The sequence below is a fragment of the Lactuca serriola genome, chromosome 5 (genome assembly GCF_051521515.1).
Source record: "Lactuca serriola cultivar US96UC23 chromosome 5, Lser_US96UC23_V15, whole genome shotgun sequence".
Taxonomy (NCBI): Eukaryota; Viridiplantae; Streptophyta; class Magnoliopsida; order Asterales; family Asteraceae; genus Lactuca; species Lactuca serriola.
The window spans coordinates 49,245,981-49,318,069 of NC_136412.1; the positions used below are offsets into that span (position 1 = coordinate 49,245,981).

Below are 72,089 nucleotides of genomic sequence, written 5' to 3' on the forward strand. Positions count from 1 at the left end.
AAAGGGATTTCCAGGTAGCACCTAACAGGCTTATGACTAACAATGCTTATCTGGCTTTATTGAGCAGCTGCAGATGAGGTTTGAGCTTTTATTCTTGTAAATTTGTGGCAACTTCAATCCAGAGGGCATGTTCTTTATCTTTTATCTGTTTCATGTTACTATTTTTGAATTTGTATTATTTAAGAGACATGAAAGATGATATGTAGACAACACCCAGTGGCATGTTGGTAAAATTCATGAACTTTTTGTTCTTAATGTTGACATCATAAATGAAGGCTAAAATAGAACATTATGCAATTCAATTTGTGTACCAAGTAACACCAAAACTTTAGGTGAAGGAATGAAAGAAACATATGCTTTGATTTTATAAGTTTCTAATTTGGTGTGTTTTAAAAAAAACAGATCAAGTGCATATCTTCTTAGTACAACCGACTGTGCATCCACCAAACACAGAAGCTGGCCAGAAGATGTAGCATGGCATCCACATGGCGGCAGCCTATTTGTTGTTTACACTACTGATGGTGGCGCCCCTCAAATATCAGTCCTCAACCTGAATAAACCAAAAGAGAAAAACTGTGTAACTTTCCTTGAAGATAAACCACATGCGAAGGGCATCATCAACACCATATCATTCATGCCATGGGAAGAGAGATGGTATGATGATACCAAATGTACTTCATTTCTAATTTCTCAACTCTTTTCAAATATCCCCAAAAAAGACCCTTTTGCCCTTGTTAAATTTATATATTTTATAGGCGAAAAAGACATGGAAAGATTCAATGCTGAACAAGATAATGCAACTGACAGAAGAAGCTCAATCAAGAAAACCAAAACTTGAAAGATGGTTGGATGAATTTGGTGAAAGTTATAGCAAGGCAGTTATTGTTTTATCAATTTCAATTGCCCTTATTGGTCCCATTCTTTTTAAATGGCCTATTTTTAGTACTCCAGGTAATCTGATTTTCTTGTTTTGTATTTTTTTTGACAAATGTTAAAAAATGGTCCCTGTAGTTTCCAAAAAGACATAAAAAGATCCCTGTGGTTTCAGTTTCTGTTGTTTTTGGTCCCTCACCCACGTAAAAAGACATTTATACCCTTCTCATTTCAGTTTCTGCACAACACCGATGTAGATACTCGATTCAATTATCTTCCATAAGAAAGGATTTGCATTTGAAATTGACAGATTTGAAGACAAAAAGAGGCTGCTGATTCCTTGTCTGGCTGAGGCTACGGGTCGTCGTGGCCAGAAATCAACTGTCTCTTCGAACAAAGCTTATCAGTTTCATATGGTTATTATCCCAATCCTTGCTTGCTTCTTTTCTTTTAACTTGTATTCTCCCTATTAATCGTCGTAGCCGAGAGTTTAAGGGGTCTATTTCTTCGTGTTTTTTTTTTAAATGTTCATGTAGGTTTTAATCTATTATGAGAACCTTGCTGATAACAATTGGAAATGGAATACGGTGGAAAAGGCAAAAGAAAACATGGGATGGAAATGGAATACCAAGTAGCAGAGTCGGCATTAGGGGCAGTCAATGACTGCTATTTAAGATTGTTAACTAATTTGTTTCCTTTCAATTCATGTACTTCAAAATAATCAGCTGACATAACAACTACTTAGTTCCCTATATGGACTATGGAATCCTTAAACAGAGTGTGGAGTGTTTTACTGGATCTCAAATTTCAGCTGACATAACAACTACTTAATTCCAAAGCATGTATGTTATCATATGCATTAACAAGTTGTTTAATTGAGTTGAGTAAACTATTATTAAAAAAAGTGTTTGTTAGGTGATAAGAGAGGATGGTGCTTCACATGTGAGGTTGAAGGCCTTGTTATGAGGGAAAAAGATGGGAACTCTCCTTCTCCGTTGTTTCCTCTTTGCATACTTACCCATATCGAAAACATTGGAAGCAATCTTGGGCATGGGAAAGAAGAAGATGCACATGAATTTCTAAGGTCAACTTCTACTGTTACTATTTGATACAGAACAAGAACAACTTATCTATTTATTTATTTATCTATGTTTGTGTGGTGTGATTAAACTAGTAGTAAATTTATAATTACAGGTATGTTATTGATGCTCTGCAAGTAGTTTGCATCAAGGAAGTTGCAGGACCGAATGCTTTGCAAGCAGTTTTCATCAAGGAAGCTACGGTCGAAGGTGATTTTTGACTTTGAGATATAAATTTAAATAATTACTAGACTCTTTGTATTTATTTTAGTTTTGGATTATATATATATATATATATATATATATATATATATATATATCATTTGCATCAAGTGTGGCGGCAAATCGGAGATGCATGAAAGGATGATGGATCTGACAGTTGAAATAGAAGGCAATGTCGGAAATTTAGAAGAGGCTTTGGATAAGTTTAGATGTACTGAGATTCTGGATGATAATGCCAAAAAAGAGTGGAGTCATGAAGAACTGAATAAGCTATATGAGACACATGAAAGGCTTCTAGATCTTGTTTCATTATTCTGTTATGTTCCAAGAACAAAGTATCGATACATTGTATCTACATTAACTAAAATACTTTTTAATTTTTTTTAATAGGGACAATTCCATGGAAGAACTGAAATAGCACCGGATCAAAGAGAGAAATTTCTGCAGAGATTCCAACAAGTACAACAAGGAAGCAGCACCCTTCTTGGTATGCCTCCTATATCTGGAGGAACAAGTCAATGATGTTAAGGACTTCATTGATGACTATGTGGAACCAAATCAGGTCATCATATACTTTTTTCCCTTTCACATTTTCTCAATAGTTTCTTTGAGGTTCTCTCCTCTATGCCACCTTGTCAAATTCATGATAAAAGATTCTTGTTGTTTTCACTTTTCACAAAGCATCTAAAACCACCACAAACCATTTCATCTACAGGAGGATTTTGATGAGTTTAAGGATGTTGATATATACAACACCTTATCACTAGACAAAGTAGAAGCACTTGAAGATCTTGTTATCATTGGTCCACCTGGCCTCGTTAAGGTAACAACATATCTGTTGTTCAAACTTCAAAACCCTACTTGAATTTATATTCCATTCATCATCTTGAAACTAGTTTCAATTAGAAACCATGTCAACTTAGTCAAGTTAGTTGGCTTAATTTCCCTATGTAGAAGGAATTCATATGAACAAAAAATTTCTTGAAAATGCTTTGTCTTCACCTCCAGTTCAGTCACCGGTATGTCAAATGACAAATCTACCCCCATAGGACACCTCCCCATGTTCCCATATGCATAGAAAAACATAATATATTCAACAGGGAGCTTCAGTACATGAACAAGGTGAGGAGACATTATCCCTATCAACCCTACAAATAGTAACATTATTTCTACCAATAATGCTCTTGGTGTTGGTCAAGCTCATAGATAATAGCCTTATGGACGTGTATGTCATCATATTACATCCTCTAAATACTACCTTAACATATATTAGTTTTTTTTGCAGCTCTCAATCTGATCTGGAAGCTAATTTGTTTAAGGTATATATATCTATCCCTGTTATCTCCATTATAGCCATGTCTGAGTTTTTATAGTATACCCTCCACATCCTTATCATTATAAATACTATGTTTTGTTTGAAAATGAACTTGCCTCTACAATGGATGTTGCTCTTGGGATTTTGATTATTGAGTAAAGACTTGGAGTTGAATTTGATTTAAATCTTGCAGCATTATCAGCAAGATGCAGTAAAGACTTGGAGTTGAATTTGGCTAAGTCATTATTGAGTGAGATGGGCCAATGTACAACTGCTTATCCATATAATTAGCTTTTTGGAGCATTAGTCTTAAATAATTATGAAAGGCAAGATGCAACTTTAGTTAGTTGGAATTTGATGTACATAATAGATTAGATGCAAATTTATATATTATAAGAAATAGAATTGTATGACATTAAATTTATGCAATGGATTCTATTTTTTGTATATGATATTTTATTTTCAATTATGAAACATTAAATACAAATTTAATTTGAAAATAAATAAATCTATAAATAATATTTTTTTTAAACATTTAAAATTATGATACGCAAAAATGCGCGTCATCTTCATTTATGACATGGCCTTTCTTGACAGGGGCTTTCTTGATACGCATTGCGTGTCATTAACACGCGCGTCGTAAGGTTACGACACGTGAATGCGTGTCGTCTTCCTTTATGACAGGGCCTTCCTTGATACGCATTGCGTGTCGTAAACGCGCGTCGTAATTGAACGTCGTAAATGCGCGTCGTCTATAGACGACGCGCAATGAGCGTCGTAAAAGGTTGTTTTTCTAGTAGTGAATTCATGTAAATCAAAGTATGTTCACACTTAAATTAACACAGAATCAAATATTTTATGTATTGGAGCTATGTAAGATTGATTAACATAACACAATTACAGTCATAATATGAGTTCTCTAGCACAATCTAATTCAATAATTAATTGCTTGACTAAGATTGGTTTAATCCTAACTCTAATAATTTAATATTCACTAAATTACCATGTATTCTAATTCATGCAATTTAATGGTCATCAACTACACAGAATAAGACATCAAAGCAATCAACTAGTAAATCAAACATGCTAGGTTCAATTAATCCAACACAAGTCTTAACCCACTAATAATTCAAAGCTAAAATATTACACCATGAGTTCCAGCTTCATCTAGCTAATAGAAGCAGCTAGATTTAGCTGGACATACTAGCTAACAAACATGAATAACTCATATTCAAAGACATAATTAAAGTGTACCAAATTCTTAAACCAAATATAAACTTCTTCTCTCCTTGGATGCTAATAGCCAATTCCAGAACTTTTCTCCTTCTGAAAAACGTCTCCAGGAACCCTCAAAGCAGCCAAAAAAGTCTCCAAAGTCGTAATGAGCAAGGATATATATAGTTTCTCAAATTCGCGCTTCATGTCGTGAATCATTCATTCACGTTGTGAATTAGGAGAAATCCTTATCGGGCAATGATTATTGCTTCACGCGTACTTATCTTCCAGAATTCTTATGTCACGTCGTGAACTTGTGGTTCACATCGTGAATATAGCTGATTTCGTGGGTTTCTTCTTTTTTTATTCTCCAAGCTCCGAAGTTCCATGTTTTGTCGTTTTCAATCCCTATCCTTCAAAAATGCTTCTACTTGGCAGCAAAGAACAATTTATCCTCATAAGTACCATTATTCAATGCAAATAACCAAAATATTAATAAAAATGTAAATAAATATTGCCTAAAAACATGTATAAATATGACAATATCAGTAACACGGAAACATACATACACTGGTACTCAGTCTTAGGGTGTTAAGACCACAACATTTTATAAACAGACAATATTGGATTGTCTGGGAAAAACATACCACTATATAACGCCTTTTACTTATAACAGAATATATCAGATTTTCTGGGATCATTCACGTTACACATTTTCAAACATTAACACAGATGCATTAATACAAGATCGGACACAAACATTTCAAACCGTTTTTCAAAAAATATCAGATTTTCTGGTGTTTACAAAGTAATACAAAACATTTTACTCAAACATGCTTATGAACTCACCAACATTATATGTGTTGACGTTTTCAAATTAACTTGTATTCTTAGGGAATCGTTAACCAGAAAGTTCAACAGAAACATGTGGAAATTGTCATATTTTGTATCATCATACATTAACTATTTGGGCATGTCATATTTAATACAATACTTGATGTAAGCAATGATGATCATATTTGGTATGTATGATGATGATGTTTGTCATGTTTCATTTATATTCACTGTGATGATATTTCAAGACGAAGTCACCCAAATCCCCGGACGTTTCTGCCAATTTCTTTCGGTTCAGGGGTGTGACAAGTAATACCTTCTTCATCCCTTAGAACCTTTGTTTAGCTTGATTTGGGCCATTATCACCTTGCATGTACATAAAGTTTGCAACTTTACATAAGAAGTATGCCTTAGGAGCTTAGATCTGCATTATGGAGCTTTAAAGTGGCTTAAAAATCGTATGGATGGAGAAAGAACTGAAGGGACTCGACGAGTTGCATGGCCATCTCAGCAAGTCCGATGAAGATTGTCGTGCAAGGATTTTTGCATGGACTCGACGAGTCAGTAGGGTGACTCTGCGAGTCAGCTAGGGTTTTCCCGACATTTGGACATGTGTGGACCTCGGCGAGTTTCAGGGAAACTCGACGAGTCAACTGGGGGTTTCACGACTTCTCGAGTTCAGGAAGGACTCGACGAGTCGGTGAACTGCACTCGATTGACCATTAAATTGGACTTTGACCAAGGGTTTACTAGTTGACTTCTGGGGTATTTTGGTAAATTGGAAATTTATGGAAATGATCTTATGGTAACTATAGGTGGTGAAGTTCGTGGCCGGGGTTTGAGAGTTTGAGTTATCACTTCGATTCGACAGTTGAGAGGTGAGTTATTCTCACTATACTAAGGGGTCGAAGGCACCAATGCTAGCCCATTGGATATGTGATCCTAGCAGTTGGTAGTATGTTTAGTATGAGTTAGTGTTGCATGCTAGTTGCTATGCCAGTTTGGTTGATCTGTAGGACTACCTGTATAATTATGTGATTATCTGTATGCGCATTAGTTATGTTATATGTCAACATTTTATGTGGGTTGGGTTGAGGTTATACCAAGGTTGTAAAAATCGTTCGGCGGTAGCTCGGCGGTCGATTGACGATAAACAATTAATCAGACTCGGCGGTGATTAATTGGGGACCCTAAATTATTAATAAAATAATTTAAAAAATTAATATTTCCTAAAAAATTAAGTATTTGGAAATTTTATATTTTAAAATTTTTGAAATTTTAAAAATTTAGTATAATATTTTAACATTTGAAAGCTTAAAAATTTAAAATTTTAAAATTTTGGTGTACTATTTGAATTTTTTTTTTTTAAATTTTAAATATTTCCCGCCTATGACCGCCGAGGACCGCCAAGCCCGAGTTTGACCGATTTTGACCAATTTTCGCCAAACACCCTAATCATAATCGGTTCGAGACCGCCAAACGATTAATCGTCGATTAATTGGCCAGCAAGGTCGATTTCTGCAACACTAGGTTATACTGCTCCGTACGGTAGCCAACAAACCCTAGAGTATTCCATATATGACCTGAGGGCCTGTCAGGGCATGCCAGACTCATATTGAGGACTCGGGAGCATTCCGGATACGAGTTGAGGGCCGGGCACGGTATGCCAGACTCGTACTGTGGGCTCAGGAGCATTCCAGATACGAGCTGAGGGCCGGGTAGGGCATACCAGACTCGTATTGTGGGCTCGGTGGCAATCCAGATGTGAGTTGTGGGCCCGGAAGGCAATCCAGACTCACATTGTGGGCCCATAGGTAATGCAATATGTATAGTTGTAGACCTAGTACATGTTGTTATTTGTTATGTGTTATGTGCAGTGTATCGGTATTTTGGGGAATTCACTAAGCTTTGGGCTTACATATTCAGTTTTTGTTTCAGGTACATCAGATGATCGTGGTAAGGCAAAGGCGTGATCGTATAACTCCTCATGTTTATGACTTGTTTCTGGGATAGTTTGATATTATACTATTTTGAAAACAAGTTTTGTAATAATTAATGGTTTTGAAATGTTTTGAAAAAATTTAAATTTGGCATGATTTTTATGGATGTTACAAGTTGGTATCAGATCCTTGGTTTATCAAGAGCAGAGCCATTGGTGTCAAGTTTTGGTGCAGTTGCAGGTGTAGGTGTAGGTGTAGGGTTCTCTTTTAGGGTTTCAAAGGGCTTGAAATCAGTATAAGGTTTATCAAGAGTTTCAACAAGTGATGATGGGAAGCTGTTGGCAGCAACTTCTGCATGACTTTTGGCATCTTCTTTTGAAAGTAATTGTTTATATAACTCAGCAGCTCTTGAGGTGTATTTGGCTTCAATTTCCCCTCCATCTGTCCAACCATGTTGCTTGAAGAACACCTGAGCTCGATTGTTGCCCCCAAAACTCATCATCTTTAATTGATCTGGTGTCCATGAATCTAAATTCGTTGACATGTAAAACTTCAAGTTAGAATTCTTTTGATTGTAAGAAGTAGATCTTTCCTAATTTACAATATTGGCATTCCAACTACAATACCCCCTTGCAAGTTTTTAACAAACCAATATTATCATCCAACTTAAAAAAAAGTTGCCTCCTGATGACAGCTAAAAGTCAACCAGGATAGATAGGATGGGGTATTATCTGTTAAGTGTAAAATAGATTCTTGTTGGCCAAAGGAAAAGATCACAACTTTCTTAGTCCCTAGTTCTCAAGAGAGTTTTCCCACTAAAGTAACAATTCCTAAATTACTCATTGGTTATGCAACGTTATACTATTCAATTAAGCTAAAAACCTGCTATAAGAATTATGTAAGATCCTGGATCGATTCATCATTTCTATAGTAGAGCAATCATCGAAGAAACACAATGAACATCATTGAATACAGGGGCCATGTTCACATGATTTTTTTACACCAAAACCTGACACCAATGATTTTTATGGATGTTACAGCAAATGCTCCTCGCTACGATGTCTGAAGATATACGACAGTTTGTGAACACAATGAACATCATCGAAGAAACACGTATGTCAAGTGCAACAATAGAAGGACGAGTGCAAATGACTGATAATGAGTTTAGCCTAATTGAGACCTGTATGAAATTATTTGAAAATCATGTAGACACTGTTAGTTTGTACTAGATGCAAAATCTCTGTTATCATGTAAATATACTCTAATTTTAAATATTTTAATGTCATTTCAAACTTAATTATATAAAAGAAATGGTAGGGTTTTCTAAAATGGCAATGTTTTTCATTAACATTAGTTAAACGACCGTTACAAAACTTTTACATACTTATATTGGTTTCCACGAATTAGGAAATTGTATGAGATACATATTTTGTTTGCGGCCGATAAAATCTTTTCTAATTCTAACATCTTTTAGACTATCCCATTATGCTTGAAGCTTATCAATCTCTGCATTTGCATCTTGAATCCACTTCTCAGCTTCTTTAACTTTTTTCATAGTTTCAACAACCCAATTTTGTTTTCCATTTACTTGTCCACTAAATCTTTTGCACGTTGATTGAGTGTCCGAAATATTTTAGAGCCCCTTCCATTGGCTTCTTTGGCGGTCGTCATAGCTTCGAAAATATCATCTGACGGTTTATCAGGGAGTGGAAAATTTAGGCCTTCCGGAAACGGGTTAATATCCGAACAAACATAACAATCTGCTTCATCATAACGACAAACGTCAAACTCAGATGAACTCATTCTCAAGTTTTTAGTTTGCTAATATACTAGGTTTACGATGTATGGTACCTCCATATTAATAGTGTGAAATTGTAAGAAATTACGGTGTGTCTGAAATGGGATGTGTGTAACGGTTTGTCCGGAATATGTCTCCAAAATTTATGTCCGTGATTGTGTGTCCAGAATATGTGTCATTGAGTCCAAAATGTAAGAAATCTATGACATAAATGATGGATTTGACTTGACATCAATGATTGAATTGACGTCAGATTCCGAAATCAAAACTCCAAAATGAATATTGCTACTCTAGAATGCTCTGTTCCGGAGATTATGGTCATTTAAAAAAAAGTTAGTTGTTGTTGTTGTTGTTGTTGTTGTTGTTGTTATTATTATATGAGTTAGATGACCTAATTTCCTTATTTTTAAAGTCTAAACAATTTTACTTTGGTTTTGGCTGTTAAATTAATAGGATGTTAAATATGTTGTGTATACGTTTAATGTTCATTTGATGTATGCTTTTTCGGTTAAAAAAACCTAATTTTATGATCTATTTTCTCTTTATTTTTAGCTTTTATTTTTCGAGTTTCCACTTTAATTTCTAAGAATACGATGACATTTGGGTTTTAAAGATCTTTTTAGTATGTACATTACTTATTCTTTATGATCCAATAGAGTTGTAACATTGAATTTACATATAACATAAAAACTTCATTTCATTATTTGACTAGGTGTAATACCCATGTATTACATGGGTTAATTAAAAAATTAAATATAAAGGTTTCAATATTTAAGAACTTGGATTTATAAGAAAATAAGAAAATTAATGAATTATTAAAATTGATTTTTTATCTTTTAAATTTAAATAAATAAACAAAATAAATTAATGAGCTTTAATTTTAGAATTTTAAAATAAGAAGGTTAGTCCATTAATAAATTTGATATTCAATTATTATTATATTTAGTGTAATTATTACATTAAAGTGTTATGTGGAATTTATTAAAATAGAAAAACTCATAAAATGACATGTGGAAAAAAAATTAATTCAAAATAACCACAAAATGACATTTGACAAATTGAATGAGAGTGTGACATGTGACAAAAAAAAAACTTTCATTTATTAGAGTAGATTGTGGAATATAATGATTTACTCTATTCATTCGTCGTTTCATTCCATCCGATCCAACCGATTTCCATTTTGGTATGTATTTATTTTACATCTTCCATATGTAGTCACATATAAACCCATTTTTCTTTTAATTTTTTTATTTTTATTTTACATCTACCTCTATAGTGTATACAAATTAATTGTTAGACATCCTTAGTTGTGTGTTGGGCAAAAGAGGGAGCAAGTGGATGCTTTATATTTTGTTGACAAAATTGCAAAAATGGTCCCTGTGGTATGCATTTTTTTGGGGTTTTAGTCCAAACAGTGACTTTTTTGGATTGATGGTCATTTTAAGGTAGTTTGTATGTGAAAATAGTCCCTCCGAAAATTGAAATGACTATAATACCCTTGGGGTATTTATTTTTCATTTTTCTTTCATTTTTTTTAAATTAAATATTTATTTATTTATTTTAACAATTAAAAAATAATGGAGGACCCACCTCTCTCTCTCTCTCTCAAGCAAACACACACTCCAGATCATCGACATTCATCATCTTCCTCTTGCCGGTAGATGGACTCCCACAAACTTGGATAACAGATGAGAGAACTTCTTGCTCTGTTCGATGTGGGTCACAAAGACCTGCATTTGCTGTCGTATTGAACTCAAATCCAAGAGAGAAAAGCTCATCTTCTAGTGCCTTCTGCTCCTATTTTAACCCCACAATCTACAGATCTTCTTCTTCCTCTACATCATCTCTTCGCATATTCCCTAGATATTTCCCCCATACTACTATTCATTTGCCTCATAAACATCGATCACAAACCACTTATTCGCAAACTCCCATCGATCCGGATCCACTTTTCTGAATCCCTACATAAACATCAACCACCGGATTAGATCATCTAAGTAAGAATCGTTGAAGTCGATACCTTTCAGATGAACGAGAGATAGAGAAGATGAAGAATGTGATTTCGTTTTTGGTGGGGATTTGGCGATGGCTGATCGGAAGAAAAAGAGGCACGAAATCGATAGCAGACAAGCAACCCTCTTCAATGATTGATTGGTTTGAGGAAGGAGATGAGAGATGCGGAAAGGCTGCTCGCGCAGTTCCTAATCCATTGCTTCTTCTGCCTCAGAAGTGATATGCGAGGGTGAAGGGTTAGACGGGGGCTACAACCGATCTCGGTGGTGTTTACTCAATCGAAAGAAGAAGAAAATGGGTCTTCGATTCCTTGACTGACCAAAGGGAAGAAGATGAGCAGAAGCAACCATTTCAAAAGATGGATCAATAAGCAGAGGTAGAGAGGTATAGTTGATCTTTGGGGAGTCCTCGTGATTTCCTTTCTCGTCTTCAGCAGTAGAACACAAAGAAAGAGCCGGTGTTCGTCAGGAAGAAAGGGAAAAACGAGAGAGAGAGAGAGAGAGAGAGAGAGAGGTGGGTCCCATTCTTGATTTGATTTAACATTTATAATTAAATAAAAGAAAAAATATTTAAGTAAATGGAAAAAAAAATTAAAAGGGTAATATAGTCTTTTCAAGATTATCAGGGACCAATTCTACAATGAAAATAGTCCAAAAGGACTACGAAACCAAAAAAGTCACTGTTTGGACTAAAACCCTAAAAAATTGCATACCATAGGGACCATTTTTGCAATTTTGTCTATTTTGTTTCAAATGAAAGAAAGAGTTATGATGGTTATTGTTGATATATTTTGATGTTTTGCATTTTGTTTCAAGTGAAAGAGTGAAACAAACACTGGTTTGTGTCTTGTGATTTAATATGTTATTTTGTTATTTTTAGTTCATCGTGAACTTTTTAGCGTGATTACACGTAATGGATTTTAAGTTATAACATTTTACTAAAATATTAAAAAGAAATTGTTTTATTTTAATAAAAAATGAATAGAGTTGGATTACTAAAATAAAATCATTAAAATATATAAATGTCCAATTATTTATTGCAAATATTAAAAAGAAATTGTATTGATTTGAAAGAAAATTAAATTATCGTCTAAAATACATTAATAGATAAAAAATTACTTAAAATATATAAATACCCAACTGTAATAATGCATGATCTAAAAAATTGACAATTAAACGTTATATACTCGAAAAAGTTAGGATGATGCTTTCATTTTTCAAAATTAGATATACAGTAGGAGTACACAGTAAACGATTACTAGAGTTCAAGACTTGCAACTCTTTTGTTCAGATCGGCGATTACTGTGTACTGATCACCTCTTTCGTTCATCTGAGATTGGCGATCCCATCTCTGGACTCAGATTCGTATTTCGCAGTTCCCCCAAAAGCCCTGTCACTCCGTTCATACCTCTCAACCTTCGCCACCGCCGGCCTACGGCTCCGAGTTCCAGCATCCAAACTTCGGGTACGAAAGCACAAAACCCTATCCCGCCATTGAAGCCGATCACAAATGGACATCGAATACCTTTGGACCGGTCCTTAATCTTCTCTTCATTTTGTTTGGTTGTTCGTGAAGGATGCAAGGTTGAGGGAGGGTTTTCTTGCTGTAGATTGGAAAATGGAAGGTTTCAAGTCTAAATTTAGATTAGCAACAATTGTCATTCTTTCCATTGGAATTGGTCTACTTGCCGTATATGATTTATTGAAGCCGATTACAAATGGTTGTAACATGACATACATGTATCCAACTTACATTCCAATATCTGCTACAGAAAGTTCGTCTTCTTCAAAGTATGGACTGTATTTGTATCATGAAGGCTGGAAAAAAATCGATTTTAAAGAGCATCTTAAACAACTTAATGGGGTTCCTGTTCTTTTCATCCCTGGAAATGGAGGTAGCTACAAGCAGGTGAGTTATGTAACTTTAGCTTGTTTTCTTTTTCCTTTTCTCTCCCTGTGTTACCAATATGTCTTTTATTTTAAACTGATTCTCACAGGTCAGGTCCATAGCAGCAGAATCTGATAGGGCTTATCAAGGTGGCCCACCTGATTCTATGTTGTACCAAGAAGCTTCCTTAATGCTTGAGGAGGGAGTAGATATGGATGAAAAAGATATTCCAAAAGTCACCCAGTATACTCGCAGGCTTGACTGGTTTGCAGTTGACCTTGAAGGTGAACATTCTGCAATGGATGGCCAGATACTTGAGGAACATACAGAATATGTTGTATATGCCATTAACAGGGTATATTATCTTTATTATATCTTTATATAAATCGCCTATAAGTATTTATATGTCATATTGGTTGTAGATTCTGGATCAATATAAAGAATCTCGAGATGCTAGAGAAAAAGAAGGTGCTTCTGAATCTGGTAGTTTGCCTAATAATGTCATATTAGTTGGCCACTCTATGGGTGGTTTTGTTGCTAGAGCTGCAGTTGTGCACCCTAATTTGAGAAAGTCATCAGTTGAAACTGTTGTCACGTTATCAACTCCACATCAGTGAGTTTTTCTTGGACTTTCTGATTATAATTGTGTCCATAATTGTGATGTAATTTTCTTTACTCTTGGTTCAGGTCACCCCCCATTGCATTGCAGCCATCATTGGGCCACTATTATGAGTACATAAATCAGGAATGGAAAAAGGGTTATGAGGCTCAAACATTATCTCGAGTGATTGTTGTCTCCATTTCTGGTGGTGCTAATGATTATCAGGTGTGATTATTTGACATCAATCACTTGTACAAACCCTAAAAGAACCCTAACTAAAAGATGTGTTCTTTCTGATTGTAAGTAGGTAAGGTCAAAGCTAGAATCAGTTGATGGTATTGTCCCATCTACTCATGGTTTTATGATCAGTAGCATGGGCATGAAGAATGTATGGCTATCAATGGAGCACCAAGTTATCTTATGGTGTAATCAACTTGTTGTGCAAGTGAGCCTTACTTCCCAACTTTTTTATATTTTATAAAAAGAGAGTCTATGTGTATTGTCTAATTTGTTAACTGGGTTTCAGGTTTCACATACTCTTCTTAGTTTGGTTGACCCTGAAACTGGTCATCCCATTTCTGGGTCAAGGAAAAGACTATCAATTCTTACAAAAATGCTTCATAGTGGAAGTTTTCCAAGGCAAAAATCGGGTTTACTTCAGCAGCATTCATCACATCTTCCTTTACACAAAGAGAGAAAATATGCTGGTACATTTTATATTATAGCATTTCTATTTTAGTAAAAATAGTTAGAATAAGAATAAAGATCTCACTTGTTTGGCTTCCAGGGTGTCCTAGTAAACTACAATGGAGTGATGAGGGACTTGAAAGGGATCTTTACATCAAGACACCAACAGTAACTATTTTAGCAATGGATGGCAGAAGGCGTTGGCTGGACATAAAAGAACTGGTTAGTTAAATATTATAATATTGCTTTAATGACAAGAAAGAAACTATATAATATTTGATGCTAAGGCAAGAACATACATATAATATAAGACTATAAGTTATTTTCTCCTATTGTCAGGGGTCAAATGGAAGAAACAAGTTTGTTCTTGTGACAAACCTTCTTCCTTGTCATGGGGTTAGACTTCATCTTTGGCCTGAGAAAGGAACTTCTGCATCAGATTTGCCTCTCAGCAAAAGGGTTGTTGAAGTGACATCAAAGATTGTGCAGATTCCTTCAGGACCAGCACCAAGGCAGGTATGTTGTTAATATTTCCGCTTTTGCCCTTTTCGTGCTTTAATTCTTATAATAATATGAAGGGTATAACTGTCATGTCATGTCACTTCTATATATAGATTGAACCAGGAAGTCAGACTGAACAACCACCACCATCAGGTGTATTTTGGTTGGAATCAAAGGATATGCATGGCTTCAGATTCCTCACTATCTCAGTTGCACCAAGCCCGGTAATGTCTCCTTACACTATGTCATATGAATTTTGTTGAGATCAAGAAAGGAATGGAATGTAATGATTCATTCCATTACCTGGCTTATTCCATTCCATTCCATCCAACCAAACATACCCTTATCCATAACAATATGAGTACACCAATGATTTACATCAACAAAGATTAAAGTGATGGTATAACTTACAGTGATTTTTATATATATCCAGACTGTTTCAGGGAGACCTCCACCTGCAGCTTCAATGGCAGTTGGGCAGTTTTTCAACCCAGAAGAAGGGCGTAAACAGTTTTCTCCTCACTCATTGCTTCTCTCTATGTATTCTCGGAAGGTTAGTTTACTACTTTCATGAAATGCTCAATTCACTTCTTGATGATCCATTTAAGTTCAAGTGATCCACTTGGATTAAAACATTTTCAGGATATTTTCATTAAGGAGGATCACCCTATTGCAATGAATATTACATTCGGCATCAGTCTTGGGCTTTTTCCTGCTACAGTGTCTCTGGAAACAACAGGCTGTGGGATAAAAAACTCTGGACTTCCTGTTGAAGAGGCTGGAGACATGGATACTGGCAGTAAGCATTATATATATATATATATATATATATATATATATATATATATGTCCTGATGGTTGTTATTTCTTGATCTGAAAGGTCTTTGCAAGCTTCGATGCTTTCCACCTGTAGCCCTTGCGTGGGACCCGACAGCTGGCATTCACGTATTTCCCAATTTATATTCTCGTATAATTGAAGTGGATTCATCACCTGCACTTTGGACCTCAGCTCATGGATCTGAAAAAACCAATGTTCTGTTACTGGTAAATTTACATTTATATGTTATGTTATTAATTAATTTAGTAAGTTCTATAAACTATTTAAAGTTTTTTAACCTAAATGTTATCGATATGCAGGTGGACCCACATTGTTCTTATAAAACTAGTGCTGCTGTTTCTCTAACTGCTGGTGCTCGTAGATTTATGCTTTTATACGCCTCCCAGGTGAGCATTTTATATTGATTTTGGTACAAAGGAATGGAATGAGTCATTACATTCCACTATCATGTTTGGTTGGCTTGAAGGAATGGAATGGGTCATTCAAGCATGTTTGTTATTTACAGGTAGAAAACTAAATGAAAACAATGTAGTAAAATAAAAGTGATTTTTGTGATGCAGATTATTGGATTTGCATTTGCTGTAGTTTTTTTTGGTCTGATGAGGCAAGCAAATGCATGGGAGCTTGATCTACCTGTTCCTTCATTACTATCTGCAGTGGAATTGAACCTTGGAATGCCGATTCCGTTTCTTGTCCTTGCTATTTCACCCATTCTTATTGCTTTGTTTTATTCATGTCTAAGCACATCTCCATTTCCTGCGGTTTCTAGCTTCTTTTTTGTTTCAATCATTTGCTACTTAATAGCAAATGGGATCATAATCGTTTTGATATTAACCACCCAGATACTCTCCCATGTGGTTGCTAGAGTACATGTTTTCTTTAAAACAAGGTCCGTTAATCTCTCTCAACATTTGTGTTTTCATCTCTTCTCTTAAGTTAATATGATTGACTGGATAGGTTGTAGTTGTACATGTTTTGCCCTTAACTATCTTTCATGGATAATTTTGCAGGTGGAAACTATGGATAGGTGATAACTCAAATTCCACCAACTTTTTCCCATTTAAGGTAATTACTATTTAATTTTTAATTAGTTATCCAAATACAGCTTCCAATCTGTATAAATCTCTGAAACCATTTATGTTCATACTATTTATTCGACAGGTGGCGAGGGTTATAAATGTCAATTCATCATTAGCCACGTCACTTGTTGCCATTGCTTTAGTTTGCTTTGTCCATCCAGCTTTAGGTCTCCTTATCTTACTCTTCTCCCATGCCCTATGCTGCCACCACGCCTTATGCAGGTAAAATTCCAATTCTACCCCTACCTTACATATCCATTATCCAGTTTCCATAATAATAAATCGTTTGTTTTTCTGTATGTCACAGTTTTTTTACAGCTTCCAGCAAGGCTCGTAGTGAGGACTTATTTGGATTTGGAAATAACAAAAAGTCATTTAAATTCAAGAATGATGAATTTGAGGAGGGATTGCCTGTGGATGAGAACAGCTCCAGTACCCCGGACTCTACACGAAGCTATGGTGATACACAACTTGAGATATTTCACCATAGACATGGATTGCTAATCTTGCATCTTCTTTCACTCCTCATGTTTCTTCCTTCACTTGTTGCTTGGTTTGAGGTATAATTCAGTATCAACTAAATTACAAATTTGGCCCCAAAAATTACATCTTCAGTCCAAATTTTTATATCGAGTCCCAATGTTGTCCTTAGGTTTTCATTTTGTTGCAATATTTGGACTAAACCTGCAATGTTGAGTAAAACATAGGGACAATATATATTCATTCCATTCCTTCTCCGATTCCCATTAAGTTTAAATGACCATTTTACTCTTACATTAAAAAAGCAAATTTGACAATGAGAAAAAAGAATAAGAAAAAGGGGCAAATAGGTAAACTGTTGGTGTCTCCCTTTTTGTTTTGCAGAGGTTAAGTATGGGGCACAACTTTCCATGGCTGTTGGATTCCATCCTGTGTATGGGTGTAGTCCTCCACGGAATCTGTGATTCCAAACCGGAGTTCAACGTGTTCTTTCAGATTCCGGGAATGAGAGGGTATGAAATCAGACAAGGATTTGTATATCTTGTTGCAGGATTCGGTTGCTATCTTTCAGGTTTGGATTTGGCTCCTTACAAAGCTTTTTATGGGATGGCTGTTATTGGAGTCATCTCATTTGTTTTCAGAATTATAGAGAAAAGAAACCGAAGAGGTGGAGAGCCTTATTATAGTAATAGAAAGCACTCTCATCGACACTGATAAATGGCATTTTTTTCCCATGATTTTGTATTTCATTGTACAATTTAAATGTAATACGTTAATGATAGGAACTTGTACTACTATACTATGGTTTGACTCGACACTCCCAACAATTTTGACTTTTCCCATATTTTTTGAGAGAAATTTGTTTGATTGTTGTGAAATTTTGTGTCGTTTCATTGTGGAACTATAATGCCATGACATAAACAATAAGAGAAGTTTAATATATAAAAATAGACAAAATTAATATGATCATCATAACTATTTTCCTAGTCAAAAAACTATCCAAGATTCATTCATCTCAAATTCAGAATTTATATCTACAAAAATAACTACACATTCAGATTTCATGGGTTTCTGCCTGTTTGACAAGCATTGCATTTGCAGCATGCTTCCTACCAGCAACATGAGAATCATACACAGTAGGGCTGCTACAAACAACATTGCACACCGTACAAATCCTTAAAGCATCCAATGCTCCTCCTCCTTGCAAAATCTTCTGCCTCTTTGCCTCCATATCCTCATCACCTCCCACTCTCTTTGTCTTCCTGTCACTTCCATTTCCATCCACATTTACAACTTTACCCTCTTCATTTTGCAACATCCCTCCTACTGTAGTAGTAGTAGTAGGTCCCACTGGTTTTTCTGATTTTTCCAAATTCTTTTTGTGTTTCTTTCCTGATAGGTGGGTTTTGAAGACATCGTATGTGTCGCAACTGATCCCACAAAGTTGACACCACACGGGTTTACCTTGTTGTGAATTGATAAGGGTCAAGGAAGGATCCGGTATTTGGTCTGATTCTTTAAGTTTCTTGAGGTGTTTCTTCCCTGACATGTGTGTGTTGAGGACTTCAATGCTGGAGCAGTTTATTTTGCAGAGTTGACACCGTATGGGGTTGGGATTATTATTGGTTTGAACCTCAGGCTCGGGAGTAGGATCCTTAGGGTCTGATTCTGATGTGGTGTTAACAACCCCATTCGTAACCACAAGCTGCATCATTACCTATTACAACATTGTACTTTCAAATTTTCTTTTTCTTATTAAAGCCACATTGTACTTTGAAAAATCTACCTACTTGTAGCAGTAAAATTTGCATCACATTTCTATAATTGGGTAAATTTTCAAAGTACTATTAGTATTGTAGAGAGGAATGAAAGTAGGTAGCTATTTCTTGCACTTACCTTTGTAGAATGCTTTTTACCAGCGAGATGAGCCTGGAAGGCATTTTGATTATTGCATACCGCATTGCAAGTTTCACAGTAGAGAAATTTATCAACTGATGCTCCATTTTGCAATAACTTGTGCTTCTTATTCTCCAATTCTTCTACTGAAGTTTCACTTGCAGTGGGTGTGGGTGTGGGTGTTGGTGGTGGCATTTTTGGTGAAATGACAGATGAAATGGCAAGTTTTTGCATATTCTTCAAGTGTTTTTTACCTTGTTTGTGTTTCTCAAGTACATCTTTAGTGTCACAAGTAACATTGCATACCTCACATTGCATAGACTGGATGCTTTTTGGCTGACTTCTTGTTGTTACTATCGCATCATTCACAACATGCTGAGTCACATCAACAAAGTTAAATAAGTTTTAAAACTAACATAACTGATTGATTCAATTATGATGCTAAAAGTGAGCTGTGAGTGATTGATCATTGTAATTATTTATTCAAGACAATATTTTAACCTAGAAAAATCCTCACATAGCAACATAAGAATATAATATATTGATAAGTGGCAGAATACCCCATTTTAATTGAAAATTAAAGTGCATACATCTGAATCTCATTTGATTGTATATACACATTTGAAATAAAATGAAATGCGTACACATTCTATCAGAGGAATCATAAAATTTCTATATGCAATCTTAAACATCAAGATTGTAGATGATAAACCAGATAAATGAAATTACATAGATGGATAGATAAAACTTTACATGTTCGTATGTAGTTGAATCAGTAGTCTGTGGAATCATCCCACTCTGTGGCCCTGCAGCTCTGTCAAGCTCAAATGCGGGTCGGGCTCCCAACCCATCGAATCCATGCGAATCCTCGTACATTGAGATCGAGGCATCAGCGTGAGGAGAGTTAGGGTTAGGGTTAGTTATATCTAATTGTTGCTGTTCTCCGGACATTTGGGGTTCAAATCAATACGTTTGGTTTTACGAAATTAGGGCTTTAGATTGTGGAATCTGCAGAGTCTGCGAACGACAGAATCCGAAAGCAGTTCTTGTTTTAAACTCAAATAAACGAACCGGGTCCAATTTGGCTCGTTTAACTCTTTAGTTTGTTAACTCGATCTGAATTCAAATTAAGGGCAACGAATAAAGAGAAAATTAAATTAAATGACACTATACACTATACAAGTCAAATATGCATAAGAGCTTGAATCGAGAAAAATAATATAAAGTTAGTGAATTATATAGTTTTTTGTTTTGTTTTGTTTTTTTTTGAGATTTTGATTATGTAAAATAATAATAACAAATTCCATAAAAAACATTAAGTTTACATGAAAATTTGATTTTAATATTGTGTTATTTTTTGTCTTATACTCTGTTTTTTATTTTTTTTCCAATGTTTACCGTTTAATTGGTTGTCAACCAATTTTTGATGATGTGATAGCTGACGTGCCAATCTTTGATGATGTGATAACAAACAGAACATGCTGATGTGACACTCTTTGGTAACATCACATTCTTGACGTCACAATTAAGAAAAAAAAAAAACTAAAATATAATGAATTTTAAGATAATTATCCAAAATATAATGTTTTTGTGCAATTTCGTATTACCAGCTTCAAAATTAAACTTATACAATCATATTTCTATGCATGTTATGGGAATGCAATTGGCTTGTGCATTTCACACAAGATCCTTGATGGGACTCTATTGTGCACATTTCGAGTAACATAGCTCCATGCTCATGGAGCTGAAGAAGTTATGTATCCAAAGTTAACGATACTATCTCTCAATCTAGCAATAACATTCGGCCTAAATACAAACCTTGCTCTAACTTAATACTGATAGAGTTAGACCCGATGATGTGTCTCCAAGTTACGAGCTTGTCGTAGGAAGAGAGATGGTACATTTAAGTGTGGATACACGACTTCTTCAGCTCCACGAGCCATGTTACTCCACCCTTTCAGAAATATGCACAATGCAACTCCATCAAGGATCTTGTGTGAAATGCCAAGCCAATGGTAACCCCACTATATTTGAAATTGTTCACTTGAACACTCATTATACGATTACTTATACTAAACTCGTTAAAGCTAGGTTCAAATGACAAAACTTATTGATCAATCGATGATCAAGATGCTCTGGGAACTCATCGATATGATAATGGATCAACGCTTTGACATATTTAGCATCAACATCATTACAACCGATAGAAATATTGTTCTTAATTGGTCATGTAAATGGTGAAACTGAGTCGAGGTTTGAGATAAATTTTTCTTAGAATCAATAACCTTTCTACGACTTGGGGTGTGTTATCTCCATTGTTATTGGGGTAAGTAAAGTACTAGATGATTGGAACATAGGGTCTGATGATGCGTTAATCTAAAACATAAAGATTGAATGTGTTTAAATGAGATAAGGTTGGGGAGTAGGTTAATGTTCTCTTTGGAAATGTTTTCTGCATAGAATTGTAGTAAAAGTCTAGAAGATATATATGAAAGACCTTAGACCATTTTATATTGTTAAAATTACGATGAGATGCATGAATATCAAGGCTAAATATTTTGATCACATGTGAATATAAAAGCCTAACTATTTTTTTACTACATTTGGGATAACTATAAAAGTCATTAAATTTTAGTTCACTCATAAAATATGATTACACCAAAAAATATCACGTCAACATGCCTATGTCAGCTGTCACGTCACAAAAAAAAATGTTACATGAGCTCGCAGCCGAATAAATGATCCAACATTGAAACAAATTGGAAAACGAATTGTCCAGATTAAAAAAGAAAACAACACAATGTTAAAAATCAAATTTTTGTAATAAGTTAAAGACTTTAGTAGAATTTTCCCAAACAATAACAACAAAAGTAAGTACATAAACATGATCCAGTTCCATAGATACAAAATAAGTGGATAAACATGATGAAATAAACATATATTTCTCTTGAATTATGGTTACATGTGTCAATTTCGATTCTAACATATTAATTTTGTAAACCCACTTTTCCATTTCCAAAACACACCACAGCCACTATTATTAAATCATCATAACAACCTTAGTTATCCATTCTAAAACCTTCCAATTTTGTGACGAGATTCTTCTTAAAGTCACAATTTTCATCAAGTTTCTACAATAACACATCCATCCAGATTACTAAATAACAAAAGGGTTCATGTTTCTTGACCAGTCAATCCAGTTTCTGCCTGTTTCACAGCCATTGCAGCATGCTTCTTACCAGCAAGATGAGAGGTATACACAGCCGGACTGCTACAAACAACATTGCACACAGTACAAGTTCTTAAGCCATTGGATGCAGCTCCTCCTTGAAGAATCTTCTGCCTCTTTGCCTCCAATTCCTCATCACTTGCCACTCTCTTTGTCTTCCTGTTACTCCCATCCACCAAATTTACAACTTTACCCTCTTCCTTCCCTTCATCTTGCAGCATCCCTTGCTCAGTGTTAGGTCCAATTCCTTTTTCTGATTTCTCCAAATTCTTCTGGTGTTTCTTTCCTGAGAGGTGAACTCTGAGCATCTCATAAGTGTTGCAACTGATCCCACAAAGTTCACACGACAGCGTGTTACCTTCATGTGAAATGACGGCTTTGCCCTCGGTAGACTCCTGATTTTGCATACGTTGGGTGTCCAGTGAAGTGACAAAGGTCAAGGGCAGATCTGATATTTGCTCTGATTCTCTAAGTTTCTTGAGGTGTTTCTTCCCTGACAGGTGTGTGTTGAGGAGTTCAAAGCTTGTGCAGCTGATTTTGCAAAGTTCACACCTCAAGGGGTCAGGATTCATCCGAGCCTCATGACCCTTGTTTGATGTGGGGTTAAAAACGTCATTTGTACTCACACCCAGCATGATTGCCTGCATACCATTGTACTTTGAAAAATCTACATTTTGCTGTTTCTTGCATTTAATCCTAACAATCATATAGGAGTGTAACTTAATTCAGTTTACCTTTGAAGAATGCTTTCTACCAGCAAGATGAGCATGAAAGGCATCTTGATTATTGCATACCACATTGCAAGTTTGACAGTAGAGTAATTTATCAACTGATGCTCCATTTTGCAATAACAAGTGTTTTTTATTCTCCAACTCTCCTACTGAAGTTGCAGTAGCAGTGGGTGGTGTCACTTTTGGTCCAATGACAGATGAAATGGCAATCTTTTGCATATTCTTCATGTGCTTTTTTCCTTGTGTATGTTTCTCGAATATGTCCCTATTTGTACAAGTAATATTGCATACCTCACATTGAATGGGTTCTATGCTTTCAGGCTGACTTGTTGTTGTGTTCACCACATGCTGTGCCTCATCACCGATGTTGCCAGTTGCCTGAAAACATGTCCAGGTATTACATTCACATTTCACCAAAATCAAATGAATACTGAAAACCAAAAGGCAAAGACTCTAAATGGGAGATTGTTCATGGATTACTTGAATCAAAGTTTGCGGTTAGAAGGGTAGTTTTGCACTTTCACTTCTCAGAACAGTCGAGGATTAATGTGGGACATTACTAAAGTTCGAGAGTAAAGAAATCACACAACTTTGTAACATTATTTCCTAAGAATTTAGAAGAAACGATCATTTCATGATACACTTCTTTTTATCTTGGAAATGAAAGTCCATGCATTACGTTCTTATGTGATTGTATTTACACATTAAAACAAAATTGAAAAGCGTACACATTTCATCTGGTGAATGGAAGAGGAAGCATGAATTTCTATATGCAATCTTACACACCCAGGTTGCACGAAAACCACATATCGGTGATAAACCAAATAAAAAGAATTACATAACTAGATATAACTTTACATGTTCAAATGTAGTTGAATCGGTTATCTGAAAAATCACCTCATTCTGTGATGCTGCAGCTTCTTCAAGCTCAAATGCGGATTGCATTTCCGACCCATCGAATCCATGAGAATACTGGTACAGCGAGGCATCGGCGTTAGGGGGGTTAGGATCAGGGTTAGGGTTATTAGTCGGGTATGAAGTGAAACTGGGCATAGTTGCCTGCTGATCTCCGTACATTTGGGGTTCAAAATCAATAATTTTGGTTTTCCGAATTAGGGTTTTAGTTTCTAGAAATCTACAGGTCCTGTGAACGACAGGATCAGAGACTCGGAGTTTAGATTATTGAAAATCTCGAAAGCAGCTTTTGTTCTCAACAAACGGACCGAGTCGAGTTGGCTCGTCCAACTAACTCATTTAATTTGTAAGAGGGGTGTTTGGGATATCTTTTTGAGAGGGAAAAGAATTTTTGGGAAAAGATAACATACAAAAGATGTTTGGAAAAAGCTTCTTGAAAGCTCCTTTTGGATTTTTTAAAGAGGGAAAGCTGACTTTTTGGAAAAGTCAGGAAAACGTGACTTTTTGGAACTTTTCCCAAAAGTTCTTTTGCCCTTTGAAAAGATACCCCAAACACCCCCTTAATACAGTTTAAACTCTAAACTATCCATGAGGCTTCTCCGACTTTCAGGTATTTCCTTATTATTTATTTATTTTTATTATTGGGACTTCATGAATGACTCGACGGGTTGTGAGCCTAACTCGTTGAGTAGAGTCCGATTTGGTCACGTGAGTTTAATGATCGACTCGACGAGTTAGATAGTTGATTCGTCGAGTTGGCGTTGTGAGGTGAAACACTAAATCTCTGGGGTTGGGGCCTATTTAAGAGAACTTATGTCCTCATTTTCGCCTCACCAGCTGCCCAACTCCCTTGTGTGAAACCCTAAACGTTTGTAGTGAACTAAGAGAGTTATAAAGCAAATCTTTGAGTATTCTAGTGCATCTTTTGAGGAGAAGAGGAGATTATCCATCAAGGAATGAGGAGAAACTGTTGGATCTAGTGCTATATCGACCAGAGCTTCTGTGGAAGGTAAAAAGCCTACACCTTTCTCATCTTATTGATCGGTTAGATCTCATGATTATGGAAGTTAGGGATTTTACCACCTTTTTGTTGGGACATTGAGTGCATTGAGTCTATCAAGAGGTCTAGACTTCAGATCTGGACCTTGTGAGGTCCATAGAGTCCAAAGGTCCCAACTTTATTCAGTCATATAAGAGTTATTGTGCTTAAACACCCTTGTTAGAGTTGTATTGGCATTTTGGAGCAAAATATGCCATGCATGAACGTAAAGATCGAAGCTTTACGTGACATTCGAGCCTTAGGAGCCTAGATCTAGGGTGTGGAGTAGTAGATCTGCCTTAAAACGTATGAATGAGAATTTAGACTGAACGGACTCGTCGAGTCGACGAGTCAGCTAGGGTTTTCCCCAATGAGTCTGGACAAGGGTGACTCGGTGAGTTGATGAGACAACTCGACGAGTTAAGTTGGGTTTCCGCGGCATTCTGAGGAACAACGGGGACTCGACGAGTTGGGTCAACATGGGCAGTTGACTCGAGTGTTGACTTTTGTTGACTTTAAGGTTTGGTCAAGACAGGGTTTATAGGGGCCATGGAGGGGGTAAAATGGTCTTTTACCCATCTCAAGAGTTAGAAAGAGTTTAGCGTAGGTTATATGACATTGTGATCTTTATGAGTTAATTAGAGATGCTTATTACATGTAGGCGGAGATTAGACTGTTCGAGGGGTATCCGGTTTTCTTTGCTTACTTACGAGGTGAGTCTTCTCACTATACTTACCATGAGTGGTATCTATGTGTGACCGGAGGGTCTTTTGTGCTTATATGAGCTACGTCATATTATGCATTTTGTCTGTGTGATATATATGCTATATTTTGTGTTGTACTGAGATAGGACCGGAGGGTCCAAACCGAGTTGTGGGACCGGAGGGTTCCACTGAGACAGGACCGGAGGGTCTAAACCAAGTTGTGAAACCGAATGGTCCTCACTGAGACACACGACCGGAGGATCCACACCGAGACGCATGAGACCGGAGGGTCCATGCCGAGTTATAGCCATGAGAGGCTTATTATTTGTGTATGTGGTATTTTGGAGAACTCACTAAGCTTTGTGCTTACCGTGTTGTGTGATGTGTGTTTCAGGTACTTCTCAGGACCGCGGGAAAATGTCGACATGATTGTGGTTTTATGAAATATAATATATGAGTTTTATGTGTTTTAAAAATGAAAAATTTTAGTTTGAAAATTTACGGTGTTACATGTTGGTATCAGAGCCTTGGTTTGAGGGATTCGGATGCACCTTCGGGTATGTCTGAACTTAAATTGAGGATTTGAGAATTTTTTTTTTCAAAAGAAATGATTTTTCTAAAACCGAGTAAGAGTTTCTAAGAGAAAAACGAGAAGGAGCAGTGTGTACAATCAGCCAGAGCCCGAACGGTGGTTTCCCAAAATACCCTTAGTTGTTTACTTTATGAGATATTTATGAGATATTTATGTGGTATTAGAAATGCATGCTAGAGAATAGGCTAGGTATTTCATATTCTAGGGCTAGAGTTGTCTGATTTGTGATGCCTTAGCCTAGGAGATGCTATTGATCAGTGTTATCTTTTATTTTCCCTGAGTATGTGTTGAGTTCTAAGTTGAGGGGTAATCTAGGAGAGATACCTAGATGAGCATACGCAGCCTACTAAGAGAGTAGTCTGATATTTATGAGAGATAGAGTACTTGTGAATTAGAATCCTGGGAGGAGGACTTGGGATGACTACAAGTTAGGTGTGGAAGGTAGTATTGGGCACATACTACTGAAAGCACCAGATCTGTATGCAATCCAAGATCTGTATGCAATCCAAGTAAGAATCCTTAGGGTGCCGAGGAGCATGTATGGGCGGGAATCGAGTGTCAGAACACTTGATCAAGTCTCTGATAATTTTTTTGTGTTGTGTTTTAGAGACATCATGGTGGGGACGCGCCACAACCCCGAGAGCAGTGGGATCAGTGATGAGGAGATCCGCAGGATCATCCATGAGGAGGTGGTCGCATCCATTCGAGAGGCGATATCGGAGATGTTTGGGTCTATTAAGACCACTCTGATTGAGACATTTGACGAGCGATACGCTGCTGTTACTGAGGTTGCTGTTGTTGTATCCACAACAATTGTTGCTGCTGCCAAGCCACAGGGAGGTGACTCGTTGTTTCGGGAGTTCAGCAATACGAAGCCACCAGAGTTTGATGGGACACGAGATCTGATTTCTGCCATAAGATGGATCGCTGATATTGAGGGATACTTTTATACTTGTTCATGCCCAGAGCATCTGAGAGTCCGGTTCGCCCTGAACTAGCTTCGCTTGGGAGTGAAGGACTTGTGGAAGTTTGTGACGACTGATTTTACCCTGGCAGATCATGCTGCAGTGACTTGGGAGAGGTTCACCGAGTTGTTTCGAGATGAGTATGTTCCCCAGGTGTAGAGGGAGTGTTTGACACAAGAGTTTCTGTCTCTCAAGCAGAAGACAGAGTCGGTGACTGAGATTACGAGGATGTTCCATGAAAGGGCGTTGTTCTGCCTTGAGCACGTGTCCAATGAGCAGGTACGTGTGAGTCGGTAGTTGAGCATCTTGAGGAGAGACATTCGGGAGTTTATGGCGAACTCGTCTTATCGGAAATTGGTTGAGGTGCATACCAATGCCAGGAGGAGGGAGATTGAGTTGGAGATTTAGTCCAGGAAGGAGGCAGAGCAGCAGGGGAGAGATAGGAGACCGACACAGCCGCAACCGGCGGCTAAGCGGGCTAAGCCTGCTGATTCGAGGACTGGAGGCTAGAAGGGCCGCACTTGTAGAAAGTGCGGCAAGGTCCACGAGGGACCTTGCCGGTCAGGGATTTGCTACAAATGCGGTAAGGAGGGGCATATGGTGAGGGACCGCCCTAAGGGATTTTTTGTTTGCTTCCATTGCAACCAGACATGCCATCGGAAGGTCGAGTTCCCTCAGCTCATTCATTGATCAGCCGAGGGTTCTGCTTCTGCTGCTATTCGTGCTACAGATAGTCGACCAATGAAGGTCGAGAAACTGAGGGCTCGTGGGAGAGCTTTTCAGCTGACAGCGAAGGAGGTCCGCACAACACCTGATGTTGTAGCTGGTACGTATTTCCCTCTTTTCCTGATATTTTGAGATTTGTGCATGATTATATATATATATATATATATATATATATATATATATATACTTTTCTTGTGAGTTCTGTGCCTGCTTTGGTGTTATTTGACTCGGGTGCGAGTCGATCCTTCGTGTCCTTAGCTTTTAGTCGTCACATTAGTGTCGAGCGAGAGGCGTTGAGTCAACCTCTGAGAGTTTCTATAACCGACGAGCATGCGGTTTATGCGACCGAGGTTTTCTGGGGATGTGTTTTGGATATTTTTGGTGTGGAGTTCCCGATAGATCTGGTGCCGATAGCGATGGGTGACGTCTGTGTCATTGTGGGCATGGACTGGTTGAGTCGATTTGGGGCTATGATTGACTGTGATCGACAGATGGTGACTATACAAGACCCTAGTGGGGGAGTGCTTACCATGTACGGCAAGGATACCAGGTCTGAATCAGCTTTTTTCTCTGCTACTAGAGTGAGACAGAGTATATAGCAGGGTTGTATGGGATTTTTGGCGTATGTGGTGGATATGCGGGTTGCTACAAAGAGATCGAGTTCTATCTTCGAGGTTCCTATAGTGTGAAAGTTCCCATACGTGTTTACTGAGGAGTTGCCGGGAGTGCCTCCTGAGAGGCAGGTGGAGTTTCGGATTGATTTAGTTCCGGGAGCAGCGCCTATCGCCAAGGCACCTTATCGCCTTGCGCCGCCTGAGATGCAGGAGTTATCCTCTTAGCTTCAGGAGCTGTTGGGGTAGGGTTTTATCAGACCGAGTAGCTCGCCGTGGGGAGCACCGGTCCTTTTTCTCAAGAAGAAGGATGGTTCTCACCGGATATGTATAGATTACCGGGAGTTGAACAAGCTGAAGGTCAAGAACCGTTATCCACTTCCGAGGATCAACAATTTATTCGACCAGTTGCAGGTGGCATCTTGGTTTTCCAAGATTGATTTGAGATCTGGATATCATCAGATGAGAGTATGCGAGGAGGATATTCAGAAGGCGGCCTTTAGAAATCGTTATGGGCATTACGAGTTTGTGGTGATGCCTTTCGGGCTCACCAATGCACCGGCAACGTTCATGGATATCAAGTGTATAGGCCTATGTTGGATCGGTTGGTGATCGTGTTCATCGATGACGTCTTGGTGTATTCGAGGTCCAGAGAGTAGCATGAGGAGCATCTGCGAAAGGTTCTATGGGTTTGAGGTCAGAGAGGCTTTATGCCAAATTCTCCAAGTGTGATTTCTGGTTACGAGAGGTCCAGTTCTTGTTACACCTCGTTAATCAGAATGGGATATTGGTCGAACAGGCCAAGATTGAGGCAATTATGCGATGGGAGGTGCCGAGATCCCCATCTGAGATTAGGAGTTTTCTGGGATTGGTCGGCTACTATCGGAGATTTATCAAGGATTTCTCCAAGATTGCGGTTCCTCTCACCAAATTGAACCGGAAGGGTGTTACTTTTGTTTGGGGGCCTGAGTAGTAGGCATCATTCGAGACTCTTTGCCAGAGGTTGTGCGAAGCTCCGATGTTAGCCCTTCCGGAGGGAATGGAGGACTTCGTAGTCTATTGTGATGCGTCTATTTCAAGGATGGGTACAATGTTGATGCAGAGGGGTCACGTGATAGCATGTGCGTCGAGGCAACTGAAGCATCATGAGACGAGGTATCCCACTAATGATTTGGAATTGGGGGCGGTGGTGTTCGCCCTCAAGATTTGGCACCATTATCTTTATGGTGTTTGGTGTACCATATACACGGAACATAAGAGCCTAAAGTACCTGATGGATCAGCCTAACCTGAATATGAGGCAGAGGAGATGGTTGGATGTAGTGAAGGACTACGACTGCGATATCTTATATCACCCAGGCAAGGCTAATGTGGTAGCCGATGCCTTCAGTCGTAGAGCCGAGAGCGCTTTGATCGGAGATGTGTGTATGAGGATGACAGTGATGACTCCAGTCTTAGATACCATCTGAGAGGCTCAGGTAGAGGCTATGAGACCGGAGAATCGCAAGAGAGAGCATGTGGTCGGTCAGGTTTCCGAGTTTCAGTTAGATAGTCGGGGACTTATGACTTTCCAAGGTCGGATTTGGGTGCCATATACAGGTGGAGATCAGCGTATATTGATGGAGGAGGCACATAGATCGAGATTTTCGATCCATCCTGGGGCCACTAAGATGTATTTGGATCTGAAGAGGGATTATTGGTGGCCTTGTATGAAGAGGGATGTGGCTTGGGTAGTCGAGAGATGCTTGGCCTGTAGTCGGGTCAAGGCAGAGCACCAGTGACCCCATGGTCAGCTGCAGCCTCTAGAAGTTCCCCCGTGGAAGTGGGAACAGATCACCATGGATTTCATCACTAAGCTACCGAGGACCACGCGTGGGGTAGATGCGATATGGATGATTATAGATTGATTGACGAAGAGTGCTCACTTCCTCGCTATCAGTAAGAGCTCTTCTGCAGGGAAATTGGCCGAGATCTACGTTCGAGAGGTGGTGACACGACATAGGGTGCCGACATCGATAGTGTAAGATCGGGATGTGCGTTTTACTTCTAGGTTCTGGAAGAAGTTTCATGATGAGTTGGGTACCCGGCTGCACTTCAGTACAACTTACCACCCACAGACAGACGGGCAGAGTGAGCGGACGATTTAGACGCTCGAGGACATGCTGCATGCATGTGTTATGGACTTCGGTGGAAGTTGGGACACGTATTTGCCCTTGGCTGAGTTTTCATATAACAACCACCACCATTACAACATTGGTATGCCTCCCTTTGAGCTACTGTATGGGACGAGGTTTCAGACTACCATCTATTGGGGAGAGGTAGGGCAGCTTGTGATGGGTGGCACTGAGATAGTGCTAAAGACGACTGAGCAAATTCAGCAGGTCAGACAGAGGTTACTGACAGCCCATAGTCGCTAGAAGAGTTATGTAGATCGACGACGATCCGAGCTAGAGTTCCAGGTAGGAGATTTTGTCCTCCTAAAGGTATCCCCATGGAAAGGGGTGATTCGATTCAGGAAACGGGGAAAGCTGGGGCCCCGATACATTGGTCCTTTCAAAGTGATCGCCGAGGTTGGTAGGGTAACCTACCGGTTAGAGCTACCAGCAGAGTTGAGCCAGATTCATAACACCTTCCACGTGTCTTAGTTGAGGAAGTGTGTAGCCGATGAGACAACAATGGTACCCTTTGAGGACATTCAGGTGGATGCGATCCTGAATTATATCGAGATGCCGATTGCGATTTTGGATCGGAAAGTGAAGGTTTTGAGAAACAAATAGGTGTCCCTGGTTCAGGTCCAATGGCAACATCGGAAGGGGTCCGAGTGTACTTGGGAGTCGGAGTCTGAGATACGCGAGCAACATCCAGAGTTGTTTCTGGAGCCTGACTTCGAGGGCGAAGTTTGATTCTAGTGGGGGAGAACTATATAATCCCGACTCCCAGGTATTTCCTTATTATTTTTTTTTTGGGACTTCATGAGTGACTCGACGAGTTGTGAGCCTAACTCATCAAGTAGAGTCTGATTTTTGTCACGTGGGTTTAATGACCGACTCGACGAGTCAGAGAGCTGACTCGCCGAGTTGGCGTTGTGAGGTGAAACCCTAAATCTCCAGGGTTGGGGCGTATTTAAGAGAACTTATGTCCTTATCTCCGCCTCACCAGCTGCCAACTCCCATGTGTGAAACCCTAAACATTTGTAGTGAGCTAAGAGAGTTATAGAGCTAATCTTTGAGTATTCTAGTGCATCTTTTGAGGAGAAGAGGAGATTATCCATCAAGGAATGAGGAGAAACTGTTGGATCTAGTGCTATATCGACCAGAGCTTCTGTGTAAGGTAAAAGCCTACATTTTTCTCATTTTATTGGTTAGATCTCGTGATTATGGAAGTTAGGGCTTTTACCACCTTTTTGTTGGGACATTGAGTGCATTGAGTCTATCAGGAGGTCTAGACTTCAGATCTGGACCTTGTGAGGTCCATAGAGTCCAAAGGTCCTAGCTTTATTCAGCCATATAAGAGTTATTGTGCTTGCCCGAGCCTCCTCGGTGGTCAACTGAAATGCACGACTCTTCATCGCTGGAACATCTGCCTTGGCAGGGCGAACATCGGTAATCCTCAATGTGGCGGGCACAGGCACCGCCACCGCTCCTCCCCCTCCCCGCAACCTCGGACAGTCGGCCCGCTTGTGGCCGGTGTGGTTGTAGTGAAAGAAAATCAAGCCCTTCTTGGGGCAATCCCTGATCACGTGCCCCGATTGGCCACAAGCATAACATCCCGAGCCTGTCCCCCGACAAACCCCACTGTGCGGTTTACCGCACTTGGCACACCAGCCCCAGCCTTGCTGGCCCCTGCTGGAAGTGTCAGAGGTCTTAGGCTTCTTAGACCCACCGTTGATGTGCCTGCTCCGGTTTCTGCTTGGAGCGGAAGTCTAACTCCATTTCTTGTTCTCGGGCCTTCTCTACCATCTCATTCAGGGTTTTTCATCATGTAAAGCTCACAAACTCCCGAATATCATCCCTCAGCATGGAATGATATCTCTTCCTCCTCAAATCCTCATTTGTAGCGTACTGCGGGATCAGCAAAGCTCGTTCCCAAAACTTAGCGGTGATCTCCGCCACAGTCTCGATGGTCTGTTAAAGATCGTGAAACTCACTCACAAGCCATTGCACCTCAATAGGCGGTGCAAAATCCTCATCGAATCGCCAAAAAAACTCAGCCCACATCATCTCAGCCACACCAGCTGCTCCCACCTGGCTGGTCACCTGTCCCCACCAATCTCGGGCTCTGTCTCTTAGCATACACGAAGCAAAACCCACCTTGGTCGCATCAGGGCAAGAACTCATACGGTGGGCGTTCTCAATATCCGCCACCCAATGTCAGCTAACGATGGTGTCCCTGACCCTGAGAAACTTCGGCGCTCTGCACGCCTTGAACTCTTAGAACGAGGGAGTTCGGGCCCTAACCCGAACCTCAACAATCTCAGTCCTGAATGCCCTGAGTTTCTCCTCCATAATCTCCATCATACCCTTTTTGACCGTCCCAAAAATGACCGGGGTAGCATCAAGGATGCCCCTGGTAACCTCGGTTGCGATAGGCTCGCGTAGCCTCTCATCAATGACATCGGTAGTGTCGCTTGATCCCGCCCCGGATCCATATCCTGATCCTGATCCTCCTGCTCCAAATCGTGTCACCAACATGCTGAACTGTAATGTCATAAATCACAACGATCAGGATTTCCATATAAGGGATCTTCCCATACCGGTCCTCTTTGAAGTCGTCAAATCTAACATTGGTTTGGGTACAGGTCTTGTGCTTTCAGTAGTACGGGCCCAATACTACCTTCCACACCTATCTGTACCTTTCCCCAATGCTCTACCTGATAACTCCAATTCGTTCCAAAACTGAACCATATTCCACAACTACCGCATACATCAATCTCAGGTTGTCCTAAGATTTACTCTACTCTTATCAATCAATCCAATCATGACAGGTTGCCTTTATGCATGCAAATTATACACAGAAAATGATCAAATAGACTTTCGAATAAAAGGTCTACCCTAGGACCACAACCAGACAAGGAACATGAAATAAGGCCAAATCAATCATTCTGAGGCTATAAGCTCCTAACCGTATACAATTTTAAAAGCATACACATAGCAAGTTCCATATCACCAACAAAGCTCAAATATCAGTATAACATGGCTAACATGGCTAACATATAGGGGAACTACTTACTTGGCTCGGCTGATTACGCACATTGCACTCTCATCTTTTTATTTCTTTTAAAACCCTTTTTATGTTATTTTTGAAAACAATTTTACCATTTGCTTAGTTTGAGTCCTGACACACCCGAGGGTGTGTTCGAATCCCTCAAACCAAGGCTCTGATACCAACTTGTAACGACCCAAATAATAAAAGAAAATGAAATGACCCAAAATACGACCCCCAATTTTTTTTTAATATTACTAAAAATCAAATCCTCGGATATCATATATAATAAAATCATGGAATGAGTACCTCAAATGTCATAGTACTGTGTCAAAACAAAGTTATATTAATCATAACAATATCCAAAATGAACTCCCAGGATAAACTGAAGCTGTGGTGTGTGCGATGCCATCAACCCGAGCTCTTCCCTTTGCTAGCGGAAGTACCTAAAACCAAAACTGAAACTGTAAGCACGAAGCTTAGTGAGCTCCCCCAAACTACCACATACCATACAATAACATATAAACATCTATTGGGCCTTGCCCACTGCATCGAACCGAAGTCCGGAAACTGCATCGGACTGAAGTCCGGAACTAACCAGGGCCTTGCTCTCTACATCAGACCGAAGTCCAGAAACTGCATTGGACCGAAGTTTGGAACTAACTGCATCGGATCAAAATTTGGAGCTGACTGAGACCTTGTCCCCTGCATCGGACCGAAGTCCGGAAACTGACTAAGCATGACATAGCCTAGCATAAACATATCAGCTAGCATAAACACATATACTACATACTGCATCGGACCGAAGTCCGGAACACATAACACAAATACATGCTTGAATCACAAAGACATCAAGCACACTGAACTACTGCATCGGACCGAAGTCCGGTACTACTGCTAACTAGACGGGCCGACATTGTGGCGGTAGACCTGTTCCTACTGGAAGGAAAACTCACCTCGTAACACTTGTTGCCGAGATGCTAAATCTGAAACTGCCCGAACGTTGCTCCGGAACTCCCCGACTACAAATCCCATAACACTAAATCAAATACTGATAACTAATCTCAGGGTGAAAGTGACTATCTACCCCTGGGCAAGTCAAAGTCAACTTCTTGGTCAAAGTCTGTTGGGTTTTGAGCAATCTAACACTTCCTAAGTGTGCATGCAACCCTAATAAACCTTGGATCTATGTTTTCTTCTAAAATACTTGCAAATAATAATTTCCAAGGTTTCTTCCTAACTAACATAGCATAAGGATTATGAATCATAAAAGTACTAGTAGAAATACATACCTTTTGATGATGGTTGATTGTTTGGAGTTTGAGAGCCAAGCACCAATAGTGTGAATGCCTCAAATGGAATCACAAATCACCACAAACACTTGGAAAACTTTGAGAGAGTGTATACACACATAGAAAATCGGCCACACACACAAAACCACACTAGTGGCTATTTCATGCAACATAAGCATGCTTATATAGTGTACATGGTTAGGGTGAAACCCTAATAACCCATGACCTTTCCTTTTCCAAGGATCCATGGGTTAAAAGCTCCATGGATCATCCATGGACTTCCATATAAGCCTAGCCCATTAACAAATGAGTGTTAGCCCACACCATATAAAACCAATAGCCCATAATCTAATTAGTCTTCCTTTTAATCTCTAAATTAATTCATAATTAATTTAAGACTAAGACTAATTAAATAACATGACTTCATATTAATATATTATAACTTATAATATATTAATAAACATATGTGTATAACTCTCATAAAATTATCCATAAATAGTTCGGGTGAAGTGCAACCCAAATGGACCATGCCAGGTCGGGTCAAGTATATACCAAATAAGTTATGGACTTAGACACCTTATCCAACAGACTCCCACTTGGATAAGTCTAATAACTATATTTGCGTATGTTACTTCAGGAACCAACCAGCAATCGTAGCTCTCGAAAACTCTGTTGAACTATGAAGCGCCATTTTAGATAAGTGATCATATAATCCTCTGTTCCCATGATATCAGCCGGACAAATACATGGAACAACGTCGTACTTATTGTCCAGCAGTTTGTTTCCCGACTTCCGATTTGTTTGACAAAGAACTTAATCGAACACATCAATTTAGTTTTGACCGGCCGGTACATAGGTCATAACAAAATCATCGAGGGGCCCATATATCGCTTCTATTTCTAGAAGGAACAGATAAACTTCGACTCATATGCTTGTTCTACTACTTGTTAAATTGTACACAAAGGCACGTTTTATAACATCAAGTTACTGATGCGTTTACGTGCAATCAATGCACAATCAACTCATAGGTAACAACTCATATCTCTAGGTTTGAAGATTTATATGATATTACCGTCTCACGATCACTCGAGATAAATTCCATGAAGTGATACAAGTGAGCACGGGTTTATCCCAATACTCATAACTTATGAGCACTCATGAATGTTGTAGCAACCATTGCTATGACTAAACCCATTTATCCATCTATAAACTCGATTCATGACAGTCTTGATTAATACCTACTTCCAACATATGAACGACTGTGGAGTGTTTAAATAACTTAGTCATTCGGAAAGAATAACCTAGCTATTTTGGAAGTCAAAACATGCAAAGTGAAACACAATAATAATCGAATCCAATATGGTCTCAGAACCCTTTTGAATATAAATAGAACCACCTTTTATTTATCACCATATTGATTACACATTATTCATTGTATAATGTTTCAAACAATCAACTTAAGACTTGAATAAAACAACAGTCGTCCCATGCTCCTAGCATGTACACTTTGTTTTTCTAAACAATAGTTATGCCATACTCCAAGTATGCACACTATGTTTGTCTATGATCCTTACATTGTGATGTAGATCAATTGAACATGATTCCAATGATACTCATTTCACAATCCCAAATCCTTATTGTAAATGTGAGAATCCCCGATTCCTATCATTTACCAAAAAAAAAAACTATTAGATTTTAAACTTTTATGCAATGTTCCTCTTGTAATGATTATGCACAAAGTCACCAAAACCTTGTCACCAGTTATTACAGAGTATTCCAAAGAAGGTCAACTTCTATGGAACGGAAGTCTCATATTCAAAGTACATTGCTTTGAACATCCTTCTTGCATTAAGGTTTTCTAATTTTACATAGATTGAATAACTTCCACCTATGGAGACATTTCCATAGTCCCATTTTGACTATCACTTCCGAACAAGAGTTACTTCTTTTCAGAACATGTCAATACGGTCCTTTCCGACAACTTACATCATACTTCCAACTGTCCCTGAGCAACCAATCTTTGCGAACCTCAGATTTGTCCTCGACAATTGCTTAATCACTTTAGTCATATCCAGTTCTAGACTTTTCCCTTCTCAATGCCTTAAGCATTTGGAAAATTTAGAAAAGATGAATATTATAGCACATGCAATCGATCCTATATCCGAAGCATACGGGACACGATTCATGATGTCTCACATAAAGACATGATACTAGACCAGTCTTTTGCTACAATATTTTTATTTGCCATGTTTTCAAAATTTAACTATGAAGAGGGATGCCGTAATCATAATCAAATTTTGAAAACGCAATATATATAGAATTTCTTCAAGTTGAACCATTCCAACATAAAATTCATATATATATTCTTGACTAAAGATGATTAAAATCTCAATCTAAGCTTTAGAATTGAAATGAAGTATAATTTCCTCTCCCTTAATTATAGCAAAACAACTTTTCAACCCCTGCAACTTCACGAATTGAAACTTTGTTTTCTATAATTAACATTGCTAACTTGCAACACTAAACGTAATAATCATGCTCCCACTAACATGATGATTATCAGCATAACACTTATGCTCCCACTAGCTCTGATACCACTGTTGGTGGACTTCTGAAATTTAGATTCATACACCCTTTCTTAGATAGCTCACATGTGTGTCTAAGAAATTTCAAGAACTATGAAAAGGGATGCCGTAATCATAGTCTCAATTTCTTAGACCTTTGCCATTTCTCACAAGTCCATGTTAGTGTGCCGGTTAACCACACACGCTCCACTAACGACTTTTGAAAATGCAAATAACACAATTGATATCTACGTAAAATCTACTTAGTGAAAGCGTTTCCTCACCATCATTTTCATGAATCGGAGAGAAACCTTATGACACTTAGATTTTATAGTGTATGAGTTCCTATCCATGTGAATTTGTCAAAACCATAATCACAAGATAAGGTTAGTGACAAATTCAGCCTTACATGGATTAAACTTGTTCAGTCTTAGTTTCTTGTCACCTTGGTAGCACAAGGCCCACCAATGCTTCCAAGTTGAACTCTGATAACTCACATGCAAATTCAACTTATTTGAAGTAGGTACTGAAATAAGAATTATGTCAACACGATAGGTTGCAAACCTTAATTCGTGTGCTAGTGATAAATTACAGGTTTTACTCTTGATTAAATCTTGAAACTCTTTCAGGATCTTTAAGGCTCCCACTGTCCCCTTGATATATAAGTTTCCCCAGTCAAGAACCATTCCTTGACAAAACAAATATTCAAGGGATAGTGCGGATTCTTATCAAGACTAACACTTCACACAATTGGTCTTAGTTGGTCTTTGTCTCATCCAAGACATCACAACTTACCAATCTCAAATGTACAAGAGTAGAAAACATTTTACTCTTACATTTGACTAGTGTTAATAAATCTTCCTTTATGTCACTCCAGGTTACAATCTTGGAGTATGACTCTAAGAATTGTTTTGGAACGAAATATGACTCATCTTCTTGATTTTAACCAATCCAACAATTCATGACCTCTCTTCTTAGCCATAACAATGCACTAAGACTTCCTTAGAGTATGAATTTGTGATATGGTTTCATAATCATTAAGATGGTCATGAAATATGATACTAAAGTACTCTCCCATCCTTTCAGATTTGAGAAACTTTTATCTTTCTGCCTAATTTGATTCTTCTCATTTGTTTTGTCATACATTGTAACCTTTCCAATGTTACAGAATTATACTTAACCTCATAAGTATAATCATATTTACTAATCTTTAGTAAATCATGACAAATCAATCTTTGTGGTGGACCTTGACCAGCGCACACCCAGTGTACCTAATTCCTTAGTCCTTCAATTGACTCACATATACATGTGATCAAAGAATTAGTCTTAATTTTCAAAGATGAAAATTCTCATTCATCATACAATACAACTTGTATGATTCCAAGTTTCTGTCCAATTGAAACTTGGGTGATGAAAAACTTTCTTCATTCGGTAAATTCAGACACTACCACAAATGAAGGAATCAAATCCACTTTCCAATATTGCTATTACTGGAAACATATAAGCAACAATTTTCCACAGATGCCATTGTAAGGATATTTTTAAAATAAATAAAATTAAAACCCCTTTTTTTTCTTTTATTTTAAAACTTTGCGGAAAAACTTATCCTTACAATCCACATGAAAACCTTGTTGTTATCTATTCATAAGCAATATATTTAAGCAACAACTCAAAATTCTGATTACCGAACCATGCAATCGAAACCCACCTTCACAATCAACATATACTTATTTTAAGCTTCCTATCTTTTCTTTGATTCTTAAAACATCAACATGTGACCCATTCACATTATGTAATAAGAATATCCAAATAGAAACTTAATAGAGTTAGTCAGTGGACTTTAACTGAAGTAGAGTCAAACTTTTTGACTTGATCAATCTTATGATCTTTCAGGTGAATAGGGCAGCTTCGCAACCAATGCCCCTTCCATTGGCAACAAAACACATGGACCCTTTGGTAATGGCACATGAGACTATCTCAGACTTAGCCTTTCTCTTTACCATTTGGTCAACCGAGTTGACGATGGCCGATCCCTTTCCATTGGGAAGAGAAATCTTTTTCTAGATATCCACTGCTACCATTGTCAATGTCCATGTAGACTTGGGAAGTTGTTCTTTTAATTAAATTTGCTTTACTGGTGTTCCAAATCATTGCTGATTCCACAACACCAAGCAAATAGATAACATCATTAAGGGTCATGTCATAGTCCGTCTCATAGTAGTCCCAAAGAGACTCACTATGTTACTAAGAAAGTGATTGAACATCCAACTTTCACGGGACTTTGACACCCAACTCTCCCGGCTTGTCAATATGTGACTTTATCTCCAAGATGTGAGCACACATAGACTATGCTAGCGAATAGGGATTGAGTGACTTTAAACTTTTCAAGAACATGTGGGTGAGGGAGAATAATTGGAGGAAGTAAAGCATGATGTTGAGGGACACCATCTTCAAGAGATTTGGGAAGATCATAGTTGTCTGAACCAGACATCTATAATGGGAGAAAATCAAGTTAGTTGATTCAAAGTCCTTAATATAACACCCAATATGAAATATTAAGGCTAGGACCCAACACAATATTTTATAATTTGGAAGAGGGATGCCGTAATCCAAGCTATAAAATATTTGAAGGTAGGAGAATGAAGATTCACCAATTTCCTCCATGAAAAACGAAATAATTTATTAGGTTTTAATTGGATTTGAAATTCCTAGATCTTTTGAGATTCATTGAACTTTTCAATGGCATGTTTCAATCTCGAGTGTGCCCTCTCAAATTTTGTGACTGGGATGCCGAGGATCACAAAACAAGGTGTGAATAACCATACCAATTCACTTGGTACCCTTAATATTATCACCTAATCAATGTGCCGGTTAACCACACACGCTCCATTGATCTATGACAAACATTAAGTCACCCTTCGTGATCCTTACTAGTCCAAGTTAGTGTGCCGGTTAACCACACACGCTCCACCAACGACTTAGTAAGGTACAGAGTGTGAATTCCATGGGCTAGCACCAAATTCACATTTTTCCTAAAGTAACTATGATTGGGAATTAAATAAAACATTTAGTTACTTTATAATAATCATTATACTTTTAATGAGAATTTAAGGTCATTGTCCTACCCGTTTGGCTAACGACCCTCCACCAGTCAAGCAAGCGGTGGGTGAGAGTGGACACCCATTAAGTTGCCATTTTATAGGCAACAACCTTATACCCACCTTATAGAACGGCTTCGTGAATGAGGCCTACTAACGGTAAAACGACTTGTTCTTATACATATATATATATATATATATATATATAATAATTAACCATTAATCTTATAATAGTATAAGGGTAGAATTTTAACTTTTAAAACTTCTAGGGTATGGAATTAAAGTTTGTGTGACTTTACAAATTCCAAAACTTGAGGGCAAGTTTTGAACAATTCATAAACTTTTGAATATTCATAACCTATGAGTTTTAATTAAGTGTTTAAAACTTTTAATGAAGAGTCTCTTGGAAATCCATAACTTGAGGACAAGTTATGAAGTCCATAAAAGCATTTATGGGAAAAAACTCTTCAAGAAAATGTAACCTACAACTTCTTAAAAACATTTAAAAGAAAAAACTCTTGGAATTCCATAACTTGAGGACAAATTAAGAATTCCATTAAAACACATTAAGATCAAGAATTAACTAACAAACAATTTGCAAATAATTCCTATGATCTAACAAAACTCATATGAACATGAACATCCACATCAATAATTTCAAGAATCATATGAACGCATATAAACTTGAAATTTTGATTATAACATTGAAATTAGTCCACCAGCATCATTACCACATCAAAAACAGGTTTTATGAGTCCAAAACAGTTTAAGGTAATGATTCTAGACCAATTCTAGCACCAAAACTCGAAAATCTGCACTCAGGCCTGCCAACTCGTCGAGTGCATGAACTGACTCGGCGAGTTGGTTGAATCTACACATGGACTCGGCGAGTACCATGAATGGACTCGCGAGTCTACTGTGCAGAATGCAGTTTTTCGACATTTTTCAGCAATTTGCATCAAGTATTCAAGAAAACAAGCCTAGGCTCTGATACCACTGTTGGGTTTTGAGCAATCTAACACTTCCTAAGTGTGCATGCAACCCTAATAAACCTTGGATCTATGTTTTCTTCTAAAATACTTGCAAATAATAATTTCCAAGGTTTCTTCCTAACTAACATAGCATAAGGATTATGAATCATAAAAGTACTAGTAGAAATACATACCTTTTGATGATGGTTGATTGTTTGGAGTTTGAGAGCCAAGCACCAATAGTGTGAATGCCTCAAATGGAATCACAAATCACCACAAACACTTGGAAAACTTTGAGAGAGTGTATACACACATAGAAAATCGGCCACACACACAAAACCACACTAGTGGCTATTTCATGCAACATAAGCATGCTTATATAGTGTACATGGTTAGGGTGAAACCCTAATAACCCATGACCTTTCCTTTTCCAAGGATCCATGGGTTAAAAGCTCCATGGATCATCCATGGACTTCCATATAAGCCTAGCCCATTAACAAATGAGTGTTAGCCCACACCATATAAAACCAATAGCCCATAATCTAATTAGTCTTCCTTTTAATCTCTAAATTAATTCATAATTAATTTAAGACTAAGACTAATTAAATAACATGACTTCATATTAATATATTATAACTTATAATATATTAATAAACATATGTGTATAACTCTCATAAAATTATCCATAAATAGTTCGGGTGAAGTGCAACCCAAATGGACCATGCCAGGTCGGGTCAAGTATATACCAAATAAGTTATGGACTTAGACACTTTATCCAACAAAGTCAACGTCCTGTTGACTGGACTCGCCGAGTTGGGCCGTTAACTCGCCGAGTCCCTACTATCCATTCTAGTCCTCTACTCGCTTCTACTCGTCGAGTTTGGCAAAGACTCGACGAGTTCTCCTTCAACATATGAACACGTCCAGTCTGTGATTCGCCGAGTCGTATGAACAACTTGTCAAGTATGAAGAACAACTCGTCGAGTCCCAAGCATGCTATTACTATACAATCGATTCTAATCGATTTCAGTATTTCCAAAACATAGATCTGAGCTTCTAGGACTGGTTTTACATGTAAAGTTTCCAACTTTACGTGCATGAACAAGGGTATGAGGCTAAAATACCCAAACTCATCAAATACTAAGCACTTAGGGTTTGGAACAAGGTCAAGATTGCATAAAGGTGGCTATGATGAGCTCCTGGAGTTCAAGAGAGGCTAGATCTAAAGTATAACTCGATCATAAGGCTTTATTACAAATGAGTTGTGTAACGTCCCAAAAATACGAGCCAAAAATTTCATTTTTAAAACATATACTTAGCAAAACATTAGAAATAAAACCTTCACCGATCATATCATTTCATGAAAGATATCGTATGTCTGGAAAAACATTTTATAAAACATAATAATGTCAGAGTACAAATCCCCAGGAAGATCTCATAGTGCGGAATACAAGGCATGTGTGTGATGTGTCGCTACCGTGCCAGCTCCTTCCCCTTCGAAGAAGAGGTACCTGAAACCAAAACTGAAAACTGTAAGCACGAAGCTTAGTGAGTTCCCCCATCATACCACATACCATACAATCACATATCATACATACTGCCGGGCAATTCTGGGGTGCCCGACCTACCCGGTACGGCCATTCTGGGGTGCCGACCTACCCGTGTCAAGCCTTTCTGGGGTGCTGACTACCCATGTCAAGCCATTCTGGGGTGCTGACTACCCATCGACCTTAACAACCGATCCTCAGGGACTATTTCACCCCCTACTGCTACTATCACATATATCATAACATAACATATTATCAGACATATATGGGGTGTCCGATCTACCCTTCGGTCCTAACGAACGAACTTGGGGACTATTCCCCTCCTACTACCACTATCGCATATAGCATATCATGCCAGCATATAAACATATCATAACATACTGTCAGTCATATCTGGGGTGTCTGACCTACCCTTCGGTCCTAACAACCTAACTCTACTACTATCACATATACATATCATACCAGCATATAAACGTATCAGGTAGTAGCAAACCTAGATGATATCACAAAGACAATCACCTAACATACAACTCCTACTGGTGGGCCGACATTGTGGCCGTAGACCCACCGCTACTGGAAGGTAACTCACCTCAAAGTAGTTGTTGATCTGTGTGGGAACTGACTGTCTTCTGCTGCTACTGCCCCGGAAATCCTCCGACTATAATCCCTACAAAACACTCAGTCAAATACTGCTAACCGACCTCAGGGTAAAATGACCATTTACCCTTAACCAAACCAAGAGTCAAAGTCAAAGTCAACTTCCAATTAACCCGACTCGCCGAGTTGGCGTGCCAACTCGCCGAGTCCCTATCCATTCGATTGACCTTAATCCCATCTCTACTCGTCGAGTTAGGCATTGAATCGACGAGTTTTCCTTCTAAACCAAAATCCAATAGTCCTTCATCCTACTCGCCGAGTTGTATGAACAACTCGTCGAGTTCATCTTCATCCGACGAACATTCTATGCTGAGACTTGCCGAGTTGTATGAACAACTCGCCGAGTCTGTTCTTGAGGCAAGAAGATTGCCTTGAACTCGCCGAGTCAGGGCATTGACTCGCCGAGTTCCCTCATGAGTGAGTCTGGCTTCCGACCCACTGAGTCACACCCCATGACTCACTACTCCACCCAGCAAACACGAAAATGGGGAAAATTCGTGGACTCGCGACTCGACTCACCGAGTCCGATGAACGACTCGCCGAGTCTTTCACATGAAAATACTATATACTCGAATTTGCTTGAATCCAACTCATTCCATTCATAGATCTGGGTTTCTAGGGATTGACTAACACATAAAGTTTCCAACTTTACGTATAAATAAACACCAATGAAGGTTTTAGGGCTCAAAATGCACTAAAAGAGTAGATCTAGGGCTTTCATGCAATATGGCTCCATAAAGGCAGTAGATCCGAGCTCATGGAGCTCAATCATGCCTAGATCTAAAGGTTAATCAACTTATTACAAACCCTAATTCATAATCAAGCTTGGAAATGGCTCAAGAAGGACTTTAATGGAGCTATAAGGGACTATAAGCATGAAAACAGAGGGAAACTGAGTTATACCTCAAGGAAATCACTGAAATAACACCAAGATGTCTGGCCTCCTTCTTCTCTTCTTGATCTACTCTCCTTTTCTCTCAAAATCTTCAAGAAAACACACCAAAGCACTTCAATCTCACAAGGAACAAGGGTTGGACGATATAGGGAGCTCTGAGGGTGAAGGGGGCGAGCTTGGGGGTGCATAAGATGACTTAAATAAGGTGCAAACCCTTGAAATTTAGGGTTTCATCAGACAGCGGGGACTCGCCGAGTCCAGAATATAGACTCGCCGAGTCGCCAACTTAAACTTGCTCCATATCCCGTCTCTACTCGGCGAGTCGGGCCTACAACTCGCCGAGTCCAAGGCTAAAAATGCAAAACACTTAGATAATTTTTTACATACCAGGAACCAGGTGCTTCAATTTGGGGTTTTTGATCTTAATATCAACAATTTGGGGACAAACTAAATCTATTAGATAAATAAGCAAGATGGAGACTTTATTAACAGAAAATATGACCATAACGGAGTATGTTGTGGATCTACTTCTTCTTCCTTGAACTCTTCAACCTTCTCCTTCTTCTACTTGCTCCAAAATGCACCAAAAGCTCCTTCACAAAGCAACGCTCACTCACACACACTCTTTAAGGGGGCTAGGGTTTGGTAAGAAATGCTCTGAGGGTGATGGAGGCGAAGTTGGGGCGCAATAAGATGTTTAAATAGGGTGCAAACCCTTAAAATTAGGGCTTCATCCAGACATGTAGACTCGCCGAGTCCCAACATATGGACTCGTCGAGTAACCAACTCCATTTGCGTGATCATCCCGTCTCTACTCGACGAGTTGGGCTACAGACTCGTCGAGTACCCCTTAAGAATTAAAAATTACTTATTTAAATTACATACCAGAAAATGGGGCGTTACAGAAAATTTTCATTTTTAATTAATCAAACACATTTGCATAAACCATGAAATCCAAAACAATTGTTTTCAAATCCACATTCATTACAACTTTATTTAAAAACATCAGAGTGTCCCATAACATACCGGTGAGAGAGAGAGAGAGTGCAAGTCACGCCATCATGCCTTGCCCTTGCCCTTGGGCTCAGATGTATCTGAAACAAATCCGTAAACGGTAAGCTGAAAGCTTAGTGAGTTCCCCAGAGCATACCCACACACAAACCACATACCATATATCATACTAGCTAAAACAGCTATACATATCACATAAGCCATGCATACAAAAGATAAGGAGGTCGTGGGCTCGTCCCCAGGGTCTTACTCCAGGATGCCATGGGCTCCCCACATGGTCTTACACCTAAGTGCCATGGGCTCTCCCATGGTCTTTGATAGGAAAGCCATGGGCTCTCCACATGGTCTTACGTCCAAGTGCCATGGGCTCTCCCATGGTCTTCGATACAAACATACCACACATACTACTAGCATATTTCCTAGCTCATATCAACTAATGATACAATTTCAGCTAGGACACTACATATCAAGAAACGGGCCAGCCTTGGTGCCTTAGACCCATTGGTTTGGTGAGGAGACTCACCTCTCTCCGAAGAATCCAAAAACTGCTCTCCTAATTGTCTGTAACCTCCCATGCTGAGCAATAAAATTAATCTATGTTAGGACATCATATAATCAAAGGGAAACCCAAACCCAAGTCCTTCCAAAAGGGCCCAAATATCCTTTCTTTGTTAATGGGCCCAAAGTCCATGCCAAAAATCATTAATGGGCCTCTTGGCCCAATAAGGCCCTACCATAACACCAATGACCCAAAACAGATAAAATGGCCCACTATTCTTAGAATGCAACCAAGTCCAATAACTAAATGAGGCCCAACAGCTCAAGGCCCAAAAAAGATTCAAGCCCATCTGTGATGCGTACGCTTAGCGTACCACCCTGGTACGCGCAGCGTACTGGGGCTCAGGAACTTACGCGCCGTGTACACTGGGTTACGCCCAGCGTACTAACAGATTAAGCACCTTTTCCATTAAGTGCTTAATACTCAATTTCCACACGTCCAAAAGTCAAATCTAAGCTCATTAAGACGACCTAGGGCATAAAGTTGGCAACTTTATGACTTTGCATGCCTCATATGTTCCCAACACCCCCATTAAGACCTTTCTAAGGTTCTTAACCCATGCATGAGGCAAAAACACCCACCAAGACTCCATTTTTATGTTGCAAAAGGACCAAGGGACCTCAGATATGTCATTTCCATCCTCTGGAGTTGCTTAACTCACAAGAGGAGGTCCAAAATCAACCAAAGGGACAAAACTAGAAAACCCTAGCTAAATCAAATGAATAATATGGCAAGTTCATAGCTTTATACCTCCAGAAGCTTTGCAAAGTGACCTAGATGTAGATTATTGAAGAACCAAACCACCCTAAGCTTGCTTAGCATTTCCCTCTTCTTGAATGAACTTTAAAATGGCCACAAAAACCCACTCCTTAAGCTCAAAACCCTCTCACACAATATCTCAACTGTAGGTGGACGAAATAAGGCTAAAGAGACTGATAAGGTTTGGTCTAAGAGGCTAAAAGGTGTTTAAATAGGGGTCAAGTCTGAGATTTAGGGTTTTGGCCCTCTGTTGCGTACGCCCGACGTACTCTTACGTATGCCCCGTGTACACAAGGCTCCTTCACGATCCTTCTCCCATAGTACGCTAAGCGTACCCTTAGGTATGCCTAGCGTATGAGAGGGACCATTTTTTTCAATTAATTCATTTTCAAGGGTTTCAAAGGTGTACCTGAATTAGAGTGTTACATAAATGGAAGACTACAAGCAACAAATCATATCTCTTAAAAACACACAGCTTTGACTCTATTTAGAGTAAAAGTTGAGTACATTTTACATTACCTCCTAATTAGTAGTTACAATGTAACTTAATTGTTACCTTAAATGCCTAAAATATTGTACATAACATATATGTTCATACCTTAGTTTTTGTTCTCTTTTGTTATTATTTCCTATAAAAAATAATTCCCATTATGTTGGTAACATATTATTTTCATAAAATAATGTTTTTTCAATTAAATACAAGTGTTGATATTTATTAATAATCAAAATTACTATAATAAATAATCAGTTAGTATCATTCTATAATGACTCTTGGGCATAAAGATCTTTTAGATATATGTTACTCATCTACCAACTGCCGAAGTTAAGATGTTTAATACTGAAGACCGGATTTGAGCTACCTTAGTTAATCAGATCTGGAGCTAATTTCTAAAGCTATCTAGTTTTTGGTACAGTTGAAGATCATCCCCTAATGACATGTTAATGACATAGTTGGACCTAATGGAGTTATCATCACGTGAATCCACTAAAGATGTTATCAACATCAAAATACATTGAAAGTATTATCAGAACGAAGAGCACCAGTCACTGAAGACTTGATCCTCATCAACTTATTTAGACACTGGTGACCGATCAATATGTCCATATGCTGAATTTCTTATACATTAATGACACAAATGAGTTAATATACTAATGAGTTTGATACACTGTTGTAATACGATGTTGAAGACCTGATGTACTGATCATGGGATATCTCACATGGTCCTGGTGCGACTCCATGGCCTAATATATTGATGAACATATGTCTCGCTACTCCCTGGTGTTGACATGTCCGATTCTGGGGCAGATCAAAATTACTTGGTGAAGAAGTATTCTGAAGATTCTTATCTGATATGTTCCTTATTTACCATATCTGTATTTATCTTAGAAGATTCAATCCTTCTAATCAGGGATTTAATTTAATCAGAAGATTTGGAGAATCTGCAGAATTCTTATCTCCTATCTTTTTGAAGGGTTGTTAGGTTTTTTTAGTATTTATATCATATGCTTCATAAGTTGAGAGCTGATGATTTGTATTGTATTATTAGAGTTTAAGAGTTTCTGTAAAGAGATATGAGAGTTCTTGAGCCCATGAAGAGGATTCAAAATATTTGTTATTTCTGAATCATTGTGCTTAAACGAACAAAACCCCAACAAATAAAATTGGTTTTATTTTGTTGAATACTTATGTTATTATTCCGTGTTTCTGTTAGATTCATACATGAGTGTTAAGGTTTGGGACCTTCAGGCAGGGCCGGTCCTATGGAATTCCATGCCCCGGGCAAATAGAGAAGACGGTGCCCTATTTTTATACTATGTTAATACAATTCTCAAATTTTATAACATAATCTTCTAAAGCAACTACTTAAAAGAACTTTTTGTTAAATTACTTATTCGTACAAAGTACAAACTAAATGTTCAAAGCAATTCTTGAAGCAAAAACATTAATTATCCTATGATAATAGTAAAAGTTGCATTCTATTCAACATAACCCAAAACCTTAAATTAGAAATCGTTAATGAAAGTTAAAAAGTTTCGTTTGTTACATCAATATATTATCTATATAATTTATTATAATCCCATAAGCAATATGATGTTTAATAGGATTATATATATATATATATATATATATATATATATATATATATATATATATATATAAAAAGATTCTATATCTTTCAACAATATATCTTTCAACAATTTTTTAACGACAAATGAGAACGGAACTAAATAAATCAAAATGAATTTTTCTATAAACTAAAGAAAAAAAAGCATTTATGTGGAATCGGAAATAAAACAATAAATTTCAACAAAACATATGAAAAAATGATAAGTTAATTAACCACATCAAAAAATGATAACCTTGTGTTGTTTCCTGTAAAGCAAAACTAGCTAAACATCAAAAAAAAAATTATAGAAAAACAATAAGTGTCACCTAAAACTATTAAATCAAGAAGAAGAAAAAAAAAAGTCCAATGGCGTACTGCAAGTGTTCTAAACGCAGGAAGGGTTCTAGAAATCAAAATCAATATTTGAAAGAAAAAGAAAATCCTGAAATCAGAATCAACAGTCATTGTTAACAATATCCCAAAATCAAAATTCTGAACTAACGAAATTATGGAGATTAACAAAAATCAAAATCAATTCAGAACCAATAATAACAATACTTAATTAAAATCAGTGCAAAACCTATGTTAACAATACTACAATAATAATAAAAAAAGAACTAATATTAACAATACTTAATGAAAACAGTTGAAATCAACTGTTGCTTCTAATTATGTTTCATGCGCTTTGGACTAATATCATATTTGAACTCAAAAACCAGAAGAAGAACTGGGCTTTCTCGGTAGTTTAAAGCTATAAAGGGACTAAGGGAGAAAATGAACTAAAAAACTGAAATAAGAAAACAGAACTACCGTTGATGTTTACTACTGCTCCAGGTCACCTCGTCTTCCCTGATTCTCCTGACTCTTGGAATTAGGCGTGTCGGGTGCGTTCATCAAGAAAATTAAGGCGTTCTTTTTTTCCCTGCCCGACTTTTGCCTTCTCGAACCTCAAATCGTGCCCTTGTCAGGAAATAGATGTCTTGGGCCTAAATAATGCACACCCAAAAGAAGAAAGCAAAAGTTGATGCCCCTATGTCCATTGATGCCCTGGGCAGTGGCCCAGCTCGCCCTGCCCTTGGGCCGGCCCTGCCTTCAGGGTTTCATGTGAATAGTTGGTGATGGCGGCACACAAGGTGTGTGGGTTTTATGTTTCTTTGCTCAAGTACCTTCTCCGACGAGGCAACCATCATGACCCACATGATAGATCCATAGGAGGCGATTCTTTTATGAACAATGAAGCTTTTTATGGCGACAAAGACAAAGATTTATGTGATTTTTTAGGGTTTTAGACAAATATATGAGATGTTGGTAGGTGACAGCAACTCACCGAAGGAAGCAAAGATGTTTCCGATGGTGGTTCAGATATTTGGCGTTGGCGGTGAATAATTCTGGTAATGGTATCTAGAGAAAAGAGAATATATATATATATATATATATATATATATATATATATATATATATATATATATATATATATAGAGAGAGAGAGAGAGAGAGAGAGAGAGAGAGAGAGAGAGAGATATTAGGTTAAGAGTTTTAAAAATGTTGGGTGGGTAATTAATAATAAAAATAACAACAACAACAACTTTAAAATAATTAGAAAAGAAATACAGATAATCATTATGATCATTTCAGATTCGGCATGGACTAAATTTGACATGTCCGAGTTAATTTTTGAAAATAAGGACCGAACTTACATTTTGATACATACACGATGCACGATTCATGTAATTTAATCTAGTTATAATTTAGGGTCCGTTATATTTTACCATTGGGCTAAATTCATGAATGGGTACGATGTCAGATTTTTCTTTGGGAAATTAGGTAATCTAACCATAATTTGATATGATTTTTTTTTAAATAACTAAAAAATATTTTTAGCAAAAATAACCATTTGGTCCGGAATACGCATTCTGGACCAAGAAAAGCATATTTCCTGACAATATATATATATATATATATATATATATATATATATATATATATATATATATATATATGTCGGATTGAATTATGGAACAACATTCCGGATTTCGGACTGAAATTTTGAATTACGAAAAAAAAAACTCCGGAATTTCAAGGACAAGTTTGAAATCCGATGAACAATTATGGAATTTTGAGAAAAAAATTAGTTTTTTATTTAAATCTAACAAAAAGTTAATCAAACATAGAAAATCTAAAGCGTATATGATATTCATGGCCAATCCTGAGGGTTTAAATATCCTTAAATGTCTTGGACGAACTAAAAAAACTTCCTTATAGCTATTATAAGTTTTTTATTTTTATATAAATATAATACATATATAATATAATAATAAAAAAATAGTCCCTTCAAAAAATTTGGGTCGCATGCAGCTGCCCATTTTGACCCTCCCTCAACGCCCCCATGATGATATTTGTACATAAAATCAAACATTTTATTGAACAACAATGACATTAAACATGTAGCACCTGGTTCTTGGTACGTATTCTTTTCTTAATATTTTTGCATGTTGGCCTTGGACTCGGCGAGTCGAAGGACCACCTCGCTGAGTAGAAGCGGGATGAGACGTGGGGTTTAAGCTGTGGACTCGACGAGTCAGGTCCCGGACTCGGCAAGTAGGCTTTGTCTGGACAAAAACCCTAATCCGAGGGTTTGTACCCTATTTAAACACTTTAACTCGACCTCCTTCGTCCCATTTTCTCCCAGAACACCCCCATAGCAAACCCTAGCCGTTATTGAAGCAATCTAAGGCATTTGGAGTGATTTTGGTGTTTTGTGATCCAAGGAAGGAAGGAAAAGCTTGAAGGATCAAGAAGAGGCTAGAGGGATCCGATTTTGAGCATCATTTGCAGTCTACAGAAGGTATAAAGTTTATACCTTGTTTTGTTCTTGTGATAGATCCCATTTTGTGGAGTTTTAGGGCTTTTCTAAGCCATTTTGGTCACCAACCATGATTACAAGCATGGATTGGGGTTGATGTTTAAGATCTAGGTCCTTAGAGGGGTTACAAGTCAGAAAGGAGTGGCTTTTGCACTCAAAGGAGGCCCCATGCATTGTAAGAGCTTGTTTTAGGACCTTTTGAGCTCAAAGTCCCATGCAAGCACGTAAAGGTTGTAACTTTACGTGCTAGATCGATTGTAGAAGCATAAATCTATCTTTTGATCAAGGGTTGTACATCAGAAATCGAAGATTTAGTGAGAGGATGTGACCGACTCGAAGAGTCCATTCTTGGACTCGGCGAGTCCAAGGTTTCTGCCCCATATCAGTTGAGGGTCAAAAGGACCCAATTGAGTGTGGAAAGGTTTTAAGGAGTCCCATGGAGTGACCCAACGTTCTGGACTAAGCCATTGTTCTGGAAATTCATGGGACTCGGCGAGTGAATGAGCAGACTCGGCGAGTCCAAGGCAATCTTCTTAAGATTAAAGATGAACTCGACGAGTTGTTCATACAACTCGGCGAGTCAAGGACAGGACCTGTTCATTAGTTGAAGATGAACCCGACGAGTTGTTCATACAACTCGGTGAGTTGGATGAAGATTCAGTTGATGTTCATTTAGAAGGAAAACTCGTCAAGTCATCGCCTAACTCGACGAGTAGAGGCAGGTATAAGAACAAATAGAAGGATAGGTACTCGGCGAGTCAGGTCAACTGGAAGTTGACTTTGACTTGGACTTGGTCAGGGGTAAAATGGTCATTTTACCCTAAGTACAGTTAGCAGTGTATGACTAAGTGTTTTGTGGGAATTATAGCCGGAGGATTTCCGGAGCAGCAGCGGCAGCAGTCAGAGGATTCCCGCACAGATCAACAACTACTTCGAGGTGAGTTGCCTTCCAGTAACGGTGGGTCTAAGGCCACAATGCCGGCCCACCAGTAGGAGACGTATGTTAGATGATGTTCTTTGTGATATCATCTGGGTTTGCTATTATCTGTTATGATACGAGCCAATACGATATGTTATATGCTAGTAGCGGTAGGGGAGATAGTCCCCAAGATCATCGGTCGACAGGGCCGAAGGGGTAGTCATGCCCAGTTATGTTAGATCGAATGTGATTATTTGATACATGTTATGTGGTAGTAGTAGAGGGGTGAAATAGTCCCCAGTATCCGGTCGAAATGACCGAAGGGGAGGCCAGCACCCAGATATGCTAGGCAGTATCCGGTCGAAAGGACCGAAGGGGAGGCCAGTACCCATATATGCTAGGCAATATCCGGTCGAAAGGACCGAAGGGTAGGTCGGGCACCCAGATATGCCCGACAATATTTGTATGTTATGTGGATTTATGGTATGTGGTATGCTGGGGGAACTCACTTAACTTTGTGCTTACAGTTTACAGTTTTGTTTTTAGGTACTTCTTTATCGAAGGGGAAGGAGTTGGCGCGGTAGCTGCACATCATACACACACTTTGTTTTCCGCACCATGAGTTATTCTGGGATTTTGTACTCTGACACTATGGTTGTTTTTTTGTTTTGGTTTTCAGACACGAAATATGTTTATGAAATGATATGATCAAACGATGTTTATTCACAAATGATTTCCAAAGTATTGATCTAAAAATGAAATTTTTGGACGTGAAAATTAGGTCGTTACAAAACACTTCAAAACAAACGATTTAGATATAGATGATGATATATTATATAAAAAAACCAAAAAATGACTGAAATTTGAAGATAAACCAGGAATAGAGCATTTGAAATAAAACATTCTTTGAAGGAAAAAAAAAAACTCTGAAATATAAATTAGAGTCCAAAATGAGGTATTAAGAAGAAAGTGATTACTATTATACAGGTTAGTATACTTAATTTCCCTTTTTCTTTTTCTTTTTGTTCTTTTAATTTTCTGTTTGTTTTAAGCTGGAGTTTTCCAATAAAGTTGATATATTTACAATGTCAGTTTTAATAAGGTGAGAAAATGCTTAATTTGAACATATTAACTAGATATGTTAAGTATTCAAGTATTAGCTTAATCCTTCGGACCTGGCTCCGTCACAATCTGTGTATTTCGTTGTTTAAAAGTTGGACAAAAAAACTAGATTGTACGAGAACTAGACAACTAGTGTTTACGTATTTTTTAAAAGTATTTTATGATATAAAAAAGGGATATATACAGTAAAGTCCCAATATTTTCATCGATTTGACAAGAAAGTCTTAAACTTTATTTTTTTGACAGTAAAGTCCAAATTACCGGCAGTTTTTGACACTTTTACCCTTTTTCCCCGGTTAGCTGGTAATTAGGACTTTTTTGTCAACAAAATAAAATTTAGGACTTTCTTGTCAAATCGTCAATTAGGACTTTACTGTCAAAAAAAAAATAAGGTTTATGACTTTTTTGTCAAATCGTTGAAAATATTGGGACTTTAGTGTATATATAATTTTTTTTGTTAGAAATTTAATGGTATGATACTCTTTAAGCATAAGAGTTATTGAAACCTTTTCTAATCAGCTAGATCCTATTGAAATCATTTACGTTTGCTTCTTGTTAAATCGTTTTTTTAATCTTAACAAACCGACATTGAAAAAAATTGAGATAATCAAGAAAGAAAGAAAAGAACCAGGGTTGTGTTGGCTTTTTGCAGTCTCAAAAATGGAGAAATAAGAAACCGAAAAAAACGAAATTGCCCTTCTTTCCTTTCTCCACATTCACACCCTTTTGACTAGGCATGTGTTGTTTGTGTTTGTATAAAGCTATAACAAATTCGTTTTTTTAGGTTTCTAATTTCTCTATTTTTGAGACTTCAAAAAGCCAACACAACCCTGGTTCTTTCTTTCCTTCTTGATTATCTCAATTTTTTTCAATGTCAGTTTGTTGAGATTAAAAAAACAAATTAACAAGAAGCAAATGTAAACGATTTCAATAGGATCTAGATGATTAGAGAATGTTTCAATAACTCGTATGTTTAAAGAGTATCATACCATTAAATTTCTAACCAAAAAAATTATATATACACTAAAATCCCAATATTTTCAACGATTTGACAAAAAAGTCCTAAACTTTATTTTTTTTGACAGTAAAGTCCTAATTGACGATTTGACAAAAAAATCCTAAACTTTATTTTTTTGACAAAAAAATCCTAATTACCGGCTAACCGGGAAAAAAGGGTAAAAATGTCAAAAACTGCCGGTAATTTGGACTTTACTGTCAAAAAAAATAAAGTTTAGGACTTTCTTGTCAAATCGATGAAAATATTGGGACTTTACTGTATACATATATGTTTCGGATAACTTCTAAACAATTCGAAATTCTTAGGCTACAGAACCGGAGCTCGGCAATGTATATGTCGAGCATGTGTGACAATTGACATGACAAACACCACCCATGGAAGTGCATGTGGCATGACAAAATAACTAAGAAGCTTGGTACCCTTTCCCAAGTCTCTGTCCTCCTCTTATCTCATACTCACAACACTCTCTTCATCTTTTCCCCCCCTTCTCTCTCATCCTTTTATTTTCCAATTCCTCTTGTTTGGAAAAAGAAAAGACAAAACTGCACAAATGGTCCTTATGGTTAGCTGAAAATTGTCACTTTGGTCCAAAAAAGTTTGGACTAGCACTAGAGGTCCAAACTTTTCATTTTGTTGTGAGTTTGGTCCAGTTATTTATAAACTTTTTCATAATGATTATTTTGCCCTTTATTTTTTTTCTTTTTCAGTTTTTTATTATTTAAATATTTTTTTTATTAAAAGAAAAAATAAAAAAGAAAATTTACATTTTCAATTTTATTTTTATATTTTTTATAACAAAATAAAAAAAATAAAAATGAAATCTCTCTCATATACAACATCTCTCTCTCTCTCTCCATCTGGGTTTGTTTTGATAAAAGAGTAAATTACACTAATGACCCCTATGGTTTGGTGTAATTTGCACGTTTGGTCCCTAACTTGTTTTTTTAACTCGGAAGGTCCCTATTATTTGTTTTTGTTACGTGCTTGGTCCCTGTCTTACCTAAAAAGACTACTTTCCCTTGATTTTTTTCATTTATTTAATCGAACACACTCCCAACCTCACCCCGTCACCTTACCTTACCTACCCCATCATTTTCCCTTATTTAAATAATAGTATTTTTAGGTAAGATAGGGACCAAGTGCATAACAAAAATAAATAGTAGGGACCAAGAGTGTAACAAAAACAAATAGTAGAGACCTTCCGAGTTAAAAAAATAAGTTAGGGACTAAACGCGCAAATTACCCAAAATCATAGGGACCATTCGTGTAATTTACTCTTGATAAAACCCAAGAACATCATCATAAATTCAAGAGCACTCAAGAACATAGCATCACCACCATTCGAACACCGTCCGCCATCACCACCGTCCGCCATCAACACGGTCCGCCACTACCACCACCTAAAAATCATTCTTGAAACAAAAAAAACACACACACACACACGGCATCTGGGTTTGTTCTTGAGCTCTTCCCAAAAAAATTATTGCCAAATCTGAAGCTTCATCAAGAGTTCAAGAACACACACACACACACACATTGACATTCAAGAACACATTCATGAACCCCATATCTGATTAACATAAACACGCACGAAATCAGATCTGACAAACACACACACACATACGAAATCAAATCTGATGAACACACACATACACACGAAAGCAGATCTGATGAACACACTCACACACATGAAATCAAATCTGATGAACACAAACACACGAAATCAGATCTGATGAAGGGCTTTCAGATCGAGTTAAGGGGTTCTCGGGTTCACATCTCTGATATCCTCGTCAGACGACGAGCTCCTCCTCATATGAGTTGCCTTCGAGTCGCACACGATGGAGCTAGAGCCGCTTGTTAAAGCAAGCCCTAGAGCCGCCGTAGAAATGCTTGTCTCCAAAATCGGCTCACGTCTCCGATCTCGTCCCTGATAATGAAGAATTTTTTGTATGTGTTTGTGTGTGTGTTTCCAGGGGACGAAGAAGAAAGAAGGAGAAATTCTTGTCTCGAATGTTGATTTTTTCAAAGAGAGAGAAAGAGAGAGAGAGAGAGAGAGATTTCATTTTTTTTATTTTCTTATAAACAATTATAAAAATAAAATACAAAATGCAATTTTTCTTTTTTATTTTTTCTTTTAATCAAGAAAGTATTTAAATAATAAAAAAACTAAAAAAGAAAAAAATAAGGGCAAAATAGTCATTATGAAAAAGTTTATAGAAAGTTAGACCAAACTGGCAACAAAATGAAAAGCTTGGACCTTTAGTTCTAGTTCAAACCTTTTTGGACAAAAATGATAATTTTCAGCTAACCATAAGGACCATTTGTGTAGTTTTGTCAAAAAAAAAATGGTAGGTTGAGGTGGAGCTCCATAGGAGCAAGACCACTCTCCCATCCTTGATAAATGTTTTTTTTTTCAACAATGATATTGTATTTTTAATATAAGGTGCACAAAACATAATATTTCATAATATTTAGTTATTTATGATATTAGAAGTTATAATCTATTTAAAAATGATTGTATATGACTTAAAATAAGGAGTATGATATTGGTTTTATACTCAGTTAAAATGTTCAATTATCAAACACAAGCTCTATTTTTTTATATTTTTGTTGGTAGTTTTTTTTGGAAGAAAAAGAACAATTTTGTGTAATTCTATAAAACAAAACTTGGAATCATGTTGTTCGTGTAAAAAGATTAAAAAACAAAAATTTAGATATCAACAAACAAGACATTTATTGTCTAACTCTTTATGTTAGGTGACCAAACAACATTTTGGGCACATCCTTAAATCCCTATAACAACTCCTCACCTCCCATGTCCACAACAAACATCGATCCTAACATGTTAAGACTATTATTATGATTTATGAACAAGGCGGACCTAGGTAGCCTTTTTTTTTTTTGGCATTTAATATTAATTTTATGAATATGTAAAAGATACAATGAACTTTAAAACACACAAGACGTATTTATTGTTGTGAGTTTGTCTACCACTTGCATCTTTTTATTAGTTCGTTCAATTGTTTGGTAATAAATTGTGAAACAAGGCAGATTTGAATATTTGATATTACAATTGAATTTGAACTCATTCTATAACCAATTTACATTGAGCAAAAAAAAAAAAAGTCATAAAATGTATTCTTCCAATATTAAATGACGCTTAGTCACAAGTTACGGAAGAGAAACAAACTTATAACAAAATCATTCAAACATTTAACAAATAAATACATCTTCTAATATAAAATTTGAATAGATACATTCATTTTACATACAAATTTAGCTATTATTAATGGACCATAAAATATAATCATATTATACACATGAACATCATTCAACTTGCAAAAACAGTAACTTTTTATTTATTTGCTAACTCAAAACTCATTCACAAGAAATCTTGGGGAGTTTTCTGCCTTCTTCATGAAACCAATGTAGTCTATAAGCACAAAAATGTAAAATTTTGACTTATGGATACAAGTGTGTGTGTGTGTTGTAAAGAATGAATGAATATGTACACTCTTGAAATGATCTTTAGAACCACCATTACTCTATTAGCTTTGTTTAGAGCAAACCTAGTAGCGTTGATTCATGGTTATGGTGGTTACTTCCATCTTCTCAGAAGTATGACTTGTACTCTGTTGTACTACTGCTCATAACCATCTCTTCTTCTTCTTCGTCTTCAGGAGGCATGTTGAGATCAAGAAACCCTCGAGTTTCACAAAAGAGGTCATTGCGTTTCTTGATCACATTCGTGTTTTCTTTATTCATTTTAGCTTCGGAAATCAAGTGTGATCTTTTGTGGCCACCTAAAGCTTGGCCTGAAGAAAACATCTTTAAGCAAATTGGACACTCATGTGCTCCCAACACCACTTTTTTCTTCTTCAAACAACCAACACCAAGATCGAAACTTGATAATTCTTGATGACCTTTAGATGTTTTTGGATCAAACCCTTTGATTGTTTGATCGTGATCTAACACGGGTTTGTTTTCGTTTTGGATTTTTGAATCAAAATCTCCCTTTAGCTTGCTGTGACTTGCTTTATGCCCACCAAGTGCTTGATAAGAATGAAAACTCTTGTTGCAAGTAACACACTCGAATTTTCTCTTACTTGAATCCTCAAATTCACCAAAACCTGAATCCAATTTGTCATGTTTTATCAAACCTACCTCAGATCTTCCAAGAAAATCAAAACCAACTTGAGTTTCTGCTAATTTCTTCATCTTGGAACCATTACCAATCAAATCTTTACTCAAATTTACCAAAACAGAGGAATTATAGTGATCGGTGGATTCAAATTCATTACCCCATTTCCCCAAATCTCTAGAAAGCATCATCAAAGATATAGCAACATCTGTTTCTGGTTCTTGTTGGATTTCGGACACCATACTTGTTGAAGCATTATTACTACTAATTTGATTACTATTAGCATTCAAAGAAATTGAAGATGACACTGTTGTGATTATTGCAGTTGCATTAGAAGCGACTATATACCTTTTGTTTCGTCTGTTTCTCGATCTCTTTATTTGACGATTTTTGGCATCTGAATTCTCATTATCTGAATAGCTAATCCAAGAATCTCGATTCAGACTTGCAATATTCTTGTTCTTGTTGTTTAAGAGTTTGATCGAGTGACATTTCATATGCCCAAACAAAGCCTTCCACGATTGAAACCCTTTTCCACATTCTTTACAGAGTTTATCGAGAACAGTCGAACAAGTTTTGTTCCCGACCTGATGATGATGATGATGATGATGGTGATCAGTGGAGCTGATTACATGAGACCTCATATGACCCCCCAAAGATCTTCCACAAGGGAAGCTCTTGTTGCAGTATTTACACATGTGTTTCATCGATTCCTGATCAATCTCTTCCATTAATTTCTGATCGAATATACGAAATTCAGATCAAATTCAAGAACAGAGCCAAACGAAAACTGTGAATTATATTTGAGTAAGTAACAAGACCGAAAGCTCAGATCGGGAGTGCGTATTCAGAAATCAGAATTAATCCTTCAAGATTGAAGTGAAAAACGAAGAACGAAGAACGCATCTGGCATTTCATGGTATTAATTCTTGATGAAGAAGATGATTGAAGGTAGCTAGTATGGAGTAGAAGGTATTTGGTTGGTTTGTTGAGAATGGAAGTTAAATAAAAGGGGGATGATGGGTCGGTTACCTTTGTTGCTAATGATGGCGAAGAAGAAGCAAAGAGAAATTAAAGGAAAGAAGTGGTTTACACTCACAGTCACACTCTGTTTCTCTCTCTCTCTCTCTCTCTAAAGATTCATGGGTTTCTTTCTCTCTAAAGGTATATGAGAGAGAGAGAGAGAGAAGAGAGAGAGAGAGAGCTAAATTTGGAGGACGATTGGAGAAATCCATGCATGGAAGCAAGGATAGAAAAGAAGGTAAAGCAAAGAAGGCCGCACGTGTACTCGGAGTAAGGATCCTAAGGCAGCAGAAAATCAACGGATGAGATTGCGCCACGTTGGTCATCTGTATGGAGTATGGTAGTGGAAGCAAGATCCTCTCCCCCCTGATTCTACCCCACATCTCCAGCTAAACTATTCTCCCTTGGAAGCACAAACCCCACTAGTAGTACTACCCATTAAAAACAAAATGAATATTTATTTATTGCACAATTTATTTTTTTGAACGGCTATTCTACAATTTAATAAGTGATAAAACTATGACGGAGACGATTTTTTATTTTAATTTTATTATAAGAAATATAATTTTTTTATTTTATTATAAAAATATGGTATGAATTATGTAAAAATTAATATATTTTATGGTTTTTCGATTTAATCGTCTAAATAATTTTTTTTTTCCAAATTTAGCCGTTAAAACTATGTAAGCTTTATTTAGCAAGGTGAATGATTAAATTTTGAGCAAGGTTCTAAATAACGTAAGGCGTGGCTTGACGGCAAGGTAAAAGTTAAGCCACGATAAGTCTTGGCCAGCCATGACGTTTTTTAAGGTGTGACTATATTATATACATAAAAAGATATAAATCATATAATTATTGAATTTTATCAAATATATGAAGTTTTTAGAAGTTTTATATTAATATCTAATAGAAAAAAGTTAACAAAAACTCATTTATTTTAGGCCCGATAAAAAAAACAAAAGAAAAAAAATCAAAAAAACTCGTGCCTTGAAAAAAACTCGCGACATAACGCGATAAGGCGCGCCTTGACACGTTATTTGGACGCCAAGCTTAACAAACCCGCCTTAGACGTTTTCGTAACGGCTACACCATGCCTCGCGTCATGGCACGCCTTGAGGCGCGCCATGACACGTTTTTTAGAACCATGATTTTGAGTGATAGAAAAAGTAGTCTTCAAGAATATGTAGGCTCTAAATGTGGAAATTGTTCAAATTATATAAGCTAAACAGTAAATTAATAAAATCTCATTTGGTTTGTAAAAAAAATATACGTAATTTTTTTGTGGAGATCCACAAATTCCATATGCCTCTCTTGAAATATGATTGTCTGGAACAATGAAATTGAACAAAACGACGTTTTTAATTTCTCAGACCTCTACAACGATTTTTCGGGAGGGTGTGCGGAATTTATAGCTTAAAAAAAACTCAAACTTTTTTATTAATTTTGGAAAAAAAAAAAAAACTTACTGTTTTAGCTTAGATTTTATTTTATTTATTTATTTTTTTTAATTTTTTACTTTTTTTATAAAAGTTAACGATTTATGATATTAACATATTTCATAAAATAGGTTTAAGCCATTGTAAGGGAAGAATCCATAAGCCAACATAGTTGAAATTTAAAAGGTTAAGGATATATTTTATAATAACAGCCGGTTAGTTTTAGTTTTTATTTATTGTAGAAGTATTTGGTAGAGTAATTATAAGTTTTAAAAATATATAAAATTTTTTAAAATGACTATTAATAACAACCTAATAGTTTTATTATAATGAACATGAACTTTTAGACTTTTGTTTAAAAACTATTCAAAGTTGTATTTTGATTAAAAACTTGCTGTTCTAAAATAAAAGTTTTAAATTTATATTTTTAAACAAAACTTCTTTTTTCTATAATTCGAGTTATAAAAAAAAAATTAAAGTCTTCAAATTTCAACAAACATTTAAAAAGTGGTTTACAAGCATGAGGTAAAACTTTTAGAAGTGGTTGGCATAGTAGGATCCCTTTTTTTTGTCATTTTGGTGCAACTTTCAAAAAGGATTCAACTGATTTCACTATGCTACCAACTAATTTTATTGTCCTTTTTTTCCAAAGTTTATAAAAGGGTCAAAACAAGATAAATTTTGTTGGATAAGGTTTGCAAAAAAGTATAATCTTTTTAGTATATTCTTAAATTATGTATCTTAATCTCATATAAGTATTATTTAACGTAACATCCGTATTTTTGGTTAGGCAAAAAATATATTTTCATCGCTTATAATCCTAATCTTTTTATGAATTAATGAAAGAGAATTATTTGTATGTATATGTGTTATGTGTATATAAACATGTATTAATAAATATGGCTAAAATAAACGTTGGAAATAAAATATTATTTAGAACAAATAATCTAAAGCAAAAGTTGTGGTGGTTGTGATGGTGATTTTATATATATAAAGAACACCTAAATCTGACTTTATATAAAAAAGTTATGTCCGTTTGAAGTTTCACGTTCAACCCTATACGACAAAATGTGTCGTAAATAGTGAATCAGAGATAGGATGCTTATTAGCCTAAGTAATCTAAACGAAAGTCGTAGTAATAATAAAAGTGAACTCGCGCATATAAAGAACATCCAAATCTGACTTCGTATGGGGAAGTTGTGATTTTTCAAAGTTTCAGCATAACTGTGTCAACACAGAAATCGAAATTCAAATCGGTTGATTGTTAGCCAAAACAATCTAAACGAGAGTTCAAGATCTCATGAATAGGATTCTGTCGATATAAAAACAGACGAGAACAAAATTTGTATGAAAGAGTAATGATTTTTATACAGATTTTAGCATTCTCAACCCTTTAAAAATATAAAATTAAAAATAAAGTGAGAGTTAGCCGATGCGCAAGGGTGAAAACGAAGCTCATATGAGAAACATACGCATGGATATAAAGATCATTGAAAACAAAGCTCGTATGAGAAAAAACGTCGAAAACAAAACTCATATGAGAAATATACGACTTTTTGAAGATTTTCGAGAAGCACGGCGCGCAGGGGCAATGTGGCACACCCGAATTCTGACACATGGCAGAAGACAGGAGGAATGACGTTGCCTTAAGAGCCCAACGCGCCTTACCCAAATTTAGCTATAAATAATTAGCCATAATTCCTCATTTCCTCACACCTTCAACAATCACTCTCTGCATTTTCTCTGGAAAGTTAGCTCAAATTTCCATAGATTTTTAGAAAGTTTTAGCGGAGCCCTGAATCGTCAAAGAGATAGAAGTTTTCAAGTCGAAGTTCTGCTTGTGAATTTTTCGGTTTTCACTAGAAATCTATGTAAGTTAAGTTGACATGGTTTACGTTAAGTGTGCATTATATTTAAGTTCATTATCGTTACTATGAACCTATAAAAAAGATTTATCAGTAATTCTATGTCATAATACTGATTGATCTATGTACGTGGATGATGTCTAAGCTAGATTTAATAAGATGTTTAAAGTGAGATTTCCAAAAAAATATACTTTGTATACTAAATGGACCCTACCTCCGATATGATCTTACCTAGTTGCTCCTTATCAGCTATATGTCACTATTCGTTGGGATTGTTGATGAATCTAAATTATTGTCATTATAGACACAATAATTACGAAATAAAGACTAGGACTTAGTGATATTTATACCTAGGTCTTTCAAAAGGAAAAGCTAAGGTGTTAGGCGGATCGCTACCTAAATCACCAATCATCCACTTTTAGCAAGTGGGTGCATAGTCACTTTCATCTTACACATAGATATGAAGTATTTAGATAATTAAATGTTATGTGTGCCTATTATTTGTGTTCTGGTCTTCTGGATATATGTGCTAGTTGCAATAATATGATATGATTTTACTGCTATATTTATTTTATCATATTTAAACTATATCGGGTAGTGAAAGGGTTATGGGAAAATAAAATAACGGTAAGACTTAAGAGTGTGATATCTCCAAATTTACGGTCATTTTAAAAATTTTATTTATGTTTATTTAAAACGTTTGTTAATGCAGAATTAGTCCCAAAATATGCTTGATATGATATGAAATCAAATCAAGGCATCTCAGAAGAAATGTTTTTCATTTATATTTTCAAAACTCGAGATTTCATAACTGATACAAGAAACATAAGAAAAAACAAAGACTTACTACGTTTCATTACACTAACCGTTTACATCTCCTTGAATCTCTCGGCAGATATACATCATTATCCATATATAATTATATGTGATGCAAAGAAACTAAGTGGGATACATAGGGTTTTCAACTTATAATATTATAATCTTTAATTATATATTTTTTGGCTTTCAAATAACCTAATTACCCCACTCCTATTATTGTCACTTACTAATCCTAATATGTTGATCTCGAGGGATCTCTCTTAAAGGACCTTTATCAACAGTCAACTATAATTCCTAGATGATCAGACACGTCAACATGATAATACTTTGGGTAAAAACGGCAATATGACAGTACATTAGTACTTTGAATAGTCACGAAAGACACAATAGTACAACAGTACTTTGGTTTTGGCACAACAATACAACAGTATTTGGGATAGACATGGCAGACATGGCTTATTATTTTGCACAGTTCTCACTAACCTATCACAACTACTATCTCACACGACTCTAGCACATCCTCTCGTTTATTATCTCACACGGCCCATTACTACCCAGTCTTATTATTAAGTATGATAAAGTATAGGTAGTTTAACCAAATAATAACTATATCATGTTGTATGTACGTATTAAGCACATCAAGATAGCACACATAACATTCAAACAATTAGAATACATGTATCTATGTGTAAGTTTGAAAGTAACTATGCACTCACTTGATAAAAATGGGTGACAAACAATTTCGCCAGCGCTTCGCTTTGTACTTTAAAAAGACCTAGATGCATAAAGTACTAAGCCTTAGTCTAGCTTCATAATCCTGGTGACCATAATAATTATAGTCTAAATTCCTCACTAACCCCAATGTCTACATCAAGATCTATCAAGTAAGGATTAGCCAGACATGACAATTGGGAGGCAGAATCATTTTGACGTGTAGCCTTTCTGAAATCCAACAACCAAACCAATGTGACCATTCTAGACACACCTCCCATAAGTAGATCAATCAATATAATGAATTGGAATTACTTGTAACGTCCCATAAATAATACCATAAAAATTTTCATTTTTAGATTAATAAACCATTAAATCATATCATTTTCATAATACCCTTTGAAACCAGAAGTATTTGAAACGTAAACTGAAAACCGTAAGCACAAAGCTTAGTGAGTTCCCCAAACTTCCTCATACCATACACAATAATCACATATTGGGCCCCCGCCCTCCATCGGGATCCGCCCGGTATCGAGTCCCACTCGGCCTCGGGCCGGCGGGCCCCACCCGACATCGAGCATGCTTGGTATATAGATCTGTTACTCTTAGGCCTCGCCTGAAATTGGGCCCCGCCCAGTACACATATAGTCCTATAAGCATATAATCATACGACACATGCGATAATTGTCACACCCCCAAACCGGAGTGGCGGAAACGTCCGGGGGTGGATGACTTCATGTTAAGTATCACAACACATGCATCATAGTAATAAAAGTACAACAACCATTGCATTAATAATGTATAAGTTTTTACATGAGTGTTCAAGTCATTGTATATATGAAATCAAAAGTTATATATAGCAAAAGATAGAAGACGTGACTCTATACTGCTCCGTCTTCTCAAAATGTTGGGAATGTACATGTCTACTGGTTCCCTAAGAATACAAGTATTTTGAAAAAGGGAGTATCAACATTTAAGTTGGTGAGTTCATAAGTATTTATGTTTAGAAGCTTGTTGTTTGTTTCTTGAAATAGTAATCATGTTTATTTTACCAGAAAATTCAATATTTTCTAATATAACTAAAAAGTAGTTTCAAAACCATAAAACCGTTCTGTGTAATTGTTATTGTACTATAAAATAGTGTAACATAGTTTTAGTTCACAATAAAACTATAAAAAGAAATGTTTTCTGTATTGTTTATGTTTCTCTTAGTTGTATCTAGTATGATGTAATTATATTCTTTAAAAACCCTATAATTGTGAGCGTGCCTGGTTCCACCAGCTATAATTGTAAGTTGTAGTATTATACTGTAAATCGTATTATTGTAAAATCAGTACGTTGTATTTGTACTCTTTGGTTTATTTATTCATACACTAATTGTATTATTCATATCTTTTTGTGAGTTATTATAACCATACTAAGACTAGTAAGCCTGATACAACGCTTTACGTGCTTTAAAACTGTAACAACATTTGTCACTCATAGGCGTACCAGCCTAACTATAGCGAACAGTCTGAGTGTGGGATTGTCAATCCCGTATATATTTATACAAATTTGTCTCGCTCTCTGTCAGGATATTCTGGTTATAATTATCAGGTCTTTAATAGTATTGCTTAAATAATTAAGCGGGTGAACTTTGTCTCACAAAAACCATATTCACGATTACGAGTATATAATGATGAATAGTTATTCTGAAATAATGAACTGATAGTACATTCCTTTTTAAATGTAAAGTGAATTGTACTTGCGTGCTTAGTTTTGTATTGTATTCATGTCTTAGCGAAATAGTGTAACCTTGTATACTTGACTAGTAAAATAGTGTGAATGTATCATAAATTATACATATTATAATTTATATGTATGCTCTGTTTGAAATGAGTTTATCATAAATGTACCCCTTTGCTCGGCAAGATACAAATGGTAATGAATCTGTTTGAAGTAACTTATATATATATATATATATATATATATATATATATATATATATATATATATATATATATGATTTTGGTAAAATATAAGTTAACAGAGTTTATAAAACATTTAAAGGAGTTTAACGATATTTAAAAGAGTTTCAGTAATTTAAAGTCATTTTAGAAATATTTAGAAATCATTTATTTGTAAACACAATATTCTTGTGTTAGACTTGTATCCCCCCTAAAACGATGAAAAATAGTAAAAATGTAGGGGTATGAACTCACTTTTTGTGAGTTTCCGGCTGAAGATACAGTGTAGTGGAGCTAAATCCACAAGTTAGAACTCGTGATAAAAACCGAATCCTAATTTATATTAACATAAAATTTAGTATAAATTAGATAATCTAGTAGTGTTTAAAGTGTTAAACAACACTTAATTATTGTAAGAAAACTTACAATAATCCTTAGAATAGTGTGTGGGTGCTCTTAGTATTATTCGTGTTCTTCGTGAAAACTAGAGTATTTTGGTGTTTTCGGCCCAATATAAGGAGATTGGAAGGTGTTTATGGATGATATCAAGAACAAAATATGATACTTTGCAAGATTCTAAGAAGATACAAAGGATTTTCGCATGGAATTAATGAGAAGTGAGAGGTTTCGCATGTTCTTGAGAGGAGAGAGGAGTTTTCGGTTGAAGTTCTTGAGAAAAAAGGTGAGGTTTCTGGTTGAAAGATGTAAGAATGAGGTAGATTTTGGGCAACTTATATATACATGTGGGTTTTCGGCCGAGAACACAAACCGAAGCGAGAGTTTTGCGGTCCGAAGAGGATAGCATTGCAGGGTTTTCAGTCCGAAAAGGAAACCCAACGAAGAGGTTTACAAAATCGAGATAAATGAGAGCCTCAATTTCGTGGAAGAACAAGTAGAAATCCTAGATAGGGAAGTCAAGAGAACTAAAAAAAGTTGTATCCCGATAGTGAAGGTTCGCTGGAATGCAAAGCGAGGACCTGAATTCATTTGGGAGCGGGAGGATCAAATGAAACAAAAACACCTGCATCTCTTTCCCTAGTCTTATTGTACCTCTATAGTCTTAAATTTCATGACAAAATTCTCTTTAACGGGGGGATAATGTGACAATCCGTTATTTTCTATCTTGTGAAAGTCAACAAAGGTCAAACATATATAATAAAAGTCAACTTTGTTTTGTTAATTTAATAAAGTTAAATTAATAATGTTGGTATGTATAGACTTTTAGTAAAAAGTGTTAAGAATTAGAAGTAAAATCATCCAAAAATCCGAGGAGTCTCGCATATACCTTATAAGTCTCGGACCGAAAACAGTTCCTAATCGAGAACCTTCGCATCTAGACCCTTCTCCTCTCACCGCAAACCTCGGAACAAACCTCGTTTTCGGTTGTAAACACCTTCGGACCGTAAACCTCTTCGGTGGGTTTCCTTTTCAGACCAAAGGTGTTTACGGCCAAAAACGAGGTTTGCTATCCGAGGTTTGCGGTTGTAAACATTTGCGGTGCGAGGAGAAGGGTCTAGATGCGAAGGTTCTCGGTTGGGAACTTTTTTCGGTCCGATACTTAGAAGGTATATGCGAGACTCCTTGGATTTTTGGATGATTTTACTTCTAATTCTTACAACACTTTTACTAAAAGTCTATACATACCAACATTATTAATTTAACTTTATTAAATTAACAAAACAAAGTTGACTTTTATTTTATATGTTTGACCTTTGTTGACTTTTACAAGATAGAAAATAATAGGTTTTCACAATAATCATAAAGACAATAGCATACCATAAATTCATCGAGCTCCGCCCGGCATTGGGCCTTGCCTAGTAAGCATAAGAACACATACTGATAACTAGCGTACAATATACTCATAAGTCCCCGCCCGACATCAGTCTTGATCGGTAAACATACAATCCACAAACCTATGCAAGAGTCAAGCATACATCTTACATCCTAACCATAACAATCATGGGTCGACATTGGTGCCTTATACCCGCTAAACACGGTGAGGAAACTCAGTTTGCACTTCTGAATCCCGTAGATAAATCTTTGGCTCATGACCTGCTAAAATCCCCACATTATAATCACAAAACATAATCCAAATAAATATTGGGATCCCAAATCATACTAAAAGTTTGAACTAGGGTAAAAGACCTTTTTACCCACTCCATAACTTGTCCCAAGGCCAAGGCCCAATCCAACAATCCAAAGGCCCAATCCTAATAAGCCACCAGGGCCCAAATCACGACCACATTTTCCAAATTGGGATCAAATCCCATAGTGGGCCTCCTCAAATAAATATCAATCCAAAACCAAATGGCCTAACAGGGCCCAAAGCAACTAAACCCAAAAGATGGCCCAAACTGAAGCCCAAACACTGAAATCCCATCTTGCTGAGTACATGGGGCGTACTCAGCTTGTACTGATATGGGCATATTTAATCATAATGCATTATCTTAATACTTTATGTTGATTTTATCTCAAATAATGGACAAAAGGTACTTAATTATGTTAAAATTTCATTTTTAGCAGCAAATACATGCTCAGATGTGAAAGGAAGCGGATCTAGCAATTAGAAGCTTGGAACTTGGATTTTGAAGAAAGAAGTCAAATTTGAAGAAGAACTCGTCGAGTTTAATCACGGGGCGTACTCAGCTTGTACTGATATGGGCATATTTAATCATAGTGCATTATCTTAATACTTTATGTTGATTTTATCTCAAATAATGGACAAAAGGTACTTAATTATGTTAAAATTTCATTTTAGCAGCAAATACATGCTCAGATGTGAAAGGAAGCGGATCTAGCAATTGGAAGCCTGGAACTTGGATTTTGAAGAAAGAAGTCAAATTTGAAGAAGAACTCGTCAAGTTTACTCAACTAACTCGACGAGTTACCAAGAAAGTTCCCGATAAAAGAATGTCTTGCCATACACGCATTTTATGTAAAAAAACTCGGCGAGTTTAGTCATAAAACTCGACGAGTTAGAGTTGATTTTTTGAATCTATATATAGATCGTTTTCTTCTGAAACCCTAACTTTTGCTGCAGGCTTTTTGCGACTTTTGGAGGCCAGGGAGGTTCTTAGAAGCTGTGGTGTTTTCAAGATTCAATTATAGGCTTGGAATTGAAGAGATCTAAAGGCATAATCATTTGTAAATTACTCAATTCTCTTGTTTACATTATGTCTACATTGATGAATTTCGTTTTTATGATGTTATTTGCTGAAGTTATCGGCTAAACTCCATACTTATGTTTAGATGTAAAGGATCTTATGAATATGGTTTGATTAAGTGGCATGGATCATATTGATTTGGTTATTTATCTTGTTAAGCTTTTTAAAAGATCCTTATGTATTAATGATAATTATTTTCTATTAATAATCAAGTATATTGAGTTGTATGACCATCTTCTTGATTGCTTGAATCTTATAGTTTTGTGAAAACAAGATTGTATGCCTAGTATTAGTGAACATGAACCTAGGGTGAACTAGAAAATAAGTAAGCTAATGTGTGAGCATGTGTGATGACCAACCACATATGAGTTAACTAAATCAACCAATTTAGTTAACTAATATTACAAGTCTTACTTGATTCGAACTGAACACTAGGAAAGTTGTTAGTTTAATCAACTGGCCACTGTTTGAATTAACTTGTTTACTAAAGGATTAGTAATAGTGAACATGAACTTAATCATATTAGAAATCGGTAATCATTGATATATTAATCCATTGCCACCTGCCACGAAATCAACCACAGAAATAAGTGAATCGAATCTAAATGGAAATATCTTTTATCTTATTAAATCTAGTTGTCTTTTGTTTCTCTTTTAGTTGTTAATTGTCCTTTGTTTAACTGTTTAGTAATTGCTTAAGTTTCTAGTCTTGCAAAACTAGAGAAAACCCCCTTTTAAATATTGTTTTATTTAGATAATATTAGTATTAATTTTAATTGTGTACCGTTCCCTGTGTTCGATACCCTACTTGCTTGAACAAAATTGCTAATCGATAGGAACACTGCTTTCCGTGTGTTTATTTCTATATCTAAGTTAGTAATATTAAAATTAGTACTATCAAACACGTATCAGGCTTTTGGCGTCGTTGCCGAGGAACGGTTCTAAATAGTTAATATTATTTACTAATGTTATCGATCCTTTGTGTGGGATTTACCTCACATAAAGTACAAGTTTTTCTTTTTTAAAATTTTGTTTTTATTTTTTCTGTTTTAGCGTTGAACTCGACGAGTGCAATTCTAAACTCGATGAGTTTGTCGTGTTTCCAGTTTCGTTTTTTCTTCGTTTTTGTTCATTTTATGCGTGATTTTTGTTTTGTTTCAAGAATTTTATGACCAGGAGTTCCAATTCTTCAGTAGTGCCACCTATGGAAGATATGAAATCGATTATTCACAAAAAGAAAGACAAATCAATCGAGGGATCAAGCGGTTTTGAGAAAGTTCAAGACGAGAAGGTAGAAGATTACAAGCCCAAAGCACCTAGATTTGAAGAGGAGATTGAAACCGAACCAGAAAAAGAAATGGCAAATATTGCAGACATACCCATGGGCGAATACAAATGGAGGATGCGTAACGATACTGTGCAACCCGCGATTCAAGCAACAACAAACTTTGTAGTGAAAGATCACATTCTCGCCCAACTGAAGGACATCTCGTTCTATGGAAAAGATCACGAAGACGTGTACAAGCATATTGATGAGGTCAACGACATAGCCGACTACTTCAACATCCCTAATGTGCCTCGTGAGATTGTTCTACTTCGGATGCTACCAGTTACGTTTAAGGGAGTTGCAA

General features: G+C 36.8%; 3 protein-coding genes across 3 annotated transcripts; 1 reads left to right on the top strand and 2 right to left on the bottom strand.

Annotated features, from left to right (window-relative positions):
- Positions 1 to 12,502: 12,502 nt before the first annotated feature.
- On the top strand, positions 12,503 to 18,240 carry LOC145052442 (phosphatidylinositol deacylase). The gene is made up of 18 exons (XM_079000264.1): positions 12,503 to 13,197; positions 13,286 to 13,531; positions 13,599 to 13,789; positions 13,864 to 14,002; positions 14,085 to 14,222; positions 14,304 to 14,484; positions 14,565 to 14,686; positions 14,804 to 14,980; positions 15,079 to 15,189; positions 15,399 to 15,518; positions 15,608 to 15,764; positions 15,846 to 16,009; positions 16,103 to 16,189; positions 16,364 to 16,692; positions 16,814 to 16,868; positions 16,965 to 17,104; positions 17,190 to 17,442; positions 17,747 to 18,240. The coding sequence occupies exons 1-18, from the start codon at positions 12,907 to 12,909 to the stop codon at positions 18,074 to 18,076; spliced, it is 3,231 nt and encodes a 1,076-aa protein (XP_078856390.1). The 5' UTR covers positions 12,503 to 12,906; the 3' UTR covers positions 18,077 to 18,240.
- A 70-nt stretch (positions 18,241 to 18,310) lies between these two features.
- Positions 18,311 to 24,417, bottom strand: LOC145049502 (uncharacterized). Its single transcript, XM_078997896.1, has 7 exons — positions 24,077 to 24,417; positions 23,222 to 23,596; positions 22,436 to 23,128; positions 22,338 to 22,389; positions 20,012 to 20,223; positions 19,259 to 19,633; positions 18,311 to 19,079 (listed from the first exon to the last, which is right to left on the bottom strand). The coding sequence occupies exons 1-7, from the start codon at positions 24,293 to 24,295 to the stop codon at positions 18,417 to 18,419; spliced, it is 2,589 nt and encodes an 862-aa protein (XP_078854022.1). The 5' UTR covers positions 24,296 to 24,417; the 3' UTR covers positions 18,311 to 18,416.
- A 34,273-nt stretch (positions 24,418 to 58,690) lies between these two features.
- Positions 58,691 to 60,751, bottom strand: LOC145052443 (zinc finger protein ZAT9-like). The gene has a single exon (XM_079000265.1). The coding sequence runs from the start codon at positions 60,224 to 60,226 to the stop codon at positions 58,967 to 58,969; it is 1,260 nt and encodes a 419-aa protein (XP_078856391.1). The 5' UTR covers positions 60,227 to 60,751; the 3' UTR covers positions 58,691 to 58,966.
- Between the last annotated feature and the right edge of the window lie 11,338 nt (positions 60,752 to 72,089).

Bases quoted from the DNA above. Each gene is read 5' to 3' on its own strand.
- LOC145052442 (XM_079000264.1), top strand. From the start codon at position 12,907: ATGGAAGGTTTCAAGTCTAAATTTAGATTAGCAACAATTGTCATTCTT. The intron at 13,790-13,863 runs GTGAGTTTTTCT...CTCTTGGTTCAG, and splicing joins ACGTTATCAACTCCACATCA to GTCACCCCCCATTGCATTGC. The intron at 17,443-17,746 runs GTATAATTCAGT...TTTGTTTTGCAG, and splicing joins CACTTGTTGCTTGGTTTGAG to AGGTTAAGTATGGGGCACAA.
- LOC145049502 (XM_078997896.1), bottom strand. From the start codon at position 24,295: ATGTACGGAGATCAGCAGGCAACTATGCCCAGTTTCACTTCATACCCG. The intron at 22,390-22,435 runs TGAACCCTTTTG...GTGTTATTGTAG, and splicing joins GATTGACTGGTCAAGAAACA to AAACTTGATGAAAATTGTGA. The intron at 19,634-20,011 runs GTAAAGTTTTAT...GATGTGACTCAG, and splicing joins ATTCAACTACATACGAACAT to CATGTTGTGAATGATGCGAT.
- LOC145052443 (XM_079000265.1), bottom strand. From the start codon at position 60,226: ATGGAAGAGATTGATCAGGAATCGATGAAACACATGTGTAAATACTGC.